The sequence below is a fragment of the Rutidosis leptorrhynchoides genome, chromosome 10, assembly GCF_046630445.1.
Source record: "Rutidosis leptorrhynchoides isolate AG116_Rl617_1_P2 chromosome 10, CSIRO_AGI_Rlap_v1, whole genome shotgun sequence".
NCBI classification, from domain to species: domain Eukaryota; kingdom Viridiplantae; phylum Streptophyta; class Magnoliopsida; order Asterales; family Asteraceae; genus Rutidosis; species Rutidosis leptorrhynchoides.
This window is the reverse complement of record NC_092342.1, coordinates 36,964,812-37,036,900: the sequence shown is the minus strand read 5'-3', so window position 1 is coordinate 37,036,900 and position 72,089 is coordinate 36,964,812. Positions and strand designations below refer to the sequence as shown.

At 33.7% G+C, this 72,089-nt stretch overlaps 3 protein-coding genes, 1 long non-coding RNA gene and 1 pseudogene across 5 annotated transcripts in view; 4 read left to right on the top strand and 1 right to left on the bottom strand.

Moving 5' to 3' along the window:
- The window catches only part of LOC139870194 (cell division protein FtsZ homolog 2-2, chloroplastic-like), a 3,093-nt pseudogene extending 211 nt beyond the window's left edge, over positions 1 to 2,882 (top strand).
- Positions 2,883 to 20,863: 17,981 nt separating this feature from the next.
- Positions 20,864 to 55,950, top strand: LOC139872280 (uncharacterized). Of its 2 annotated transcripts, XR_011766999.1 has the most exons (5): positions 20,864 to 21,396; positions 53,260 to 53,544; positions 54,354 to 54,404; positions 54,692 to 55,244; positions 55,638 to 55,950. It is a non-coding gene; the product is annotated as an uncharacterized lncRNA (long non-coding RNA). The 2 variants fall into 2 exon arrangements; XR_011766998.1 differs by lacking the exons at positions 54,692 to 55,244; positions 55,638 to 55,950 and having other exon boundaries at positions 54,354 to 54,637.
- Positions 55,951 to 66,728: 10,778 nt separating this feature from the next.
- LOC139870193 (uncharacterized) lies at positions 66,729 to 67,397 on the top strand. Its single transcript, XM_071858033.1, has one exon. It carries the CDS (start codon positions 66,729 to 66,731, stop codon positions 67,395 to 67,397), a length of 669 nt encoding a protein of 222 aa, XP_071714134.1.
- Positions 67,398 to 69,610: 2,213 nt separating this feature from the next.
- LOC139871776 (uncharacterized) lies at positions 69,611 to 70,738 on the top strand. The gene has a single exon (XM_071859504.1). The coding sequence runs from the start codon at positions 69,611 to 69,613 to the stop codon at positions 70,736 to 70,738; it is 1,128 nt and encodes a 375-aa protein (XP_071715605.1).
- Positions 70,739 to 71,433: 695 nt separating this feature from the next.
- LOC139872033 (signal recognition particle subunit SRP54, chloroplastic) overlaps positions 71,434 to 72,089 on the bottom strand; it is a 4,361-nt gene continuing 3,705 nt past the window's right edge. Inside the window, exons 14-15 of the mRNA XM_071859820.1 lie at positions 72,014 to 72,089; positions 71,434 to 71,896 (exon numbers count right to left, since the gene is read on the bottom strand). The exon at positions 72,014 to 72,089 is cut by the window's right edge and continues 50 nt beyond it. Coding sequence (XP_071715921.1) covers positions 71,792 to 71,896; positions 72,014 to 72,089 — 181 coding nt within the window. The 3' untranslated portion in view covers positions 71,434 to 71,791. The remainder of the gene's footprint in view (positions 71,897 to 72,013) is intronic.

Here is a 72,089-nt window from a genome sequence, read left to right as displayed (position 1 = left end):
TGTTCAAGCTATGAGAATTTCACTTGTTTTGTTACTGTAAGTATATTTTTATCTAAACGGTGATATCGACATCGAATGCTCTCATATGTCATTCACACACGCCTTAGGAGGAAACCCAATTCGCGATGATGTTGGCAGTACCATCAAAGGTTGGGAAACCCCTAGAGACCTTCCTAAATCGTATTGATATTGACAGTACCATCAAAGGTTGAAAACTCCATGCTTGGAGTGAGAATCGAACCTGGGCTGGCAGTACCCTATACCACTCAATCCAAGCTTCGGTGGTTACTGTAAGTATTATTGTGTTTAATTTTATAGATATAGATGATGATCATTGTTGACAACTGAAAACAACAAGTGATATTCTTTGGACAAAATTGCTGAAATAGTCCCTGTGGTTTGTACCAAAATACTAGTTTCGTCCATGTGCTTTTTTTTATGGATTTGGTCCCGGTGGTTTGTAAAAGTTGCTGATTTAGTCCCTCTGACCGACGGCCATCAAAAAATACCGTTAACTCCAGTCATGTGCCAGACATGTGAGGGTATTTTCGTCAGTTTCTTTCATTTATTTACAATATTGCTGAAATGGTCCATGTGGTTTGTAACAAAGTTGCTGAATTGGTCCCTGTGGTTTGTAACAAAATTGCTGAAATCTTTATCCCCAAAATTTCTATCTTCCTCACATCAACACTGTCTGAGATCATTCATTCATTTCAGTTTATTCAATCTCAGATTCAGTTTACATAATTCACAAAAGTCACTTAATCAGATTCAAGCTACCTCCTACAGTAATCGTATGAATGTTCATAGCTCATAAAATCCAAATCTTCAAATATTGAGTGTTAACTTTAATTGATTACCATAACATGATTCTAATACAATTCCTAAACCTCATCGATCACAACTTTAGTTCTACAACAACATATTTGAGCAAATTGATCTCGAGTTCGTCGTTCTTCAGAAAGTCATGGTGACTTGAGCTCCGGATCGTTTCAGAATGAAATCGAGAAAAGTAAAAGTGCAGAGTTGTTTATTTTCATCTCATGAAGGTGTATGAACAATCTCAGATCTCAATTTGATGTATCGAGTTTGAATTTTGGAGTCAAAGATTCGTATAAAAAGTCAATCGAATCTTCATCCTTTAAATTCGTAATTTCTGTTATGATTCAAGTCTGGATGATGATTGTCGAGTGTTTGTAGATACATTTGCAACCACTTTTGTGAAGGATTCATATGCTAAACAACATCAGATCTTGTTTTTTAATTTTAAAGTTCATAAAGAAGGATACGAGCTGTTCTTGATCGAATTCAGGAATTTCATGGTGTTTTGATTGAAGTTGCTTCACAACACATGTTAGTCGCTGCATATAGATGAGGTTTCAATTGATTTTCGAGCTCAATTTACTATGAATCCAGATTTTGATTTTGTGGTCTTATGAAAGTGACGACCTGCTCAATTTGAAAACCACAGGGACCAATTCAGCAACTTTGTTACAAACCACAGGGACCATTTCAACAATATTGTAAATAAATGAAAGAAACTGACGAAAATACCCTCACATGTCTGGCACATGACTGGAGTTAACGGCATTTTTTGACGGCCGTCGGTCAGAGGGACTAAATCAGCAACTTTTACAAACCACCGGGACCAAATCCATCAAAAAAAAGCACAGGGACTAAACCAGCGTTTTGGTACAAACCACGGGGACTATTTCAGCAATTTTGTTTATTCTTTGTCTGAATCATGCAGCAACTTAAGCAATTTCATTATGAAGCCAATTAGGGTATATATTTAACTTAAGCAAATGGTGTTGTTTAGGTTAAGGAATCGAGTTTTGAGTTTAAGCCGTAAATAATTGGCATTTATTTTCGATGATAAGGATAGGTTGAAGTAAATTCACGATTCACACTCGGAACCATTGTTGTAAGAATCCCGATTACTCCTTTTTAAAAAGACCAGTCCGATTTTTCAAAATCAGTTTAATTAATTGGGTGACATCGGATAGTGAGTCAAAATTGGTTTTGAGATGGAAGTCTCATCGGCGGGTAGTATAGATAGATCAAAACTCTCTAATTGACTGGTCATAGTTGGATTTAGTCTGTTAAAATCGGTTAAAGTCAAAATTTGTCAACATTTTAATATGAATTTAAATTTAATTTTAGAAATTTTAAACAAATGAACGATTATGTTTATGTTTTTAGACAATTTTGTTAAAATTTATTTATTTGTTTATTTAAATAACTAATGGTCGGTAAAAGGTTTTTATGATTTTTACTTTTATCTATTTAGTGTCAAAATTATTTGCTCGGATAAGCATTCAAGAAGGAAATTGATAATTGAGATAAATATAGAAAGTTGTTTTGTATTTGTTGTATATAAACAGGCTGGGATGGGTGATGGAACGGATACGGGTGGGGCCCTGTAATTGTCGGAGTTGCAAAGTCAATGGCCATATTAACAATTGACATTGTCACAACTCCGTTCTCATTCGAAGGGCGACAAAGAGCGGTTCAAGCCCAAGAAGGAATCGCATCTTTGCGGGGAAAATGTCGACACTCTTATCGTCATCACGAATGACAAGTTATTGATTGCAGTTTCCCCATCTACACCTGTAACCGAAGCTTTTAATCTTGCTGATGATATTGTTAGACAAGATGTTCGGGGTATTTCAGACATAGTTACGGTAAGAAGTTCATTATAGTTATGTTATAATCAATAAGTTCTTTTAATTTCTTATATAACTTAAAGCGTAAAATTTCAGATCCCTGGATTGAATAATGTTGATTTTGCTGATGTACCAGCTATTAATGCAAATGCAGGCTCGTCGTTATCGGCTCTAGGTATTGAGTCGACAGCAAGCGTCGATTTATTGGCGACTTGACTGAGCTTAAATTAAATTTCGGGCAGGATTTAAAACCCATGAAAATTTGATCCTACCATTTTTATGGTGTCTCAAATTTATTTTTAATTCTATTTTATTTTTTTTAAAAAACTTTTTCCTACGTATTGGTCGGAGTTCCACTCGGAAGCAATTTCTCTATCCGCCGAATAGAGAGAGGGATGACCTTCTCTACTTTTGCTTTTGATAATGTTTTCACTCTTGGTGAAAAAATGATTTGTCTTTATTCTCGAATAGAGGAATGATTGTCTACATCTCACCTCCCCATACACCACTTATGTGGTATTGGGTTTTGTTGTAGTTGCAGGCTCGTCGTTAATGGGGATATGACTCATTCTGGTTTTGACCCGAATTTTTAGCTTTGAGAAAGTTTTAAGGCATTTTTGGGCGACTCAGAATGGACTAGTGTGCAAACCGACACGTACGCCGACTCAGCCGACTTTTACAACACTGGAAAATCGATTAATGTGACTTTAAGTTGTAATAGTCAAACAATCAAGTTGAATAGGAACTGTTATATTTAATTCCTCTATGGGCAAATACATTTGTAGCCTAACATGACTGTATCCCAATAAAGGTGGTAGTTATGAAATTTCAATTAATTCAGTACCGCAGCTTCTATTTTGATGTGTTAATTTGAAGAAGCCGATATCATAATATAAATAGGAGAAATATACTTGCTGCTGCGGAAGTCGTATATGATCTTGTGGATCCAAGTGCTAACTTGATTTTTGGAGCGGTCATTGATGGATCAATAACTGGTCAAGTAAGTTTAGTATTCAATACAACATCTTCATAATTTACTATTAGAATCAGACGCTGGTTTGACTCATTATTGTAACATTATTAGATCACATTAATCTATTTTAATTTAATTTCCTGTTTTTCTTCTAAAAAATAAATAAATATAGAACATCTTCTGAAGCTGTCTTATGAACTATGCAACCTGTCTGTCTATACCTAATAAAAGTTTGTGACCACATGTTACATAGTGTATGACAACTATATAACTTAGTGCAAATATTGTTTGAAATAGAGGTTAGAGCTTTTACCAAATTTATGATGTTCGCTGGTTTCATAAGGTTGAAGGTTTCATGTTTTAATATGTCGTTTGTATATATTAGTCGAGTCAATTCGACTTGATAAAATGATCAAACGTGTTCCTTAGTAACGTCCCAACTATAAAAGCATCTTTCTTTGTAAGTTTCTCAACTTACAAAGTTAGATAGATGTAGTTATGTTTGTGTAACTACTGAGGGTATTTTGCTGTATATAATTTTGGAATAAAAATCTTGGATTAAATGCAGTCTATTATTTGATTAATTACACTGATAATGATTTTGTTCTCCTGTGTCGATGGCCAGAGAAAGGAGTGGCAAGGAGAAGTGTATGAAGATTTTTTTTTTAAATAATTATGGGGACGGGAATCTTTAAAAATAGCAAGTTGTAGTAGGAATTAGTTGAACTGACCATCAAATAATATCTCCCACTTGTCAAAACTACATCAATAACTTATGGGTGGTGAAACTTTTAATATTGAATTTCATAAACTTTGGGTTATAGTTATAGCTCATGTGGTAGTGGTCTGTCTGTCTTAACGAGAGATTAATAGTTCGACTCCTGTATGGTGCAACATTGTACACAAGGTTGGCCCTTAACCTTTGAATTCCACCAAAGGGCGCCTTCAGCACATCGCGTTGCGGGGCAGTGGGGAAGGGGGGTTCCTCCTGGACAGCAATTGAGGGTAGGGATGAGCAGAAGTACCAATTTACCGATCCCGTACCGGTACCGACCCGGTACCGGTACCGTTTTACCGGACCGAATGCTAAACGGGACCGGTTCCGGTTCCAGTTTTTTTGGCTTTTCGGTTTCGGTACATAAGATGCGGTACCGGTACGGTACCGGGAAATTCCCGTATTGTCCCGTATTACTACAAATGGAAATAAGTTAAGTTATTGTTGAAAGCCTAAGGTCAAATAATGTGTAGAATATAATGTATAAAATCTCATATAATATTTGGACTCAGATTTGGCACACTAGTTCACTTGTACCAACTTTAAAATTTTTGGGTAATTCACGCAAGCTCAACCAGACCTGATTTTGGCGTGTACTTGAGTTTCCATATTGACTTGCTAACCGAATCTGTCTGACCGGACCATTTTATTATCTCTCATGTCAACTTATTACATTCATTCGAGTGGTCTCCATATTGAGTTTCCATATTGACCCAGATGTATTGGCTTTATGTGGAAGAGCAATTGAAAACATGCGTTCAGATGTGCAGCATCTTCTTTCTCATAAAATGATGCTGTTTTAGTATAAAATGATGATGTTTTTTGTATGAATGATGTTGTTTGAAGTCCATATTTTTTGCAGTCCAAATTCGGTACTAACAGGTAAAATACCGAAAATTACCGGTACCGAACCGGTACCGGTTTTGTAAAAACGGTACGGTACCGGTATTCGAAATTGGGTAAATTCGGTACCGGTACTTTTCGGTTCCGGTACGGTTCGGTACCGGTTCCGTACCGTACTCATCGCTAATTGATGGCGGGTTATGCAATTGCTGAAGATGAATGTGTGAGTGGTTTAGCCCTCCTGAATGATCATGAACTGGTGTTCAAAAAAAAGTATTGAAATTGATAAAGTTACAATTGTGGATTGTGTTATAATAATAATAATAATATAGATATGGATAGTCAATTTTGGTGTATATATATAGTCAATTTTGGTACACAAAGTATGTATTTTTATATTGAGATTTTAGGCTATAAATACTCATGAATGCAAGCATTAAACTTGCACCATTTCTCACACTTACAAAGTGTTTCTTTCTTTCTCTCCATTATCATCTTTGTTCTTACACTTCATTATTAGTATTCTAAATCAAGAATCAAATCACTAAAGGTAGTTATAAGCCTACTGAATTATAACATCAAGAATCAAACCACTAAAGGTAGTTATAAGCCTACTGAATTATAACATCAAGAATCAAACCACTAAAGGTAGTTATAAGCCTACTGAATTATAACACGTTATCAGCACGATAATCTTAATACTAAATATGGTTGGCTCTGCCACCAAAATGATATATGGTCGGTTATACCACCAAAATGATATATGGTCGGTTATACCACCAGAATGATATAGGTCGGTTATACCACCTGAAAAAATATATGGTCGACACTGTCGCCAAATTTTCATTTATGTTTACTAATATTTATATTTTTGTTATATAACATTTATTTATGATTGCTTACACATGGTCGACACTGTCACCTACTTATCATTTATGTTATATTAAATTTATGTTTAATGTTTATATACTTATGAATATAAATTGACTCTAATTTATCATGATGTTTGTTTTAATTTTTGATAATAGAAAATGTCGAATCTGGAAAAGCTTAAATTTACTCCTTTAGAATCAACTGGAAACAACTACATGCCATGGGTTATAAAAGTAAAAATGCATCTTAAATCAATGGGCATTCTTGAAACCATAAATGAAAACAACACTTGTTCTGAAAAAGAACAAGCTACGGCATGTTGCTTTATTCATCAACATATTGATGAATGCTTACAAAATAATTATGTGACTGTAGAAGATCCCCATGTTTTATGGGAAGGTCTCAAAAGCAGATTCAATAATCAAAGAGAAATTTTACTTCCAGCTGCAATGGAACAATGGAGAACATTAAGGTTCCAAGACTTTAAGAAAGTAAATGAATACAGCTCAGCTCTGTATAATACATGTTCACAACTTAAATTCTGTGGACATGAAATTAGTGATGCAGACATGATGGAGAAAACTTTCTCCACAATGAATGCTGCAAACATCACAGTGCAAAGAAATTTGAGAATGCTAAAGTTCAAAACATATCCTGAACTTAATTCATATCTCTTAGTTGCAGAGCAAAATGATGAGCTATTAATGAAAAATCAGCAATCCCGTCCTACTGGTACACTTGCAATCCCTGAAGCAAATACTGCAAATAATTATAAACAGGGACAAGGACGCGGGCAAGGTCGTGGTTATAATAACCATCACCATCATCATGCCAAAAGCCATAACTATGGTAGAAACCATCCTTATGGTAATGGTAATGGGCGTGGACGTGGTCGTGGTCGTGGCCGTGGTGGTCAAAGAAATAGTAATCCACGAAAATATAAATATCAACCACAAAACAAGCCCATTAAACAAGATGTTGAAGAAAATTCTTCTAAAAATTCTGAAGAATCTTGCTACAGATGTGGTAGAATGGGCCACTGGGCTAATACTTGCCGAACATCTAAACATCTTGTTAAGATGTATCAGGATTCGCTGAAAGGTAAAGAAAAGGAAGTAAATTTTGTGGATAATATTGATCCAACAGTCACTGAGAAACCATCTGATTTATATGAAGATTTCTTGAATGTTTAAGTTGTGTGTCTTTTGAAAAATAAACGATTTAATATCGTCTGTCTTTGTCATTATGTTTGCTAAATGTTTCAGTACTATCTATTTGCGTTTAAAATATTGTGTAATATTAATGTACTCACTATTTATTTCTTATATATGAAGTTCAATATGAATTTTGCTGGAATACAACATCAATCAAGTGGTGGAGATCTCTGTATAGCAGACAGTGGAACTACACACACTATACTTAAATCCGAGAAATATTTTATTGATCTAAAACCAACGGAAGGAACTATACATACAATATCAGGACCTGCTAACTTGATAAAAGGGATAGGAAAGGCAAATTTCATACTACCAAATAGTACAAAATTTTTAATAAATGATGCCTTATTTTCTCCCAAGTCAAGCAGAAATTTATTGAGTTTCTCCGACATATACCTTAACGGGTATGATTATCAGTCAGTGACAACAGAAAATGAGAAATATTTAAGTATCACTGACAAGAGTCATGTGGTTGAAAAACTGCCAAGACTTAGTTCTGGATTACATTATACACATATAAATGTACCAGAAATACATATGGTAGTTAACGAAAAATATATTGATCCTGGTGTATTCAGTTTATGGCATAACAGATTAGGCCATCCAGGATCAACAATGATGAAAAGGATTATTGAATGTACTCATGGACATCCACTAAAGGATAGAAAAATCCATCATGATACAATGGTTCCATGTACATCTTGCTCTCTTGGAAAATTGATAACTAGACCCTCACCACTTAAGGTTGAGAAAGAATCACCAATGTTTCTTGAAAGAATTCAAGGTGATATATGTGGACCAATTCATCCACCATGTGGACCATTTAGATATTTCATGGTTCTAATAGACGCATCTAGCAGATGGTCTCATGTTTGTCTGTTATCAAGCCGTAATGTGGCATTTGCAAAATTTCTTGCCCAAATTATTAAATTGAGAGCTCATTTTCCTGATTACACCATTAAAAGGGTGAGACTTGATAATGCTGGTGAATTTACATCCCAAACATTTAATGACTATTGCATGTCTATAGGAATTGTTGTTGAACATTCTGTTGCTCATGTGCATACACAAAATGGTTTAGCCGAGTCATTGATTAAACGTTTACAGTTAATCGCTAGACCATTGATAATGAGAACAAAACTCCCTGTATCTATATGGGGTCATGCAATTTTACATGCTGCTGCATTGATTCGCATCAGACCAAGTGCAAGTCATAAATATTCCCCCCTACAACTTGCTTTTGGTCAAGAGCCAAATATTTCCCATCTTAGAACATTTGGTTGTGCAGTGTATGTTCCAATTGCGACACCACAACGTACAAAAATGGGTCCTCAAAGGAGGTTGGGAATATATGTTGGATATGAAACATCTTCAATATTAAGGTATATTGAACCTATGACAGGTGACGTTTTTACAGCACGTTTTGCTGATTGTCATTTTAATGAAACATTGTTCCCTAGATTAGGGGGAGAAATGAAAAATAAAGAAAATGATGTTTCATGGTGTGAACCTCAATTAAAGTATCTTGATCCTCGCACAAAAGAATGCGAGACAGAAGTTCAAAAGATAATGCATATACAAGAACTTGCAAATCAATTGCCTGATGCATTTACAGATACAAAAACGGTGACAAAATCATATATACCAGCAGTAAATACTCCAGCTCGAATTGAAATTCCAAAAGCTGGCAATAACGTCACTCATGAATCTTTGCCACGTCAGAAACGTGGAAGACCAATCGGTTCAAAGGATAAAAATCCTCGAAAAAGAAAATCAGCTGATAATGAAGTAAAAGAAAGTGTTCAAGAAGAACCGCAAATCAGTACTCCTACTGCAGAGGAGATTGATGATGTCAATACAGAAATTGCAATCAATTATGCATATTCAAAAATATTATGGAACCGAAATGAAATGAAAAATCTTGATGAGAAATTTTCATTTAATGTTGCATATGACATCATGAATAATGATGATGATCCAGAACCAACATCTATGGTTGAATGTCAAAATAGACATGATTGGGCTCAATGGAAAGAAGCAATACGAGCTGAATTAGAATCACTCAATAAAAGAAAAGTTTTCGGATCCATCATTCTCACTCCTAAAGATGTGAAACCTGTAGGATACAGATGGATTTTTGTCCGAAAAAGAAATGAGAAAAATGAAGTTACAAGGTATAAAGCTAGACTTGTAGCTCAAGGTTTTTCTCAAAGACCGGGAATTGATTATGAAGAAACTTATTCTCCTGTTATGGATGCAATTACTTTTAGGTACTTAATCAGTCTGGCAGTTTCTAAAAATTTAGAAATGCATCTCATGGATGTTGTGACTGCTTATCTATATGGATCACTTGATAGTGATATATATATGAAGATACCTGAAGGATTTAAGGTACCAGAAGCATCAAATGCAAAACCCAAAGAAATGTATTCGATTAAATTACAAAGATCTTTATATGGGTTAAAACAATCGGGAAGTATGTGGTATAACCGATTAAGTGATTACTTGATAAGCAAAGGGTATACAAATAATCTTACTTGCCCTTGTGTTTTCATTAAGAAAACAACATCCGGATATGTGATCATAGCTGTTTATGTTGATGATCTTAACATCATAGGTACAAATAAAGAGATCCATGAAGCCATTCAACTTCTAAAGAAAGAATTTGAAATGAAAGATCTCGGAAAAACCAAGTATTGCCTTGGTTTACAAATTGAGCATATGCCTAATGGTTTACTTGTACATCAAACAACATATACTGAAAAGATTTTGAAACGTTTCAATATGGACAAGGCAAAACCATTAAATACTCCTATGGTTGTTAGATCACTCAATGTTGAAGCTGATCCATTTCGTCCATGTGAAGATCAAGAAGACATTCTTGGACCAGAAGTACCATATCTTAGTGCAATTGGAGCTCTTATGTATCTTACAAATTGTACAAGACCTGACATTTCTTTTGCAGTTAATTTGTTGGCAAGGTTCAGCTCTGCTCCTACCAAAAGACACTGGAATGGGATCAAACACATATTTCGATACCTTCGAGGAACTACTGATTTAGGATTATTTTATTCTAACGAATCAAAACAAGATTTGGTTGGTTATGCAGATGCAGGTTATTTATCTGATCCACATAAAGCTAAATCTCAAACTGGATATGTATTCCTAAATGGAGGTACTGCAATATCATGGCGTTCTCAAAAACAAACACTTGTTGCTACATCGTCAAATCATGCCGAAGTGATTGCATTACATGAAGCTACTCGAGAATGTTTTTGGTTGAGATCAATGACACAACTCATTACTGATTCTTGTGGACTAGAACGCGATAAAAGTCCAACAACTATCTTTGAAGATAATGCAGCTTGCATAGCACAGATGAAAGAAGGGTATATCAAAAGTGACCGAACAAAACACATACCACCTAGATTCTTCTCATACACTCAAAATCTCATTAAGGACAACCAGATTGAAATGAGATATGTGCAATCTAGCAAAAACTCTGCTGATCTTTTCACGAAAGCACTTCCAACTGCTATTTTCAGAACACACGTTCATAACATTGGCATGAGACATGTTCAAAAGATGTAACAGCTGAAGCGATGTCTACTTGAGGGGGAGTCAACTCCATGCTGCACTCTTTTTCCCTTAGCTAAAGTTTTTTCCCACTGGGTTTTCTTTAGCAAGGTTTTTAACGAGGCAGTAATTTATAGTTGATCTTCAACAAAATAAAATTGCTATCCAAGGGGGAGTGTTATAATAATAATAATAATATAGATATGGATAGTCAATTTTGGTGTATATATATAGTCAATTTTGGTACACAAAGTATGTATTTTTATATTGAGATTTTAGGCTATAAATACTCATGAATGCAAGCATTAAACTTGCACCATTTCTCACACTTACAAAGTGTTTCTTTCTTTCTCTCCATTATCATCTTTGTTCTTACACTTCATTATTAGTATTCTAAATCAAGAATCAAATCACTAAAGGTAGTTATAAGCCTACTGAATTATAACATCAAGAATCAAACCACTAAAGGTAGTTATAAGCCTACTGAATTATAACATCAAGAATCAAACCACTAAAGGTAGTTATAAGCCTACTGAATTATAACACGTTATCAGCACGATAATCTTAATACTAAATATGGTTGGCTCTGCCACCAAAATGATATATGGTCGGTTATACCACCAAAATGATATATGGTCGGTTATACCACCAGAATGATATAGGTCGGTTATACCACCTGAAAAAATATATGGTCGACACTGTCGCCAAATTTTCATTTATGTTTACTAATATTTATATTTTTGTTATATAACATTTATTTATGATTGCTTACACATGGTCGACACTGTCACCTACTTATCATTTATGTTATATTAAATTTATGTTTAATGTTTATATACTTATGAATATAAATTGACTCTAATTTATCATGATGTTTGTTTTAATTTTTGATAATAGAAAATGTCGAATCTGGAAAAGCTTAAATTTACTCCTTTAGAATCAACTGGAAACAACTACATGCCATGGGTTATAAAAGTAAAAATGCATCTTAAATCAATGGGCATTCTTGAAACCATAAATGAAAACAACACTTGTTCTGAAAAAGAACAAGCTACGGCATGTTGCTTTATTCATCAACATATTGATGAATGCTTACAAAATAATTATGTGACTGTAGAAGATCCCCATGTTTTATGGGAAGGTCTCAAAAGCAGATTCAATAATCAAAGAGAAATTTTACTTCCAGCTGCAATGGAACAATGGAGAACATTAAGGTTCCAAGACTTTAAGAAAGTAAATGAATACAGCTCAGCTCTGTATAATACATGTTCACAACTTAAATTCTGTGGACATGAAATTAGTGATGCAGACATGATGGAGAAAACTTTCTCCACAATGAATGCTGCAAACATCACAGTGCAAAGAAATTTGAGAATGCTAAAGTTCAAAACATATCCTGAACTTAATTCATATCTCTTAGTTGCAGAGCAAAATGATGAGCTATTAATGAAAAATCAGCAATCCCGTCCTACTGGTACACTTGCAATCCCTGAAGCAAATACTGCAAATAATTATAAACAGGGACAAGGACGCGGGCAAGGTCGTGGTTATAATAACCATCACCATCATCATGCCAAAAGCCATAACTATGGTAGAAACCATCCTTATGGTAATGGTAATGGGCGTGGACGTGGTCGTGGTCGTGGCCGTGGTGGTCAAAGAAATAGTAATCCACGAAAATATAAATATCAACCACAAAACAAGCCCATTAAACAAGATGTTGAAGAAAATTCTTCTAAAAATTCTGAAGAATCTTGCTACAGATGTGGTAGAATGGGCCACTGGGCTAATACTTGCCGAACATCTAAACATCTTGTTAAGATGTATCAGGATTCGCTGAAAGGTAAAGAAAAGGAAGTAAATTTTGTGGATAATATTGATCCAACAGTCACTGAGAAACCATCTGATTTATATGAAGATTTCTTGAATGTTTAAGTTGTGTGTCTTTTGAAAAATAAACGATTTAATATCGTCTGTCTTTGTCATTATGTTTGCTAAATGTTTCAGTACTATCTATTTGCGTTTAAAATATTGTGTAATATTAATGTACTCACTATTTATTTCTTATATATGAAGTTCAATATGAATTTTGCTGGAATACAACATCAATCAAGTGGTGGAGATCTCTGTATAGCAGACAGTGGAACTACACACACTATACTTAAATCCGAGAAATATTTTATTGATCTAAAACCAACGGAAGGAACTATACATACAATATCAGGACCTGCTAACTTGATAAAAGGGATAGGAAAGGCAAATTTCATACTACCAAATAGTACAAAATTTTTAATAAATGATGCCTTATTTTCTCCCAAGTCAAGCAGAAATTTATTGAGTTTCTCCGACATATACCTTAACGGGTATGATTATCAGTCAGTGACAACAGAAAATGAGAAATATTTAAGTATCACTGACAAGAGTCATGTGGTTGAAAAACTGCCAAGACTTAGTTCTGGATTACATTATACACATATAAATGTACCAGAAATACATATGGTAGTTAACGAAAAATATATTGATCCTGGTGTATTCAGTTTATGGCATAACAGATTAGGCCATCCAGGATCAACAATGATGAAAAGGATTATTGAATGTACTCATGGACATCCACTAAAGGATAGAAAAATCCATCATGATACAATGGTTCCATGTACATCTTGCTCTCTTGGAAAATTGATAACTAGACCCTCACCACTTAAGGTTGAGAAAGAATCACCAATGTTTCTTGAAAGAATTCAAGGTGATATATGTGGACCAATTCATCCACCATGTGGACCATTTAGATATTTCATGGTTCTAATAGACGCATCTAGCAGATGGTCTCATGTTTGTCTGTTATCAAGCCGTAATGTGGCATTTGCAAAATTTCTTGCCCAAATTATTAAATTGAGAGCTCATTTTCCTGATTACACCATTAAAAGGGTGAGACTTGATAATGCTGGTGAATTTACATCCCAAGCATTTAATGACTATTGCATGTCTATAGGAATTGTTGTTGAACATTCTGTTGCTCATGTGCATACACAAAATGGTTTAGCCGAGTCATTGATTAAACGTTTACAGTTAATCGCTAGACCATTGATAATGAGAACAAAACTCCCTGTATCTATATGGGGTCATGCAATTTTACATGCTGCTGCATTGATTCGCATCAGACCAAGTGCAAGTCATAAATATTCCCCCCTACAACTTGCTTTTGGTCAAGAGCCAAATATTTCCCATCTTAGAACATTTGGTTGTGCAGTGTATGTTCCAATTGCGACACCACAACGTACAAAAATGGGTCCTCAAAGGAGGTTGGGAATATATGTTGGATATGAAACATCTTCAATATTAAGGTATATTGAACCTATGACAGGTGACGTTTTTACAGCACGTTTTGCTGATTGTCATTTTAATGAAACATTGTTCCCTAGATTAGGGGGAGAAATGAAAAATAAAGAAAATGATGTTTCATGGTGTGAACCTCAATTAAAGTATCTTGATCCTCGCACAAAAGAATGCGAGACAGAAGTTCAAAAGATAATGCATATACAAGAACTTGCAAATCAATTGCCTGATGCATTTACAGATACAAAAACGGTGACAAAATCATATATACCAGCAGTAAATACTCCAGCTCGAATTGAAATTCCAAAAGCTGGCAATAACGTCACTCATGAATCTTTGCCACGTCAGAAACGTGGAAGACCAATCGGTTCAAAGGATAAAAATCCTCGAAAAAGAAAATCAGCTGATAATGAAGTAAAAGAAAGTGTTCAAGAAGAACCACAAATCAGTACTCCTACTGCAGAGGAGATTGATGATGTCAATACAGAAATTGCAATCAATTATGCATATTCAAAAATATTATGGAACCGAAATGAAATGAAAAATCTTGATGAGAAATTTTCATTTAATGTTGCATATGACATCATGAATAATGATGATGATCCAGAACCAACATCTATGGTTGAATGTCAAAATAGACATGATTGGGCTCAATGGAAAGAAGCAATACGAGCTGAATTAGAATCACTCAATAAAAGAAAAGTTTTCGGATCCATCATTCTCACTCCTAAAGATGTGAAACCTGTAGGATACAGATGGATTTTTGTCCGAAAAAGAAATGAGAAAAATGAAGTTACAAGGTATAAAGCTAGACTTGTAGCTCAAGGTTTTTCTCAAAGACCGGGAATTGATTATGAAGAAACTTATTCTCCTGTTATGGATGCAATTACTTTTAGGTACTTAATCAGTCTGGCAGTTTCTAAAAATTTAGAAATGCATCTCATGGATGTTGTGACTGCTTATCTATATGGATCACTTGATAGTGATATATATATGAAGATACCTGAAGGATTTAAGGTACCAGAAGCATCAAATGCAAAACCCAAAGAAATGTATTCGATTAAATTACATAAGATCTTTATATGGGTTAAAACAATCGGGAAGTATGTGGTATAACCGATTAAGTGATTACTTGATAAGCAAAGGGTATACAAATAATCTTACTTGCCCTTGTGTTTTCATTAAGAAAACAACATCCGGATATGTGATCATAGCTGTTTATGTTGATGATCTTAACATCATAGGTACAAATAAAGAGATCCATGAAGCCATTCAACTTCTAAAGAAAGAATTTGAAATGAAAGATCTCGGAAAAACCAAGTATTGCCTTGGTTTACAAATTGAGCATATGCCTAATGGTTTACTTGTACATCAAACAACATATACTGAAAAGATTTTGAAACGTTTCAATATGGACAAGGCAAAACCATTAAATACTCCTATGGTTGTTAGATCACTCAATGTTGAAGCTGATCCATTTCGTCCATGTGAAGATCAAGAAGACATTCTTGGACCAGAAGTACCATATCTTAGTGCAATTGGAGCTCTTATGTATCTTACAAATTGTACAAGACCTGACATTTCTTTTGCAGTTAATTTGTTGGCAAGGTTCAGCTCTGCTCCTACCAAAAGACACTGGAATGGGATCAAACACATATTTCGATACCTTCGAGGAACTACTGATTTAGGATTATTTTATTCTAACGAATCAAAACAAGATTTGGTTGGTTATGCAGATGCAGGTTATTTATCTGATCCACATAAAGCTAAATCTCAAACTGGATATGTATTCCTAAATGGAGGTACTGCAATATCATGGCGTTCTCAAAAACAAACACTTGTTGCTACATCGTCAAATCATGCCGAAGTGATTGCATTACATGAAGCTACTCGAGAATGTTTTTGGTTGAGATCAATGACACAACTCATTACTGATTCTTGTGGACTAGAACGCGATAAAAGTCCAACAACTATCTTTGAAGATAATGCAGCTTGCATAGCACAGATGAAAGAAGGGTATATCAAAAGTGACCGAACAAAACACATACCACCTAGATTCTTCTCATACACTCAAAATCTCATTAAGGACAACCAGATTGAAATGAGATATGTGCAATCTAGCAAAAACTCTGCTGATCTTTTCACGAAAGCACTTCCAACTGCTATTTTCAGAACACACGTTCATAACATTGGCATGAGACATGTTCAAAAGATGTAACAGCTGAAGCGATGTCTACTTGAGGGGGAGTCAACTCCATGCTGCACTCTTTTTCCCTTAGCTAAAGTTTTTTCCCACTGGGTTTTCTTTAGCAAGGTTTTTAACGAGGCAGTAATTTATAGTTGATCTTCAACAAAATAAAATTGCTATCCAAGGGGGAGTGTTATAATAATAATAATAATATAGATATGGATAGTCAATTTTGGTGTATATATATAGTCAATTTTGGTACACAAAGTATGTATTTTTATATTGAGATTTTAGGCTATAAATACTCATGAATGCAAGCATTAAACTTGCACCATTTCTCACACTTACAAAGTGTTTCTTTCTTTCTCTCCATTATCATCTTTGTTCTTACACTTCATTATTAGTATTCTAAATCAAGAATCAAATCACTAAAGGTAGTTATAAGCCTACTGAATTATAACATCAAGAATCAAACCACTAAAGGTAGTTATAAGCCTACTGAATTATAACATCAAGAATCAAACCACTAAAGGTAGTTATAAGCCTACTGAATTATAACAGATTGAGTATTTTTATCGTTTTTACAACGGAGTTTTTCGTTGAATGTTTTACAATTATTTGTTGAATGTTCGGTTGGTTTAGACGTTTACATACTACCTATCTATATATTTAATATGTTAGAATTAAGTTGGTCCTATGATTTTATTTTATAGCACTACCTTAAAGTTTTGATTAATATGGGTATATCTCATGATTTGTTTTAAATTACTAGTTACGTTTTAAAATGATTTTTGTGTGCATCGTCATGTAAGTATGAATGTAGTGTAACTTATTCTTGAAAGAAGTCAAAATCCACTCATTTATTTTGCACTGATATATCATATACGTCATAAAACAAACATTTATTTTGTAAAATGTATAAAGAAAAACTTTTGATGGGATATACAGTAAAACCTCTGTAATTTAATACTCGATAAATTAATAACCTCGATAAAATTAATAATTTATCCGGTCCCAACTTGGGACCAGTTTAAATTTAGACCCCAATCGATAAAATAATAAGATAATAATTTTTTTGAAATCTCAATATAAATATATTGGTCCACACAAAACTATAAATTAATAATTACTATTTTTTTTTTTGAAATCTCAATATACGTTGAACTTGACAAGTTCATTAATGTGTGAATGTACATACATGAGAATTTTAAAGGTCCCTGTTTATGTTTTATTCAAATAGATAAAGTGAACGCACATGATAATTTTGAAGGCCGATACATTAATTTGAGACTTGCTCACAAATATAAGCCAATTTTTTTAAATTGATAATTTATTAATTTATCGATATAATAATATCTCACTAAATTAATAAAATATCCCGGTCCCAACATTATTAATTTATAGAGGTTTCACTGTATATGGATTATTAATAGTGTAATTCCAGTAATACCCTTTTTCCTTGATCTTTCGTTTGTTCCTATCGATCGAAAGCAAATATCATAGTTCCCATCCTTTTATCAGAACTAACACCAACCTCTACTACCACAAAAGGTATGTTTGGCAAACCTAGCTGGAAGCTGCAAGCGTTTAACTGCAGGCGTTTAGCTGAATTTAATTGTTTGGCAAAGTAGCTGGAGCTGTTATAAATTAAGTAAAATGACAAAAATGAACACTAGAAAAAAATACTTAAATATCATTATTTTAGTTTAATAAAACATAGTCATTACCAAATAACCGAAAACATATATAATACTACTAATGACGAAAACATATACTCAGTATAATATTGTTATGATGACGTAGGGTTTAGCCCAATTAGGGTCTACACAATTAACTTGGGCCCCAAGTCAATTAACCCTAATTCCCATCTATAAATATGGGGCAAAATCTGCATCAAGTTCACAATCTCCCAATCGCATACAACTCTTACTCTCTCAATGAAAGCACCACCTCATACGATCATTCGATCACACCGCAACGCCGCCACCGCAAGTCCGCAACGCACACCGCAGTTATCGCCGGATCTTCTCCACGATCATCTTCACAATCGCAACTCTAGGGTTTTTACCTACGGGTCTTGTAGGGTTTTTTCTCCCTTTTGCCGTCGATAGGGTCCGACTATCGACCGGCGGGCAATTCGTTGGCCACCCTCCCGAGATCATCATCTCGGGTACGGGTTATTCACGGTAACTGGACCGGAGATCAACGACGTTGACGCCTAAAAAAACCCTTTCGCATTGATGTCCGTGTGTAGATTTTCCCTTGGAAAAAATATGCACGAACATTTGGCGCCATCCATGGGACCCGATGCATTATGTCTCGTATTTCTACCGTCTATCGTTCGGTTTGAGAAGGTTTGTCTTTTCTTATTGAGCTTTTAATTCGTTATATGCGGTTTAAGTACATGAATATTTAGAGATGAATATTTAGAGCAGATGTTCGCGCGCTTGCGCAACTGTCCACGCGCTTTTGTCCAGGTTACGCACACTTTGCGCACAGTTGTCCGCGACTTTAGACGCAATTTTCATGCGGTTTTACGCATGGTAGTTCACGCGGTTTCCCTGCGCACTCTGCATGCGGTTCTTTGCGCATCTGTTCGCGGGTTTACGCACAGTTGTTTGCGCAGGCTCATGTAAACTTATTTTCCGCAGCATAATGAGAAGTTCGATACGATACTTGACAAAAATATCATACCGAACTTGGGGGACTTGATGACGTAGGGTTTAGCCCAATTAGGGTCTACACAATTAACTTGGGCCCCAAGTCAATTAACCCTAATTCTCATCTATAAATATGGGGCAAAATCTACATCAAGTTCACAATCTCCCAATCGCATACAACTCTTACTCTCTCAATGAAAGCACCACCTCATACGATCATTCGATCACACCGCAATGCCGCCACCGCAAGTCCGCAACACACACCGCAGTTATCGCCGGATCTTCTCCACGATCATCTTCACGATCGCAACTCTAGGGTTTTTACCTACGGGTCTTGTAGGGTTTTTTCTCCCTTTGCCGTCGATAGGGTCCGACTATCGACCGGCGGGCAATTCGTTGGCCACCCTCCCGAGATCATCATCTCGGGTACGGGTTATTCACGGTAACCGGACCGGAGATCAACGACGTTGACGCCTAAAAAAACCCTTTCGCATTGATGTCCGTGTGTAGGTTTTCCCTTGAAAAAAATATGCATGAACATGTTACGTATTGTAACATAAAAACTACGTACAATATAGATGACGCTACAAAATAAAAATAATATATTTAATATATACAAATATAGATGATGGTACAAAATGAAAATAATATATTTTATAGCATCAAAATGTGAGTACTAGTGGATGCTTTCAATATCTGTTTGATTTACGTAAGATAAATTCCTAATATTTTATAAGGGTATTTAAGTAATCAAAATAGCAAAAGCTCTTTTTAATTTCAAACGCTACATCATCTAGCGTTTTGTTTTCTAGCCTTTTCAACCCATTAAGAGCTTTTACGTTGGTTGAGTCAAACAGAGCTATTTAATTTACAGAAACTTTTTCTTAAAAACTAAAAGCTAAACGCTCAAAAAACTTCAAAAAACTCGCTCCTAAACATACCCAAAGTCATCCCAACAAGCCCATACTAAATAAAATATTGAGATATTTTATATAAATTTCTCTCCTAATATAAATATTCACTTTAAAAATCACAAAATTTAATTTATCTGATCTCGGTTTGGAATTGCAGAGAAACCGTACAAATACAAGTTATATTCATAGGGCGTATCGAATTGCCATTTTATAATTTAAGCACTTCTTTATTTAATACAGACTAGTTTATATAAAACTAGAAAAAACACTCAAAAATATATAATAGGGTTATGTTTGGACGATAGTAGCTCGAGCTTATAGCCGTAGTTAGAGCTAGAGCTTATTTTGTGAAGCTCAAAACTGAATTTTATTATTTTTAATAAGTTCGGTGTGATAGCTGGAGATAAAACTTATGTGTGTAAAATGACTAAAAGGAAAACTAAAAGATCCGTGAAGCAACTTTCACGGCTACACCAAATGGCTCACACCATAGGCATGGGTAGGTGAACCGATTAAGTAAAAAGATCTTTGAGTGACTTATAGTTAATTTTATGGGACATGTTCAATAAATAAAAGTGGACTTTTTATATATAAAAGTTTTTCATATAATAATAATAATAATAAACTTAGTAATACTAAAAAAAATTTTTTTTTTTTTTTTTTTTTTTTTGGTGAATCTGGAACCCCCCTACGAACGAATCCTTTGGACTCCCCCGCAGAGGGTAAACCTGGGGGAACGAGCCTGCTGAGCGCCAGACCCGCTACCGGGTGAATTGCCTGTGAACTTATGTAGTATTAATCAAAATAAGTGAACTTATGTATGTAACATTTTCTTATATACTAAAACTCCTTCCGTTCTTGGTCGTTTGATAGCCCCAAAACGACATCAAACCTCATCCCTCTTCTTTTTTTGCGCCACTAATACCACCTTCCTCAATTTCCCCAAATTACTCACCTCCACCACCACCAACCGCGACCACCGCCCCAGCATCACCGCCGAAAGCAACACTGCCGCCACCAACGCCACCACAATCTTCATCGCTCCATCTTCATCCCTCCATCCTCCTCGCCACGATTTCCATGCGATCGCATAATAAAAGGACGATTTAGGGTTGTAACCATTTGATGAGCAACGATTGAAGAGTTTTCACTTGATAATTTGATCGTTTTGAGTGATTAAGCGGACGATTTAGGGTTGTTATAGTTTGTTTTCACCCTTATCCATGTTCAACTGATTTAGTTGTTGATGTTCATCGGTTCCACCAGATGTATGACGCGGATGTTTTAATTGTTCAAAATCAAATGGAGATTCAGTATTTCTTTTCCGTGTTCAACTGATTGCTTATTTATAGCTCAAGAAACCCCATGGTGATTACTGGTACTACTACTATGTTCCTCTCTTTAATTATATACTTTACTGCAGTTAGCATGATAGTTCCATATGGAATTTTATAATTGTGATATATTTAGCTAATGATTGTAAAAAGTTCAAAAATTTCACTTTTAGGTATGGTTCTATTTCTTTTTCCAGTTTTTGGGTGGAATTTGGAGGTCGATTTTAGAATTTTCGTCGCCATTTTCAAATTGTGTTACCATTTGTGTTGTCTTCTTCATATTTTCTTTGGATTTTATCTGTTGACGGTAACATAAATTGTACAATTCAATTTTCTTCTTTGAACTATAACTGTATGATTCATTTTAAATTGGATTATACATGTTTTAAGTTTGGTAAAAGCTTGCTGCTAAGTTGCAATAATCATCTAAATAATTCTATGCCGCATCGCTGATTTATTCGTCCAGAACATGACTTTATGTTTTCTGGTAATGAAACAGTGGTTGTGGTGAACTAATTAACTTGCTTTAATCAAGCATTCATATTCAAACTTAATGGCTTGACTAATTTTCGATTTTGTTTGAATTTGAAATACATAATTTATGGGTTCTATTCTCAATTATATGTTACTTTTACCTATCAGTTACTATGTTCAATGTTTTTACTTTCTATTGTTATACTTTTAATTCCCCCCCCCCCCCCCCCCCCCTCCCTTTTGTTAGCATATTGTGTTGTTGCTAATATGTGATTTTATGCCATTCTTCGTGTTTATATAGTTATTGTAAGTAGTTTATCATCTGTTTTTGCTTTTTGGATTCGAGTAAAATGTAGCTCGGTTTTTGTTTATCTTATAATACCTCCTAAGAAAAGATAAAACAAGTATGCAAAGGCTTTTTTACAATCCATTTCTGCTGATGTATGTGGTGATAGTTGTGTAAGCTCATCAGGAATACAACAAGTGCATGTTAAGAAGGCATGTGTTAGAAATGATGGTTGTGTCACTAGATTTCGTGTGCAAAGTACTTCCGCTTCTGAGACGTCTGGTGTTTATACTATGGATATATTGTTTGTGCCCGTCTCAGTTAATGTTACATGTAGGTGTTTGAGTTTCATTTATATTCAACTTTATTTAGTTCTTTGTCTTTCACCATCGGGGGGACTTATTTGTGATTTGTTATGCTGTACAAGCGAGATGTAAATTTAAAGAATGTTAGGACCAAGAATTTGAAGTAAATGCATAAATTTACCAACGTACGTTGTTGTTGATTGTCATTAAAGTTATTTATAATAATTTGTTGTTGTTTAAATTTGATTACTACTTTTTTTTAACAGCAAAAATGATTACTACGTAGTAGTTGCATAGTGCTATTTGCTTTTAGTGTTGCCATTGAAAGAAATTAGTTGTAATTTTGGTTGATATAATTTGTGTCAATTACTTGCTTTATATGCTTATGTATTTATTGATTGCCTGGCTTTTAGTGTTTTTACTGAAAGAAATATGTTGATACTTGGTTGATATAATTTGTGTCCATTAATTGCATTGTGCGCTTATGTATTAGTTATCGGCATGACTTTTTGCAGATTGAACTTTCTGCTAAAATTGGAGGGTAGTAAAAATGTGTATGCAAACTAATGTATGCAGTCACTTAAAACCCTTGATATGCTACAATTCCAGGTCTTAAAACCCTTGATATATAGTCACTTAATGTGTGCTAACTATTGGCATTTGGTTCATATTGTAGTGACCCGAACTTTTCCATGTTTATATATATTAATTGAGATTGATATTTACATGATTAAATGTTTCCAACATGTTAAGCAATCAAACTTGTTAAGACTTGATTAATTGAAATATGTTTCATATAGACAATTGGCCACCCAAGTTGACCGGTGATTCACGAACGTTAAAACTTGTAAAAACTATATGATGACATATATATGGATATATATATAGTTAACATGATACTATGATAAGTAAACATATCATTAAGTATATTAACAATGAACTACATATGTAAAAACAAGACTACTAACTTAATGATTTTTAAACGAGACATATATGTAACGATTATCGTTGTAAAGACATTTAATGTATATATATCATATTAAGAGATATTCATACATGATAATATCATGATAATATAATAATTTAAAATCTCATTTGATATTATAAACATTGGGTTAACAACATTTAACAAGATCGTTAACCTAAAGGTTTCAAAACAACACTTACATGTAACGACTAACGATGACTTAACGACTCAGTTAAAATGTATATACATGTAGTGTTTTAATATGTATTTATACACTTTTGAAAGACTTTAATACACTTATCAAAATACTTCTACTTAACAAAAATGCTTACAATTACATCCTCGTTCAGTTTCATCAACAATTCTACTCGTATGCACCCGTATTCGTACTCGTACAATACACAGCTTTTAGATGTATGTACTATTGGTATATACACTCCAATGATCAGCTCTTAGCAGCCCATGTGAGTCACCTAACACATGTGGGAACCATCATTTGGCAACTAGAATGAAATATCTCATAAAATTACAAAAATATGAGTAATCATTCATGACTTATTTACATGAAAATAAAATTACATATCCTTTATATCTAATCCATACACCAACGACCAAAAACACCTACAAACACTTTAATTCTTCAATTTTCTTCATCTAATTGATCTCTCTCAAGTTCTATCTTCAAGTTCTAAGTGTTCTTCATATATTCTACAAGTTCTAGTTACATAAAATCAAGAATACTTTCAAGTTTGCTAGCTCACTTCCAATCTTGTAAGGTGATCATCCAACCTCAAGAAATCTTTGTTTCTTACAGTAGGTTATCATTCTAATACAAGGTAATAATCATATTCAAACTTTGGTTCAATTTCTATAACTATAACAATCTTATTTCAAGTGATGATCTTACTTGAACTTGTTTTCGTGTCATGATTCTGCTTCAAGAACTTCGAGCCATCCAAGGATCCGTTGAAGCTAGATCCATTTTTCTCTTTTCCAGTAGGTTTATCCAAGGAACTTAAGGTAGTAATGATGTTCATAGCATCATTCGATTCATACATATAAAGCTATCTTATTCGAAGGTTTAAACTTGTAATCACTAGAACATAGTTTAGTTAATTCTAAACTTGTTCGCAAACAAAAGTTAATCCTTCTAACTTGACTATTAAAATAACTAAACACATGTTCTATATCTATATGATATGCTAACTTAATGATTTAAAACCTGGAAACACGAAAAACACCGTAAAACCGGATTTACGCCGTCGTAGTAACACCGCGGGCTGTTTTGGGTTAGTTAATTAAAAACTATGATAAACTTTGATTTAAAAGTTGTTATTCTGAGAAAATGATTTTTATTATGAACATGAAACTATATCCAAAAATTATGGTTAAACTCAAAGTGGAAGTATGTTTTCTAAAATGGTCATCTAGACGTCGTTCTTTCGACTGAAATGACTACCTTTACAAAAACGACTTGTAACTTATTTTTCCGACTATAAACCTATACTTTTTCTGTTTAGATTCATAAAATAGAGTTCAATATGAAACCATAGCAATTTGATTCACTCAAAACGGATTTAAAATGAAGAAGTTATGGGTAAAACAAGATTGGATAATTTTTCTCATTTTAGCTACGTGAAAATTGGTAACAAATCTATTCCAACCATAACTTAATCAACTTGTATTGTATATTATGTAATCTTGAGATACCATAGACACGTATACAATGTTTCGACCTATCATGTCGACACATCTATATATATTTCGGAACAATCACAGACACTCTATATGTGAATGTTGGAGTTAGCTATACAGGGTTGAGGTTGATTCCAAAATATATATAGTTTGAGTTGTGATCAATACTGAGATACGTATACACTGGGTCGTGGATTGATTCAAGATAATATTTATCGATTTATTTCTGTACATCTAACTGTGGACAACTAGTTGTAGGTTACTAACGAGGACAGCTGACTTAATAAACTTAAAACATCAAAATATATTAAAAGTGTTGTAAATATATTTTGAACATACTTTGATATATATGTATATATTGTTATAGGTTCGTGAATCAACCAATGGCCAAGTCTTACTTCCCGACGAAGTAAAAATATGTGAAAGTGAGTTATAGTCCCACTTTTAAAATCTAATATTTTTGGGATGAGAATACATGCAGGTTTTATAAATGATTTACAAAATAGACACAAGTACGTGAAACTACATTCTATGGTTGAATTATCGAAATCGAATATGCCCCTTTTTATTAAGTCTGGTAATCTAAGAATTAGGGAACAGACACCCTAATTGACGCGAATCCTAAAGATAGATCTATTGGGCCTAACAAACCTCATCCAAAGTACCGGATGCTTTAGTACTTCGAAATTTATATCATATCCGAAGGGTGTCCCGGAATGATGGGGATATTCTTATATATGCATCTTGTTAATGTCGGTTACCAGGTGTTCACCATATGAATAATTTTTATCTCTATGTATGGGATGTGTATTGAAATATGAAATCTTGTGGTCTATTATTATGATTTGATATATATAGGTTAAACCTATAACTCACCAACATTTTTGTTGACGTTTTAAGCATGTTTATTCTCAGGTGATTATTAAGAGCTTCCGCTGTCGCATACTTAAATAAGGACGAGATTTGGAGTCCATGCTTGTATGATATTGTGTAAAAACTGCATTCAAGAAACTTATTTTGTTGTAACATATTTGTATTGTAAACCATTATGTAATGGTCGTGTGTAAACAGGATATTTTAGATTATCATTATTTGATAATCTACGTAAAGCTTTTTAAAACCTTTATCTATGAAATAAAGGTTATGGTTTGTTTTAAAAATGAATGCAGTCTTTGAAAAACGTCTCATATAGAGGTCAAAACCTCGCAACGAAATCAATTAATATAGAACGTTTTTAATCAATAAGAACGGGACATTTCAGTTGGTATCCGAGCGTTGGTCTTAGAGAACCAAAATTTTGCATTAGTGTGTCTTATCGAGTTTGTTAGGATGCATTAGTGAGTCTGGACTTCGACCGTCTTTACTTGAAAAATGATTGCTTAAAAAATTTTGTTGGAAACTATATATTTTTAACATGTGAATATTATGTGATATATTAATCTCTTAACGCGTTTGATATTATGTGATAGATGTCTACCTCTAGAACAAGTCCCATTGACTCACCTAATAATAATGAAGAGTCAAATGTAAATTGGAATGATTCGTGGACTGATTCACAAGTTCCCGAAGAGGAACCGGAAGAAGAGTCAGAACCGGAAGAAGAATCGGAACCGGAAGAAGAATCGGAACCGGATGAAGAAATAGAACCGGTGGGGGAAATAATAAAACGGTTAAGTAAAAGAAAATCCTCAACCAACCGACCAAGGTTAATTATGGTCAATGGTGTTTCCACCAAGGAAGCAAAATATTGGGAGGATTACCAATTCTCCGATGAATCGGATTCCGACGAGAATTCCGATGATGTTATAGAAATTACCCCAACTGAATTTAAAAAGGCAAAAGAAAATAATAAGGGAAAGGGCATAAAAATAGAGAAATCTAATTCCAACCCCGATGAAGTTTATATGTATCGTTAACCCCCGAAGTCCTTAAGTTGTAACAATGACCCGGGAACCTCTAAACCACCAGGTTTTTCTAAACCAATGTGGAAAACGACGGCTCGTATTAGGGGAACATCATATATCCCTAGAAACTTGGCAAAACGAACCAAAACCGAAGAAGAAGAAACAAGCGAGTCGGAATAAGATAGTTGTATTCGTGTGGTGTAATATATGTAATATAGTGTGCTTATGCTTTATGATATATGTAAAAATTGCTTGTATTAATAAGTATTTTTTTTTATGAATCTAACTCTTGTCTATTTTACAGTATAAAAACACAAAATGGATAGACAACCCAATATTTTAAGAGACCTACTCGGAGACATGATTGATGAAATCTTGTCTAGAGTCGGTCAGAATTCTTCGGCACAACTATTTAAGGCGAGATCAGTTTGTAAGACATTCGAAGAACGTTCCAAGAATGCCTTGGTTTATAAAAGGCTTTCGTTCGAAAGATGGGGGATATCACATTGGGAAATCCATAAGTTACGATGTGTTTACTTTGACGCATATATTGCGGGGAACCCAAATGCTATTTTACGCAATGGGTTAAGAAATTATTTTGACTCAATATATCCGAATATTGGACTTCATGATTTAGAAAAAGCGGCTAACATGCAACATAAAGAAGCATGTTATGCTTACGGATTAGTAATGTTCGCTTCTCACCAAAGTGAGAACAAGAACATCGGGCTACAACTATTAAACAAAACGTTTCCACAAGTGACGGAGTCGGTAATTGGGGTAAGAAATGAGGTTTTTAGATTGTTACGGGACTGTTGGACATTACGTAAACCTCGTCCCTTTGACGACGTTACAACACGCTGTCTTATCAATGGCCATAACGGTTATGTTCCACAAGACCAAGGATGGGAAGTAATCCTAGTAAAACCAGAATGCATGACTTGTTTATGGACGTATGAATTACGTGTCTTTATTGCCTTTGCTGAACGACTTGTGTACTAGCTAGAATTATCTTCACAACCATCTTGTATCAAATTTATTGTGTGCTATATTTCATGATATATGTAAATAAGCGGTATTGTAAGTTTGTAAAATATTGTGTAAAAGTTTGAACGCGAAATATTATTATAATCAGTTTTTCATATAGAATTGTAGTAGTTGAATTGTATATTAGCTACTAAGTATGAACTTAACGGGTAGGTACTACCCGAATTTAAACTTATAAAACGCTAATATGAAGAAAAAGCTTTTATAAATGAGTTCATATTATGCTACGAAATACTATTAACTACTCTTAATATTCTGTATGATTAACTTGTTCCATTTGACTATTTTGAAGGAAATGGCACCGACTACTCGACACACCGTGAATATGAATGAAGAGGAATTCCGTACTTTTCTAGCTTCAAACATAGCCGCAGTACAGGCTGCGCTACATACCAACAATAACCTTGGATCTAGCAGTACAGGAAATCGTGTAGGATGCACCTACAAAGAATTCACTGCCTGCAAACCTTTGGAATTTGATGGAACCGAAGGACCGATCGGATTGAAACGGTGGACCGAGAAGGTCGAATCGGTGTTTGCCATAAGTAAGTGTACTGAAGAGGACAAAGTGAAGTACGCTACGCATACCTTCAAAGGTTCTGCGTTAACATGGTGGAATACCTATCTAGAGCAAGTGGGACAAGACGATGCGTACGCACTACCGTGGTCAGCATTCAAGCACTTGATGAACGAGAAGTACCATCCCAGAACCGAGGTCAATAAGCTCAAGACAGAACTTAGAGGGTTACGAACCCAAGGATTTGATATTACCACGTACGAAAGACGATTCACAGAATTGTGCCTATTGTGTCCGGGAGCGTTCGAAGATGAGGAAGAGAAGATCGACGCGTTTGTGAAAGGATTACCGGAAAGAATCCAAGAAGATATAAGTTCACACGAGCCCGCCTCCATACAACAGGCATGTAGAATGGCTCACAAACTAGTGAACCAGATTGAAGAAAGAATTAAAGAACAGACTGCCGAAGAGGCCAATGTGAAGCAAGTCAAAAGAAAGTGGGAGGAAAACGGTGATAAGAATCACCAATACAACAACAACAGCAATTACAACGATAATCGCAACAATTATCCCAACAATCGCAACATCAATCGCAACTACAACAAATAGCCCAACAACAACAACAACAACAACAACAGCAACTACAACAATCATCCCAACAACAATAATAACCGCAACAACAACAACAATCAGAAGCAGCTATGCCAAAGGTGTGAAAAGTATCACTCGGGGTTCTGCACCAAATTTTGCAACAAGTGTAAAAGAAATGGTCATAGCGCGGCGAAGTGTGAGGTCTACGGACCAGGGGTTAATAGAACGAAAAGAACAAATGGTGTCGGAACGAGTAATGGCGGAGCAAGTAGTGTCAGAGCAAGTGATAATGCTAAAAACGAACATATATTTCATAGCATTATTCCTCAAGAAAGACAAGCTTTTAGTTGCAATTGTTCTATTTACAAGTGATATTCGTTTAAATAATAAAAGGTGAAGACAAAAGACAGATTCGACGAATTGAAGACGCAAACGACCAAAAAGCTCAAAAGTACAAAAGACAATCAAAGAGGTTCCAATTATTGATAAGAAACGTCTCGAAATTACAAGAGTACAAGATTCAAAACGCAAAGTACAAGATATTAAATTGTACGCAAGGACGTTCGAAAATCCGGAACCGGGACCAGAGTCAACTCTCAACACTCGACGCAACGGACTAAAAATTACAAGTCAACTATGCACATAAATATAATATAATATTTAAATAATTCTTATAATTATTTAATATATTATATTTATATTTAAACCGTCGGTAAACAAAGAGCCAAACTCCTCTGAGCTGTAAAAGTAAACTCCGCGACTCGCGGAGTTTGAAGGCCAAAAAGGCCGCGAGTCGCGGAGCCCCAAAATGAAAAACTGCCTATAAAGCCAACCGAATTCTGATCATTTTAATCATCTTTTTCTTCTTCTTCTCATACGTAAAATATATATATATATATATATATTTATAATTTATATTTTAATTTTAATTATAATTCTAATAATAAGGGTATGTTAGCAAATGTTGTAAGGGTGTAAGTCGAAATTCTGTCCGTGTAACGCTACGCTATTTTTAATCATTGTAAGTTATGTTCAACCTTTTTACATTAATGTCTCGTAGCTAAGTTATTATTATGCTTATTTAAAACGAAGTAATCATGATGTTGGGCTAATTACTAAAATTGGGTAATTGGGCTTTGTACCATAATTGGGGTTTGGACAAAAGAACGACACTTGTGGAAATTAGACTATGGGCTATTAATGGGCTTTATATTTGTTTAACTAAATGATAGTTTGTTAATGTTAATATAAAGATTTACAATTGGGCGTCCCTATAAATTACCATATACACTCAATCGGACACGATGGGCGGGGTATTTATATGTACGAATAATCGTTCATTTAACCGGACACGGGAATGGATTAATAGCCACTAGAATAATTAAAACAGGGGTGAAATTATGTACAAGGACACTTGGTATAATTGATAACAAAATATTAAAACCTTGGGTTACTCTCAGTCGACATCCTGGTGTAATTATTAAACAAAGTATTAAAATCTTGTTACAGTTTAAGTCCCCAATTAGTTGGAATATTTAACTTCGGGTATAAGGATAATTTGACGAGGACACTCGCACTTTATATTTATGACTGATGGACTGTTATGGACAAAAACCAGACGGACATATTAAATAATCCAGGACCAAGGACAATTAACCCATGGGCATAAAACAAAAATCAACACGTCAAACATCATGATTACGGAAGTTTAAATAAGCATAATTCTTTTATTTCATATTTAATTTCCTTTATTTTATATTTAATTGCACTTTTAATTATCGTACTTTTTAATTATCGCAAGTTTATTTTATCGCACTTTTATTATTCGCAATTTCATTATCGTTATTTACTTTATGCTTTAATTTAAGTCTTGTATTCATTTTTAATATTTTACATTTGGTTTTAACTGCGACTAAAGTTTTAAAATCGACAAACCGGTCATTAAACGGTAAAAACCCCCCTTTATAATAATAATATTATTTATATATATATATATTTGTATTTTTATAAAAGTAAACTAATATAGCGTTAAGCTTTGTTTAAAGATTTTTCCTGTGGAACGAACCGGACTTACTAAAAACTACACTACTGTACGATTAGGTACACTGCCCATAAGTGTTGTAGCAAGGTTTAAGTATATCCATTCTCTAAATAAATAAATATCTTGTGTAAAATTGTATCGTATTTAATAGTATTTCCTAGTAAAAATATAAACTATTTCGTACCCCCACGCTACCGCATCAAGTATTTTTGGCGCCGCTGCCGGGGAATTTCTAATATAAAAAAAAACGTTTTAAATATTCGAAAATATAAAAAGAAAAACAAAAATATAAGTATTTTTAAGATTTTGTTAAATATTTAAGTTTTATAAGTTTCTTTATTTTTATTTTAGTTTATAAAAACATAAGTTTTATTTAAATATCTTTTATTTATATAAAAAAAATAATAAATAAATAAATAAATAAATAAAGAAAAACGCGTCGAAGATTAAACCTGTCATCTGAATTTATGAACCCCGCGAGTCGCGGGATTTGAAGTTTTGAGTACCGCAAGTCGCGGAGGGGACCTGACACACGAACAGGAAGCCCTAATCCTGCATTTATTACGGATTATTATTAATTATTATTATTATTAACCCTAATTATTATTATTATTATAATTAAGTTTATTTTTAATTTAAGTTTTATTTAATTTATATTTTAGTTAAATTAGTTTAATTAAATTGTAAAATTAGTAGTTTTATTAAATAAATAATATAAAAATAATATTTTTATAAAAATTGTACTTTTTACAACTTTTTTTATATTTTTATATTTTGTCCCTTTTCAATCGTTTTAACGTAATATTTGTATTTTTTTTTCGCTCATATTTAATTTTAAACTTAGTTTTTGCCATAGTCATTTTTACTCCTAGATATTTAGGCTTTGCCGTAGAATTCCTTAAGTGCTTTTTCTTTAGACTAAGATTTAGGTACTTTAGAATTTTGCGACGCCTTTTTAAGTTTTAGTTTCTTTTTAAGTTATTTCCATTTGGGATTTAGTTTTTCTTGTAAGCTTTAATATTTTTAGACGACTTTTACCTATGTATCAATTATCATTCCAATTAGTAATATCAATTTGCGATTATAATTTTAAGTTAGTTGTAGTAATAAGGTTAGGTTAGTCAAGTATTTTTAAGTTTTTATAAGTTTCTTTTATTTTTCCGTCACCTTTTATTTTTCAACCATTTTTCTTTTTCGACCTTTTTCGACGAACTCTTTTTCTTTCTTATTTCTCGCTATTCTAGTTTTAGGACATAGATTTTTATTCTACTTCTTATCTAAATTTCTTAAAATTACGAAAATTTATTTTAAGTGGTTAAATTAATAGACATCAAAATTTTCTGGTTCGTAGTAATAGTTGGATTTGTACGTGGACCGGGTTATTGGAGCCAAACAGTCCTCAATTATATTGAGACCAAACGAATCCTGCCCCTCTGCTACATCTTTTGGCTATTCGAAACGTGGGCAAAATCAGAAAAGTCTATTGGTTGGATAACTTATTATAATTTTTCTTTCCTTTTAAAAACTAATAGGATATTCAGTGAATGCACCGAGCAAGACGTTCACTACCTTTTGTACGTTCACCACCTGTAACTAGATCAAGACATTTAGCAAATATAACCGCCGTTGATTTTTCTTTAGAATCGTCATCCAGTAGACCAAGTACTTCAGTTCAAATTTCCGATAATCCATTTTTTGAACCCGACCTCACAATTGAGAATCCGGAAAATATTCAGGAACGATTCGTAGATCCTGAACCATTAAACTTTCCTCCGGAGCCACCAATTATTCAAACAGAGATTGTTGAGGAACGAACCATTAAATCAGAATCATCTAGTGATACCGATTCAACAAATTCAATTATGGAGAATCTGGAACCTTTAAGTATGGAAGACCGAATGAGAGCTAAACGCACTGGCCAAGGTCACGCAATTACTCATCCAGACATTAATGCGCCAGATTATGAAATCAAAGGACAAATTCTACACATGGTGACTAATCAATGCCAATTTAGTGGTGCGCCGAAGGAAGATCCAAATGAACATCTACGTACCTTTAATAGGATCTGCACACTATTTAAAATCCGAGAAGTGGAGGATGAACAGATATATCTCATGTTATTTCCCTGGACTTTAAAGGGAGAAGCCAAAGATTGGTTGGAATCGTTACCTGAAGGGGCGATTGATACATGGGACGTTTTAGTTGAAAATTTTCTTAAACAATTCTTTCCTGCATCTAAAGCCGTAAGACTTCAAGCAGAAATTGTTACGTTCACACAGAAACCAAATGAAACTCTATATGAGGCGTGGACTAGATATGGAAAGTTGTTAAGAGGATGTCCGCAACATGGTTTAGACACCTGTCAAATAGTACAAATATTCTACCAAGGATGCGACATCACTACAAGAAAAGACATAGATATAGCAGCTGGTGGTTCTATTATGAAGAAAACCGAAACTGATGCTTACAAAATTATTGATAATACTGCTTCCCACTCACATGAGTGGCACCAAGAAAAAGACATCGTTAGATCATCTAAAGCAGCTAGAGCCGATTCTAGCCATGACTTAGATTCCATTTCCGCAAAGATAGATGCTGTGGAGAGACGAATGGAAAAGATGACTAAAGATATTCACTCAATACGAATTAGTTGTGAGCAGTGTGGAGGACCACATTTGACAAAAGATTGTCTCAGTATTGAATTAACAATGGAACAAAGAGAGAATATTTCATACATAAACCAAAGGCCTGGAAATAATTATCAGAATAATTATCAACCGCCAAGACCGATTTACAATCAAAACCAGAATTATAACAGAAATATTCCATACAACAACCAACAAGGTCCTAGCAATCAACAAGTATCCAATAATACTTATAATCAGCAAAGACCTAATTTTCAAAACAAACCACCACAACAAACCGATGATAAAAAGCCGAATTTAGAAGATATGATGACGAAGCTAGTTGAAACTCAAACGCAGTTTTTCACATCTCAGAAACAAACCAATGAACAAAATGCTCAAGCATTTAGAAATCAACAAGCTTCTATTCAAAATCTGGAACAAGAAGTGAGTAACCTAGCAAGGTTAATAGGTGAAAGAAAACCGGGAAGTCTACCTAGTGATACAAATGCTAACCCCCGAAGTGAAACAGCTAAAGCCATTACCACAAGAAGTGGCACAACACTTAAACCACCTGAAATACCTGTAACTTCTGATGAAGCCATTCCTACTCCACAAGAACCACAACCTGATCAAGATAAGGAAAAAGAACCGGTAGTTGAAAAGGTTAATGAAGATATCCAGTTAAGGATAAACCTTATGTTAAACCATACCAACCACCACTTCCTTACCCGAGTAAAATGAAGAAAGAGAAACTTGAAGCCGAGCAATCCAAATTCTTGGATATGTTTAAACAGATAAATGTAAATCTTCCTTTCATTGATGTGATTTCAGGAATGCCTAGATATGCTAAATTCTTGAAAGATCTAATTTCAAATAGAAAGAAAATGGAAGAACTCTCGGCTGTTACTATGAATGCTAATTGTTCAGCAGTGCTGTTGAATAAGATACCAGAAAAATTATCTGATCCAGGAAGTTTCACAATTCCATATTTTCTGGGTAGTCTTAGTTCAATAGAAGCATTGGCAGACTTAGGTGCTAGTATAAATCTAATGCCGTATTCACTATACACTAAACTAGACCTTGGAGAATTGAAACCAACCAGAATAAGCATACAACTAGCCGATAGATCAATAAAATATCCTAGAGGGATAATGGAGAACATGCTAGTTAAAGTTGGTACTTTAGTATTTCCAGTAGATTTTGTTGTTTTAGACATGGAAGAAGATTCTCAAGTTCCTCTCATATTAGGAAGACCATTCTTAAACACGGCTAAAGCAATGATAGACGTGTTCGGTAAGAAACTGACCCTAAGTATAGAGGATGAGAGTGTTACCTTTTCAGTTGATAGAGCAATGCAACAACCACAATCTGCAGATGATACATGTTATTATATTCAAACTATAGATGCACATGCAGAATTATTAGAAGAATTTCCAGAATTACAAGGAACAGGAGAATGTTCTTTAGGAGAAGGTAATGAACCAATTGATGAAGCTGAAATGTTAGCTACACTTATAGCTAATGGATATAAACCAATAACAGAAGAAATTCAAATGCTAAAAGAAGAAGACAGATATCGATACAAATCATCGATAAAAGAACCTCCGAAATTAGAGTTAAAGCCACTTCCAAACCATTTGGAATACGCTTATTTACATGGTGAATCTGAATTACCTGTAATAATATCATCTTCTCTTACTGAAAATGAGAAATCACAACTCATTTCTGTGTTGAAAGCTCATAAACCAGCCATTGCATGGAAGATTCATGATATTAAAGGAATAAGTCCTTCGTATTGCACACATAAAATCTTTATGGAAGAAGGTCATAAAACGTATGTGCAACGCCAATGAAGACTAAATCCTAATATGCAAGATGTAGTTAAGAAAGAAATTATTAAACTGCTAGATGCAGGTTTAATTTATCCAATCTCTGATAGTCCATGGGTAAGCCCAGTTCAATGCGTACCTAAGAAGGGTGGCATGACTGTCATTACAAATGAGAAAAATGAGCTTATTCCTACTAGGACTGTAACAGGATGGCGTGTGTGTATTGATTATAGAAAATTAAATGACGCCACCAGAAAAGATCACTTTCCCTTACCTTTCATTGATCAAATGTTGGAAAGATTAGCCGGAAATAGTTACTATTGTTTTCTAGATGGATTTTCCGGATATTTTCAAATTCCAATAGCACCCGAGGACCAAGAGAAAACCACATTCACGTGCCCTTATGGTACTTTTGCTTACAAACGCATGCCATTTGGACTTTGCAACGCCCCTGCAACCTTTCAAAGGTGTATGATGGCGATTTTTCATGACATGATAGAAGAATGCATGGAAGTATTCATGGATGACTTTTCAGTCTTCGGTGATACATTTAAATCATGTCTAGTTAATCTGGAACGAATGCTAATTAGATGCGAACAATCAAATCTAGTACTTAATTGGGAGAAATGCCATTTCATGGTTAAAGAAGGCATCGTTCTTGGACATAAAATTTCAAAAGAAGGAATTGAAGTGGATAGAGCTAAAGTAGATGTAATTGCTAAACTTCCACATCCCACCAATGTTAGAGGAGTTAGGAGTTTTCTAGGGCATGCCGGTTTTTACCGACGTTTCATAAAAGATTTTTCTAAAATTGCCACTCCTATGAATAAACTCCTAGAAAAGGATGCTCCATTCATCTTTTCAGATGAGTGTATCAAATCTTTTAATATTCTTAAAGAGAAACTCACTAATGCGCCAATCATGATAACACCAAATTGAAATCTACCATTTGAACTAATGTGCGATGCAAGTGATTTTGCAATGGGAGCCGTTTTAGGACAAAGGATTGAAAAACAATTTCAACCTATATATTATGCTAGTAAGACATTACAAGGAGCACAAACGAACTATACAACTACTGAAAAAGAACTCCTTGCTATTGTCTTTGCTTTTGACAAATTTCGATCATATCTCGTTCTAGCAAAAACGGTGGTCTATACCGACCATTCTGCTCTTAGATACCTATTTTCAAAACAAGATGCTAAACCAAGATTAATCCGTTGGATCTTACTCTTACAAGAGTTTGATATTGAAATCCGAGATAAAAGAGGAGCAGAAAATCTCGCAGCTGATCATCTTTCTCGTCTTGAAAATCCTGAGTTAGAAGTTCTAAATGAATCGGCCATACAAGACAACTTTCCTGATGAATATCTATTGAAGATAGATTATAAAGAAATCCCATGGTTTGCAGACTATGCAAACTACTTAGTTTGTGGATTCCTTGAAAAAGGATTATCGTACCAAAGACGAAAAAAATTCTTCAGTGATATAAAACACTATTTCTGGGAAGATCCACATCTGTTTAAAAGTTGTCCCGATGGAATAATACGCCGATGTATATTTGGAGATGAAGCTAGTAAAATTTTAAACCATTGTCACACAGGACCAACAGGAGGGCATTATGGGCCTCAACTAACAGCAAGAAAAGTTTATGAAGCTGGATTCTATTGGCCTACAATTTACAAAGACGCACACCTTCTTTGCAAATCCTGTGATGCATGTCAAAGGGCCGGAAAAATAAGTCAATGTGATGAAATGCCACAAAATGTCATCCAAGTATGTGAAGTATTTGACATTTGGGGTATTGACTTTATGGGTCCATTTCCAAAATCTCATAATAATCTATATATACTCGTAGCCATTGATTATGTATCTAAATGGGCGGAAGCACAAGCTCTCCCAACTAACGATGCACGAGTTGTAGTCAACTTTTTAAAACGTCTTTTTGCAAGGTTTGGAACACCGAAAGCTTTAATAAGTGATCGGGGTACTCATTTCTGTAATAATCAACTTGAGAAAGTTCTTAAAAGATATGGAGTAACTCATAAAATCTCCACCGCATATCATCCACAAACAAGTGGACAAGTTGAAAATACCAACCGAGCTTTAAAACGTATTCTAGAGAAAACCGTAGGATCAAATCCAAAGGAATGGTCCATTAAATTGGAGGATGCACTCTGGGCTTTTAGAACAGCCTACAAAACTCCAATTGGAACCACACCTTTTAGACTTGTTTATGGAAAAGCATGTCATATTCCAGTAGAAATTGAACACAAAGCATTTTGGGCTTTGAAAACATGTAATCTTGATTTACATGAAGCCGGACGTCTACGATTAAGTCAACTAAACGAATTAGAAGAATTAAGACATGAAGCATACGAAAATTCGTTAATCTATAAAGAAAGAACGAAGAAATGGCATGATAAAAGAATCAGAAGTTCAAAAGAATTTAAAGAAGGAGACAGAGTTCTTCTTTTCAATTCACGATTCAAGCTATTTCCAGGAAAATTGAAATCAAGATGGTCTGGACCATTCATAGTCAAAAGAATTTTCCCATACGGAACGATAGAATTAATAAATTCAAATGGGATTGAATTTAAAGTTAATGGTCACAGTGTTAAACATTACATACATGGTCCAATGGAAGTCAACAACGAAGTTAATCACAATTTCGACACCACAGCTAACTAAGTGTGGGGAGAATCAAGTCTTTAAAGGATAATATGTATTTCTGTTAGAGTTAGATTGTCTGTTTTCGTGTAGTTCTCGAAAATGGAACCCGAATGGTCTTTCCCTAACAGACCCTAAAGAACTAGTCTTCTCCCCCCATTCTGAATTTTTATTTTTTTAGGTTTTTACAAAATGAAGACTGCCTGTGAACTAAACCATGGTCTAATGCTACACGCTTTGATCACTAAACGTAATAATGACATACTACCGAGTGAAATAGTATCAGTAATCAGAGAAAGAATGGACGGAGTTAGAAAAGAATCCAGATGCGAAGATAATAAGTTACAATTTGGTAAAGGAAAATCAAAATCCGCAGCGAAAAGAAGAGCACGACACTTAGAAAGATGTCACAAATGCGGAAAATGGTCACATGGAGGTAAATGTTCAAATAATCAAACCTATTCAAATACCGAATTTGTTACTTTATGCAGAGACGGACCGTTCATATGTTTAGAAGAAAAGACACTGAATGCTCGAGGTTACGCCTATGTAGCCATGGAAAACCAATTAAACTGACTATCTTATGAATGGGATAGATCATATAACTAAGAAATCTATTTCATAGGTATGTCTGTACAGTTTTTATTTTTATTTTTATTTTTATTTTTATTTTTAACCTTTTGATAATAAACGCTAATTTGTTCGCTAAAAAGTATTAAATTGGTATTGAATAAAATTAGGTTTGGCGACCGAAATTATTGATATCATTCAAAAATTTATTACATCACTGCGAAATTTAACGTTTATTCTTAAGGTATAAATATCTTTAATCAATCAACCCAAAATATTTCAAAAATTCGTCATGAGTTAAATTAGGTTTTGGAACCGAAATTACTTTACCGAAAAGAGGGGTGCATATTTTTGATAATATTTGATTGATTAAAGTGGGATAAAAAGACAAAAAGATTTTAAATTTTATTTTTACCATGTTTTTAAAATTAATATTTAAATCTTAAATTAATATTGTAAACTTTGTAAAAACAATATATTTAAAATTGTAAATATTTAAAAAATTAATATAAGTTTGGTGTGAATTTATAATATGAATTTTTAAATTAAGTTTGGTGTAAATTTTTAATTTTTAAAATATAAATTTTTAATTTTATGCATTTTAAATTTTAAGTTTGGTGTGAATTTTTAATATTAATTTTGAATTTTATATTTAAGTTGTGTGAATTTAAAAACAAAAATTTACTTTATCTCATTAAGTTAAAAATATGATTTTTAAAATTCGTCGTAAGTTGAAGACTAGGTCTTTGAACCGAAATTGCTTTACCCAAGGGAGGGACGAGAACTTTTATTATCATTATTTTTAATCTTATTGAATTAAAGTATGCCAAAAACATTAAAAAACCAAAAATCTTAGCTTTTAAAACAATCGCTACAAAAAGACAAATTTTAAAATTTTGTCGAGGGACGGACTAGGACATCGATCCGAAACGACCTCGTCCTAAATAACAAAGGAAACGAAATTTTAAAATTAAGTACTTAATTGTTTTATAAGTTAATGATTATAAAAAAAAAATATCAAACTCCGCGACTCGCGGAGTTTGGAGGGTTAATCCCCACGACTCGCGGGAGGACCGGATTACAGAAAAAAAATAAGAGCTGAACCAGCTCATTCCACACAAAACCCACAGAAAAAAACTGCGAACATACTGCCGCAAAAACACGAAAAACACCCCCAAAAATCACAATTTTTAACCGTTAATCACCAAATTTTTTACTAAAATCGTGTTGAGAAGGATGCTATCTAGGAATTACTCAAGAAAAACGGTAAATTTCTACACCTAAACACCATTTAATTCGAAATTTGGTGTTCTTGAGCCATTTTTTCCCAATTTGATTTTGATGCTATTTAGTGTAATTAGGCTTAAATTGTTTATGTATTATGCTTGTATAACCTAGATTGATGCTGTTTAACATGATTAGAAGCCTTAAACTTCATATTTAGAGTAATCTAGGGTTTGTGTTCTTGAGCAAATTTGGGGCTTTTTGATATAAACAGGTTATGGCCGATTTTTGTCATGAATTGTTGCTAAATTGAGTAGTGTAACATCTCTAGGTAGTTAAATGATCCAAACTTTGAGCCTAAACATGATTTTGAGAATTAAAGTGGACTTTTTCAACTCTAAAATTCATGAACTTGATTTTTGAAAGATAATGCCATTTGAGACTTGTTTAATTGCTAGTAATGATTATTTTGACATGTTATTTGAGTTAAATGCTTATGAACTTGGTGAACATTTTCGTATATGCTTATTTGAAAAAGTGTAGATTTGATGAAAATAAGAAAATAAGCTTAAGTTTGATATAAATTGATCATGTCATTGTAATTATTTTGATTGATGATTTTGCTGACACTAATGCATATTTGGATGCACAAAAAATTGTGTTTGATGTGTTTTGCAGACTGAAAGGGGTGAATCTTCATCCCAAGCCCGCAATGCTCCTGCTGAGAATGTGGAACAACAGGAGGTGGATAACTACTACAAGCAGGATATACCTCATCCAGTCATGACCTTTTCTGATATGCACTTGGAAGAATTGCACCCGAACCTGAGATTTGACAGACTTTGGATAGATTATCCAAAATATCAAAGGGGTTTGCATACTCTTCATTCTAAGGTTGTTGAGGTACCGAGGGTCATAGAATGGGGACCCTTAGAAGCTGTAGAATTGGCCGGGCCAATTAGGGAATTACTTGTACAGAGGTATGGTAATTCTTCTTTTAATGACTGGGTACGTTTATTCACCATGCGTAGACCTGTATATAAAGTATGGTGTGAAGAATTGTTATGTAGTATAGAGTTGAATGATCGGGTAGCTAGTTTAACCGATCGTTCTTTTATTAGATTTTTGTTAGGCGGTTCGATGCGCCACATGTCTTTACTGGACATGGCTCAGGCTTTACGTATATATACGCCTGAGGAGCTAGCATCTACCGATTGTAGAGGGTTGATACTAAACGGTAGAAAGATAGATGAAAATTTTGATACACACGGTGTGTGGAGTCAAATGACAAGCCATCACCGTTTCAAAGGGGGAAATTACTCTTATTTGGATATAGATAGAGCCGAATTAAGAGTGATTCATAGGTTTTTAGCTAATTCGATTACACAAAGGGGTAAAAACAAGGAAAAAGTAAATGAACAGGATTTGTTTTACCATATGTGTATTCGAGACCCACAAAGCGCTGTAAGTATACCATATTGTGTGGGTTATTATTTATCAGCTATGGTTCGGGGGATGAGACCGCATAGCATAATAGGAGGTGGTATTTTTATTACTTTGATTGGTGAATATCTCGGTGTGGATATAAGTCGGGGGGGATTATTAGTAGAAGAACCGGAACCCCGCGATACTATAGGTTTAAATGTATACCATGGTGCGAAAGTTTTGAAGAGGCGAAATAACGCCGCAGTACAATACCATGGTAGACATCCACAGGTGGAGAGAAACCAACAGCAAGGTAATGTAGGAGGGGGGAATGAGATGCAAGAAATGCAAAGGTTTATAGCTTCTCAGGAATACGAAAATGCTAGACAGAGAGCATTTGAAGATTGGCAAGTTCATCAGAACCAAATCATAGCTCATTGCCAACATATAGGTAGAAACTATATTCCTACACCGAAACCCATCTTCCCTCCCTGGTCTATAGAGATGCAGCCACCGTATCCTACGTATGACCCTGCCGAAGCATTCTATAGCACCTATGGTTATGCCTGGAACCCCTATTGGTACCAGTATCATCCCTAGTATACTTAGTTTTATTTATTTTGTAATTTGTAATTATTGATACGTTTAATACTTTTGTTAATATTGTAATCATTTTTATAATATTCTAACTTTTATTCTTAGATTTTAATAATTTTTGAATGTGGGGTAATATACCAAACTTCAAAAATATGTATATATGTTTGCAGTTTATCTTATGTACACAACAGGGTAAAACAACCCATTTTCAAAGACTGGCATTAAGTTCAGCAAAAACAACTAATTTTGACGACAAGATGCAAAATATATGTGAAATAACAACAAGACGGAATGAACAAATGATGTGCACCATTTATCATTGAGCAAACAAACGCCAATATATTTGGAAACTTTGGTAAAATTTAATCATTTTCACACAAATCACCCTCAATAATTTAAATTGTTACTGATTTCTTGCAAATGAGGGCATTGCAAGATCTTAAGTGTGGGAAGGAGTTAAATTCTTTCGGATTTTAAAAATTTTTACTTTATACATTTGGTTACCATTAAAAATACTAGTAAAGCAGTAGTTGTATTAGAATCTAGTGCTCTCTGATAATAAAGAACAGCCCTGGTCTTATATACTGACTACCCAATTCTAGTAAAATTTTTCAAAATTTTCAATTAAATGAACTAAAAATCATGTTTATACATATTTATGAACGATAAAACTAGGTTTTAACACCGAAATTATTGTTACCTCAAAAAGGACATAAATTGAGAAACAAACTAAAATGTTAAAATTCATTTAAAATGGAATAGAGGACGATAAAAAGGAAAATAAAAGCCAAGTGTGGGAAAATTTACCAAGTTATCTTAAACATATGTCACATATATCTGTAACAAATAACTGAAAATACTTTTGCTTTGGACTAAACTAAACTGTTTTACCCGATGAAAGAAAAGAAGAGATGGATCTACACGATGAATCAATTCCATCATTAAAAGGAAGTAAAGTCTTCCGAAAAAGACACGCGCTTTTTGATTTAGGTCATGAAGTTGTCGTCCAGACCAGCTGTAGGTTGACGAAAAATCTAGAAAAGTCATCACTAAAATCAGCAGGAAATCCACGAACCTCAGCATTAAACAGGGTAGCCAAGTGGTCAGATTTATCCTAACCATGAGAAGGATTTATCTCGTACAATGGGGGGGCACCATGCAAATTAGCCGGACAAGACTAATGAATCAGATCCCCAGAAAGGATAATCTCCTTAAAGATTAAAAATTAGCTTTTAAGACTGATATTACTCAATCCTAGAGATTGACCTTAAAGATTGAGAATTACAAACTCATGGAATTCAATGATATCTAAACTCGAGCTTGAACGAGAAAATATTTTGATCAAAATTACAAACCGATTTATTTTCTGAAAACCCTATTTTCAATGCGTTCATTACCATTGAACGTAAAATCCTAGGAATTCACCTAGAATTCATTAGGTCACCTGAACTAAAACGGGTGTCAACCGTAAGAACGGTGGTTGCATAGCATGGTCAAAGACAGGACCTTGTGCCATACCGAAAAATTATAAGGGTGAGCTTTACTATTGCTCCTACCAAGGATAGTAATTGCGTCCGACACGTTATAGACCATAATTAAAAGCATGTCAGGGGACATTGCCTTAACAGTTGCTTGTTCAACGCTTTCCTTTACAACCGGACGGTAGTTTACCGAAAGGTAATATACGGGACAAGTAAACTGGACGTGTTGCTTTCCAAATACAAGGTTAGCAAGTGGGTGACACAAAACCATAAGTTTTGAGCTAAAATTTTCAAATCTGAAACCCACCAAACCCACAAAAATATTTTGCAAACACCGGTAAAGGGTTATTCCGGAAAACTTATCTGGGGTAAAAACTAGATTTAATTTTCAAAAGATCAAATGTTTTCATAAAGATCCAATTTCCTTAATGGATCTAAATTTTTATAGTCATGTGGGACTGTAAACCATATCGTTACTACCATTGTTCATACCACCGTATAGAAATCACTGATGTACAAAGTGTGAAGAATAAAGAAGTGATTCTAGTATTTCAAGACGATATTGCTTGAGGACAAGCAACGCTCAAGTGTGGGAATATTTGATAATGCTAAAAACGAACATATATTTCATAGCATTATTCCTCAAGAAAGACAAGCTTTTAGTTGCAATTGTTCTATTTACAAGTGATATTCGTTTAAATAATAAAAGGTGAAGACAAAAGACAGATTCGACGAATTAAAGACGCAAACGACCAAAAAGCTCAAAAGTACAAAAGACAATAAAAGAGGTTCCAATTATTGATAAGAAACGTCTCGAAATTACAAGAGTACAAGATTCAAAACGCAAAGTACAAGATATTAAATTGTACGCAAGGACGTTCGAAAATCCGGAACCGGGACCAGAGTCAACTCTCAACGCTCGACGCAACGGACTAAAAATTACAAGTCAACTATGCACATAAATATAATATAATATTTAAATAATTCTTATAATTATTTAATATATTATATTTATATTTAAACCGTCAGTAAACAAAGAGCCAAACTCCTCTGAGCTGTAAAAGTAAACTCCGCGACTCGCGGAGTTTGAAGGCCAAAAAGGCCGCGAGTCGCGGAGCCCCAAAATGAAAAACTGCCTATAAAGCCAACCGAATTCTGATCATTTTAATCATCTTTTTCTTCTTCTTCTCATACGTAAAATATATATATATATATATATATATATATATTTATAATTTATATTTTAATTTTAATTATAATTCTAATAATAAGGGTATGTTAGCAAATGTTGTAAGGGTGTAAGTCAAAATTCTGTCCGTGTAACGCTACGCTATTTTTAATCATTGTAAGTTATGTTCAACCTTTTTACATTAATGTCTCGTAGCTAAGTTATTATTATGCTTATTTAAAACGAAGTAATCATGATGTTGGGCTAATTACTAAAATTGGGTAATTGGGCTTTGTACCATAATTGGGGTTTGGACAAAAGAACGACACTTGTGGAAATTAGACTATGGGCTATTAATGGGCTTTATATTTGTTTAACTAAATGATAGTTTGTTAATGTTAATATAAAGATTTACAATTGGGCGTCCCTATAAATTACCATATACACTCAATCGGACACGATGGGCGGGGTATTTATATGTACGAATAATCGTTCATTTAACCGGACACGGGAATGGATTAATAGCCACTAGAATAATTAAAACAGGGGTGAAATTATGTACAATGACACTTCGTATAATTGATAACAAAATATTAAAACCTTGGGTTACTCTCAGTCGACATCCTGGTGTAATTATTAAACAAAGTATTAAAATCTTGTTACAGTTTAAGTCCCCAATTAGTTGGAATATTTAACTTCGGGTATAAGGATAATTTGACGAGGACACTCGCACTTTATATTTATGACTGATGGACTGTTATGGACAAAAACCAGACGGACATATTAAATAATCCAGGACCAAGGACAATTAACCCATGGGCATAAAACAAAAATCAACACGTCAAACATCATGATTACGGAAGTTTAAATAAGCATAATTCTTTTATTTCATATTTAATTTCCTTTATTTTATATTTAATTGCACTTTTAATTATCGTACTTTTTAATTATCGCAAGTTTATTTTATCGCACTTTTATTATTCGCAATTTCATTATCGTTATTTACTTTATGCTTTAATTTAAGTCTTGTATTCATTTTTAATATTTTACATTTGGTTTTAACTGCGACTAAAGTTTTAAAATCGACAAACCGGTCATTAAACGGTAAAAACCCCCCTTTATAATAATAATATTACTTATATATATATATATATATATATATATATATATATATATATATATATATATATATATATATATATTTGTATTTTTATAAAAGTAAACTAATATAGCGTTATGCTTTGTTTAAAGATTTTCCCTGTGGAACGAATCGGACTTACTAAAAACTACACTACTGTACGATTAGGTACACTGCCTATAAGTGTTGTAGCAAGGTTTAAGTATATCCATTCTCTAAATAAATAAATATCTTGTGTAAAATTGTATCGTATTTAATAGTATTTCCTAGTAAAAATATAAACTATTTCGTACCCCCACGCTACGACATCAGCAAGTTATGCCAATGTAGTTTGTTATAAATGTGGAAAACCGGGCCACATTATTAGAAATTGCCCGAACCAGGAGAACACGAATGGACAAGGCCGCGGAAGAGTTTTCAATATTAATGCGGCAGAGGCACAGGAAGACCCGGAGCTTGTTACGGGTACGTTTCTTATTGACAATAAATCTGCTTACGTTTTATTTGATTCGGGTGCGGATAGAAGCTATATGAGTAGAGATTTTTGTGCTAAATTAAGTTGTCCATTGACGCCTTTGGATAGTAAATTTTTACTCGAATTAGCAAATGGTAAATTAATTTCAGCAGATAATATATGTCGGAATCGAGAAATTAAACTGGTTAGCGAAACATTTAAGATTGATTTGATACCAGTAGAGTTAGGGAGTTTTGATGTGATAATCGGTATGGACTGGTTGAAAGAAGTGAAAGCAGAGATTGTTTGTTACAAAAATGCAATTCGCATTATACGAGAAAAAGGAAAACCCTTAATGGTGTACGGAGAAAAGGGCAACACGAAGCTACATCTTATTAGTAATTTGAAGGCACATAAACTAATAAGAAAAGGTTGCTATGCTGTTCTAGCACACGTCGAGAAAGTACAAACTGAAGAAAAGAGCATCAATGATGTTCCCATTGCAAAAGAATTTCCCGATGTATTTTCGAAAGAATTATCGGGATTACCCCCACATCGATCCGTTGAATTTCAAATAGATCTTGTACCAAGAGCTGCACCAATAGCTCGTGCTCCTTACAGACTCGCACCCAGCGAGATGAAAGAACTGCAAAGCCAATTACAAGAACTTTTAGAGCGTTGTTTCATTCGACCAAGCACATCACCATGGGGAGCTCCTGTTTTGTTTGTCAAGAAGAAAGATGGTACATTCAGGTTGTATATCGACTACCGAGAGTTGAACAAACTTACCATCAAGAACCGCTACCCACTACCGAGAATCGACGACTTATTTGATCAACTACAAGGCTCGTCTGTTTATTCAAAGATTGACTTACGTTCCGGGTATCATCAAATGCGGGTGAAAGAAGATGATATTCCAAAGACTGCTTTCAGAACACGTTACGGTCATTACGAGTTTATGGTCATGCCGTTTGGTTTAACTAATGCACCAGCTGTGTTCATGGACCTTATGAACCGAGTGTGTGGACCATACCTTGACAAGTTTGTCATTGTTTTCATTGATGATATACTTATTTACTCAAAGAATGACCAAGAACACGGTGAACATTTGAGAAAGGTGTTAGAAGTATTGAGGAAGGAAGAATTGTACGCTAAGTTTTCAAAGTGTGCATTTTGGTTGGAAGAAGTTCAATTCCTCGGTCACATAGTGAACAAAGAAGGTATCCAGGTGGACCCGGAAAAGATCGAAACCGTTGAAAAGTGGGAAACCCCGAAAACTCCGAAACACATACGCCAGTTTTTAGGACTAACTGGTTACTACAGAAGGTTCATCCAAGACTTTTCCAGAATAGCAAAACCCTTGACTGCATTAACGCATAAAGGGAAGAAATTTGAATGGAATGATGAACAAGAGAAAGCGTTTCAGTTATTGAAGAAAAAGCTAACTGCGGCACCTATATTGTCATTGCCTGAAGGGAATGATGATTTTGTGATTTATTGTGACGCATCAAAGCAAGGTCTCGGTTGTGTATTAATGCAACGAACGAAGGTGATTGCTTATGCGTCTAGACAATTGAAGATTCACGAACAAAATTATACGACGCATGATTTGGAATTAGGCACGGTTGTTTTTGCATTAAAGACTTGGAGGCACTACTTATATGGGGTCAAAAGTATTATATATACCGACCACAAAAGTCTTCAACACATATTTAATCAGAAACAACTGAATATGAGGCAGCGTAGGTGGATTGAATTGTTGAATGATTACGACTTTGAGATTTTTTACCACCCGGGGAAGGCAAATGTGGTAGCCGATGCCTTGAGCAGGAAGGACAGAGAACCCATTCGAGTAAAATCTATGAATATAATGATTCATAATAACCTTACTACTCAAATAAAGGAGGCGCAACAAGGAGTTTTAAAAGAGGGAAATTTAAAGGATGAAATACCCAAAGGATCGGAGAAGCATCTTAATATTCGGGAAGACGGAACCCGGTATAGGGCTGAAAGGATTTGGGTACCAAAATTTGGAGATATGAGAGAAATGGTACTTAGAGAAGCTCATAAAACCAGATACTCGATACATCCTGGAACGGGGAAGATGTACAAGGATCTCAAGAAACATTTTTGGTGGCCGGGTATGAAAGCCGATGTTGGTAAATACGTAGGAGAATGTTTGACGTGTTCTAAGGTCAAAGCTGAGCATCAGAAACCATCAGGTCTACTTCAACAACCCGAAATCCCAGAATGGAAATGGGAAAACATTACCATGGATTTCATCACTAAATTGCCAAGGACTGCAAGTAGTTTTGATACTATTTGGGTAATAGTTGATCGTCTCACCAAATCAGCACACTTCCTGCCAATAAGAGAAGATGACAAGATGGAGAAGTTAGCACGACTGTATTTGAAGGAAGTCGTCTCCAGACATGGAATACCAATCTCTATTATCTCTGATAGGGATGGCAGATTTATTTCAAGATTCTGGCAGACATTACAGCAAGCATTAGGAACTCGTCTAGACATGAGTACTGCCTATCATCCACAAACTGATGGGCAGAGCGAAAGGACGATACAAACGCTTGAAGATATGCTACGAGCATGTGTTATTGATTTCGGAAACAGTTGGGATCGACATCTACCGTTAGCAGAATTTTCCTACAACAACAGCTACCATTCAAGCATTGAGCTGGCGCCGTTTGAAGCACTTTATGGTAGAAAGTGCAGGTCTCTGATTTGTTGGAGTGAAGTGGGGGATAGACAGATTACGGGTCCAGAGATTATACAAGAAACTACCGAGAAGATCATCCAAATTCAACAACGGTTGAAAACCGCCCAAAGTCGACAAAAGAGCTACGCTGACATTAAAAGAAAAGATATAGAATTTGAAATTGGAGAGATGGTCATGCTTAAAGTTGCACCTTGGAAAGGCGTTGTTCGATTTGGTAAACGAGGGAAATTAAATCCAAGGTATATTGGACCATTCAAGATTATTGATCGTGTCGGACCAGTAGCTTACCGACTTGAGTTACCTCAACAATTCGCGACCGTACATAACACTTTCCACGTCTCGAATTTGAAGAAATGTTTTGCTAAAGAAGATCTCACTATTCCGTTAGATGAAATCCAAATCAACGAAAAACTTCAATTCATTGAAGAACCCGTCGAAATAATGGATCGTGAGGTTAAAAGACTTAAGCAAAACAAGATACCAATTGTTAAGGTTTGATGGAATGCTCGTAGAAGACCCGAGTTCACCTGGGAGCGTGAAGATCAGATGAAGAAGAAATACCCGCATCTATTTCCAGAAGATTCGTCAACACCTTCAACAGCTTAAAATTTCGGGACGAAATTTATTTAACGGGTAGGTACTGTAGTGACCCGAACTTTTCCATGTTTATATATATTAATTGAGATTGATATTTACATGATTAAATTTTTCCAACATGTTAAGCAATCAAACTTGTTAAGACTTGATTAATTGAAATATGTTTCATATAGACAATTGACCACCCAAGTTGACCGGTGATTCACGAACGTTAAAACTTGTAAAAACTATATGATGACATATATATGGATATATATATATAGTTAACATGATACTATGATAAGTAAACATATCATTAAGTATATTAACAATGAACTACATATGTAAAAACAAGACTACTAACTTAATGATTTTTAAACGAGACATATATGTAACGATTATCGTTGTGAAGACATTTAATGTATATATATCATATTAAGAGATATTCATACATGATAATATCATGATAATATAATAATTTAAAATCTCATTTGATATTATAAACATTGGGTTAACAACATTTAACAAGATCGTTAACCTAAAGGTTTCAAAACAACACTTACATGTAACGACTAACGATGACTTAACGACTCAGTTAAAATGTATATACATGTAGTGTTTTAATATGTATTTATACACTTTTGAAAGACTTCAATACACTTATCAAAATACTTCTACTTAACAAAAATGCTTACAATTACATCCTCGTTCAGTTTCATCAACAATTCTACTCGTATGCACCCGTATTCGTACTCGTACAATACACAGCTTTTAGATGTATGTACTATTGGTATATACACTCCAATGATCAGCTCTTAGCAGCCCATGTGAGTCACCTAACACATGTGGGAACCATCATTTGGAAACTAGCATAAAATATCTCATAAAATTACAAAAATATGAGTAATCATTCATGACTTATTTACATGAAAATAAAATTACATATCCTTTATATCTAATCCATACACCAACGACCAAAAACACCTACAAACACTTTCATTCTTCAATTTTATTCATCTAATTGATCTCTCTCAAGTTCTATCTTCAAGTTCTAAGTGTTCTTCATATATTCTACAAGTTCTAGTTACATAAAATCAAGAATACTTTCAAGTTTGCTAGCTCACTTCCAATCTTGTAAGGTGATCATCCAACCTCAAGAAATCTTTGTTTCTTACATTAGGTTATCATTCTAATACAAGGTAATAATCATATTCAAACTTTGGTTCAATTTCTATAACTATAACAATCTTATTTAAAGTGATGATCTTACTTGAACTTGTTTTCGTGTCATGATTCTGCTTCAAGAACTTCGAGCCATCCAATGATCCGTTGAAGCTAGATCCATTTTTCTCTTTTCCAGTAGGTTTATCCAAGGAACTTAAGGTAGTAATGATGTTCATAGCATCATTCGATTCATACATATAAAGCTATCTTATTCGAAGGTTTAAACTTGTAATCACTAGAACATAGTTTAGTTAATTCTAAACTTGTTCGCAAACAAAAGTTAATCCTTCTAACTTGACTTTTAAAATCAACTAAACACATGTTCTATATCTATATGATATGCTAACTTAATGATTTAAAACCTGGAAACACGAAAAATACCGTAAAACCGGATTTACGCCGTCGTAGTAACACCGCGGGCTGTTTTGGGTTAGTTAATTAAAAACTATGATAAACTTTGATTTAAAAGTTGTTATTCTGAGAAAATGATTTTTATTATGAACATGAAACTATATCCAAAAATTATGGTTAAACTCAAAGTGGAAGTATGTTTTCTAAAATGGTCATCTAGACGTCGTTCTTTCGACTGAAATGACTACCTTTACAAAAACAACTTGTAACTTATTTTTTCGACTATAAAACTATACTTTTTCTGTTTAGATTCATAAAATAGAGTTCAATATGAAACCATAGCAATTTGATTCACTCAAAACGGATTTAAAATGAAGAAGTTATGGGTAAAACAAGATTGGATAATTTTTCTCATTTTAGCTACGTGAAAATTGGTAACAAATCTATTCCAACCATAACTTAATCAACTTGTATTGTATATTATGTAATCTTGAGATACCATAGACACGTATACAATGTTTCGACCTATCATGTCGACACATCTATATATATTTCGAAACAACCATAGACATTCTATATGTGAATGTGGGAGTTAGCTATACAGGGTTGAGGTTGATTCCAAAATATATATAGTTTGAGTTGTGATCAATACTGAGATACGTATACACTGGGTCGTGGATTGATTCAAGATAATATTTATCGATTTATTTCTGTACATCTAACTGTGGACAACTAGTTGTAGGTTACTAACGAGGACAGCTGACTTAATAAACTTAAAACATCAAAATATATTAAAAGTGTTGTAAATATATTTTGAATATACTTTGATATATATGTATAAATGTTTATAGGTTCGTGAATCAACCAGTGGCCAAGTCTTACTTCCCGACGAAGTAAAAATCTGTGAAAGTGAGTTATAGTCCCACTTTTAAAATCTAATATTTTTGGGATGAGAATACATGCAGGTTTTATAAATGATTTACAAAATAGACACAAGTACGTGAAACTACATTCTATGGTTGAATTATCGAAATCGAATATGCCCCTTTTTATTAAGTCTGGTAATCTAAGAATTAGGGAACAGACACCCTAATTGACGCGAATCCTAAAGATAGATCTATTGGGCCTAACAAACCCCATCCAAAGTACTGGATGCTTTAGTACTTCGAAATTTATATCATATCCGAAGGGTGTCCCGGAATGATGGGGATATTCTTATATATGCATCTTGTTAATGTCGGTTACCAGGTGTTCACCATATGAATGATTTTTATCTCTATGTATGGGATGTGTATTGAAATATGAAATCTTGTGGTCTATTATTATGATTTGATATATATAGGTTAAACCTATAACTCACCAACATTTTTGTTGACGTTTTAAGCATGTTTATTCTCAGGTGATTATTAAGGGCTTCCGCTGTCGCATACTTAAATAAGGACGAGATTTGGAGTCCATGCTTGTTTGATATTGTGTAAAAACTGCATTCAAGAAACTTATTTTGTTGTAACATATTTGTATTGTAAACCATTATGTAATGGTCGTGTGTAAACAGGATATTTTAGATTATCATTATTTGATAATCTACGTAAAGCTTTTTAAAATCTTTATCTATGAAATAAAGGTTATGGTTTGTTTTAAAAATGAATGCAGTCTTTGAAAAACGTCTCATATAGAGGTCAAAACCTCGCAACGAAATCAATTAATATGGAACGTTTTTAATCAATAAGAACGGGACATTTCACATATCACAAGTAAGCTACAACACCATTAACTGTAAGACGTGTATTAAATATTCTATCGAATATTATTAGCCTATAACCCACATCTAATCGATAGACGCGCCCGCAGCAACGCACAGACAGATTTGGTAGCCATCAAAATTTAAGGCCGTAAACTTTTTAAGCCGAATTATTATTGAGTGCGCTTGTGTTGGTGTACTTCTGTACACATTTGTTATTGGTAAAAAAAAAACTAAAAATGATTATAAATAATGTTAGATGTTTCTACAGGCGAACGTAAAAGATTTGGAAGATGCCTTTTGCTCAGCAGTTGACGTGATGCAAGCGATGAGAGTCTCAGTCTCAATATACAGGGTACATATCTAAACAGGTTTTGTAAGCAGGTTGAATATGTGAATTCATTGGCATCTGAACTTGCAAATGCAATCAAATCCGAATGTTCATTTCTTTATCAGTGCAAGGATCTGTTATCCATTTGGTATCTTTTGGATTTTTCTTATTTGTTCCCTGAATGAGAAAAAAGTTCTGATCTGTCTCGCCAATCTAACTTTCAGGGTTAGAATCTCTCATGCGAATCTGCTTTTCTGCCATTTGTAATCTTCTCTTTTGTTTTTTCTAATCGTTTTTCTACTGCTTTTTTCTTAGGGTTGCTAGGTATTCTTGCTATATGCACATCCAAAATTTAACCATTTTAGCAACTCCATTTCATTTAAAGTGTCTCCGAAACAGATTAAATTAAAGGACAAATACTTAATATTGTGGTCCCTGATTACATTGACTGTAGATTTCATCAAAAACCGAGCTTTTTTTAGTTAATACTCTAAAATTTAATTTTTACCCCGCATTAGAACTTTTTTTGAAAAGTATCTAACACCAGTGGAAAGTTATGTATTTTGTATATATACAACAACATAAGATATCAGATGTGAATCCAAATCCATCATTCAGACATTCACCATAACTTTCAAACATTTAAATATCTTGGAAATTTAATAATTTACACAAGATAATAACTGATGTGCAAGTACTATGACCACATTTTCCTTAAAATTGTCTTATGGTTATCACTGAAGTAGCAATATTAACCCATTTGTATGTTGTTAAGTTGGGTTTTGTTTTCTGTCTAATGTGTCAAAATGATAGAAAGACATTTAACTAAGAAGAAAAAAAGGGTCAAATAGGTCATATGAGTTAAATAGGCCAACATTAATTTCCAATTTCGTATGGCTACCGTTATATGCGTTTAGTCCCTTTCATATTGTGTTATTTTGGTTTGTTTTTGACAGTTGTTTTACTCATTTGCAGCATATATTATTTTACTTACAACAAGGTTTAGAATTCTGGTATACTGTTTTTGAATATAGGTCAATCGATCTCAGAACATTATTGCTGGTGGTGCAATTGTCACGAACGTGGTATGCACTTTTCAGAACGCTATGATTACTTTTTACACTTTCGTTTCTGTAATTGGGTTTATCATATGACTTAATTTTGGATGTAGCTGTATCGATAACTGAGCAACCGATCAATGAGCATATATTGTGTGTGTTTGTGTATTTTTTTTGTTACGTTATTGGTTTTCATAACGTTTATTTATGAAGCATCGTGTTCCCAATTTCTTCGAGTTATCAGGTATAGTGTATTTTAAGGGTATATTTTGTTTTGGTGTTAATGTGATTATAGCTTATTTGTAATTATGCAGATAGATCTAAGGCATCGTTATCGTCACAAGAACATTGAAACTGTATATTATAGTAAACCAAGTCTAACGTATCGGAAAAAGACGCAGCGAAGCGCGTCCCCGACCTTCATCTAGTTATGATCAAAAGGTGTATGTTTGGCACAGACACCACGAGCCCAATGACGGATCTAGGATTGATAGTCACTGATGTCACCGGTTAAAACCTTCAAAAAATTTCTACTAGATGGCTCGTTTCAGTGGTGGCACTCAAAAAAATTTACACTATCCACTGGTATCACCAGCAAAAAACCCAAAAATTTTCCACTACATCGCGTATTTCAGTGGTGTCCCGTGCAATCACTCGGTACAGTATACATCCGCCCTACTCGAGCCTATGTTTCCTTTGAAAACCAACTAGACCCACCCCGAAAGAGTCAGATGCAGAAAAATTATCTTCACCGGGTCCTCACACTTGTGATAGGAGCAACCATTATCCCAGTAGCACAAGAGTTGTAAATTCTTGCGGCGAGCGGGGATCAAACCTGCGCAATTTTTAAGATCAAACTTCCACATGGTGAGTCCCAACCTCTAAGATACCGATTACCAATGAGTTATTGCTACATTGCTTCAATGGTACCGCGGTTACACTTGTGTACTCGCAGGGCTAGAGGTCTCGGGTTCGAGCCTCGTCACCCGCTCTAGGAATTGAAATATATTCCTTGAAGGTGGCCCAAAGGGAAGGTTTTACCGACCAGCTCCGGGACTAAGATCCGGCCCGCCTGCCCCTCGGGATGGTTAAAGGGTCGGATCCTCAGAGTGTGGTTCGGGTTTCCTGCCCGAAAGCGCGTGTGTGTGTGCAAATGATGACTAGGCTTCGGTCCGGACTGATGCAAGCTTGCCTTTCAAAAAAATTATTTGCTCCCTTTTGGATATTGACCATCATGTGCTATTCCATGACTTATTCAAGGTTACTACTGATCTAGATGGAAGAGGTTCACTGAAACCAGCTAACGATATTGAGCGATCTAAGTAAATTAATATTGTACTCCGTATATATAGATACTCTCCCTGGTAAACCAAGAACACGTACATTATTCAATAACCATACAAAACAGACATAAACGTCTACGTGCATTAACACACACCCCACCATACTTTAAACCCACCTATATTTCATTACCACACATTATACACATAAACACACAAATATACATACACATATATCCTCTCAACCATTTCCATTATTTTCCTTCATTTCACAAACATCAAAAAATCAAAAAATGGACTCCAACAATCTTCAAACAACCACCAAAAACAATCTTGATAACAAAAGCACTTATTGTTCACTAGTGGTTAATGAAAATGAAACTACAACCACCACAACACCACCACCACAAGTGGTAGAAGAGAGTGGAAGAGATAGGCTAAAGAGACACCGGGTTGAGATGTCGGGTCGGGTTTGGATCCCGGATATATGGGGTCAAGAAGATTATCTAAAAGATTGGATAGATTGCACTGTCTTTGATTCATCTTTAGGTAACAATACCATAATGTCTGCAAGAACAGCTTTGGTTCAAGAATCAAGATCAACCGTCAGGATTGAAAACCGGTGTTAATTACTGTACTAGTTAACTCATCTTGGTACAAGTTTTTTACTTTTTTAACCGATCGAAGGGTAGGGAATTGGGCGTTTATATATACTCAATATTTATTATTATGTGTTTTATGTTGTTGATATTAGAAATATGAATACATTACCCCTATATACTAAAACTCACGAAGAATTTTGTACCTTCAATTGTTTAGGACTGCACTTTGGACTTTGCGTTCACACTGCAATCGGCCCCTCTCCTTTGCCTCAATTTACACAACGACCCCTCAAATTTACATTTTCTCATGAGCAAAAAATGTAAATATACAATTTTATTAAAATAAAAGAAAACATTACCTCTATACTAAAACTCACGAAGAATTTTGTAGCTTCAATTGTTTAGGAATGTAGTTTTGACTTAGCGTTCACACTGCAATCGGCCCCTCTCCTTTGCCTCAATTTACACAACGACCCCTTAAATTTACATTTTCTCATGAGTAAAAAATGTAAATATACAATTTTATTAAAATAAAAGAAACAAATTCCACCCGAATTTTTAGCGGGTCCTATCTTCTCGCTCCCTATATACTAAAACTCATGAAGAATTTTGTAGCTTCAATTGTTTAGGACTGCAGTTTTGACTTTGTGTTCACACTGCAATCGGCCCCTCTCCTTTGCCTCAATTTACACAACGACCCTTTAAATTTACATTTTTTCAGGGGTAAAAATGTAAATATACAATTTTATTAAAATAAAAGAAACAAATTCCACCCGAATTTTTAGCGGGTCCTATCTTCTCGCTCGGTGCGAGTTAAATTTTTCCGAGCCCACCTTTCAACTCAAAAAAATCTTACGAACACAACGGGACTAACTATACGCGAAACGGACACTTAAAAAAAATGCTCAATACATCAGACTATATTCAATACATATACACACCTATAATAAGCTCCGTTAACTATGAATACGCAACCCAAAGACCCCGCGGCATCGCGCGGGCTCCTTTTTCTAGTTTTTATCTATTTCGAGGTATTTTATGCATTTGTTTTCATAACTGTTTGGTTTGTTAGTTTATTAATTACTAATTTTTTTTTTTTTTACATTTACTTATCTGTATATAAAAAATAATACATCCTACTATTCGACACTATTGTAAAAAGAACATGATTATTCTGGATTTATTCTCGATTACTCCTTTTAAAAAAGAGTCATTGTGGAGTGGTTACTGCGTTGCTCAACAGAGCAGATCACATGAGTTCGATTCCTGGCTATGTCAAATCATTCAGAAAGGAAGTGTGACCAGAGGGGGCGCATGATGTGCAATTTACCCGGTACCAGATATCGAACTCGGAAGGCTTGATTATCCGAGTTTTACCCTTTATGGTAGAGCCAATGTGCTCGTTCATAGAGGGTTTACTCGCTAATCCAAAAGGTGGCGTAATATGAAGATTGGGGGGAGTAGAGATTCGTTTAATTAATCGTTAACGTCGGTTAATGGTTCAAAATTGGATTTGTTGATCAAATTCGGTCAAAATCAAAATTGGTCAACACTTTAAAATGAATTAAATCTAGAATTTTTGAACAGAATGAACGATTTTAGACAATTATGTTGAAATTATATTATTGTTCAGGAATTTGCTAACGACAACCCTTAAGGATATCGTTAACGTGCATAAAATGATTGTGCATGGTGGTTACACATTAACTTTATTGTGACAGTTATTAATTATACAATCATTTTATGCACGTTAATGACAGCTCAAAATGTTGTTAGCTAAATCTTAATGTATATGCATTTTTTCTATATTTTCACATATAACTAGTTTATTGACCCGTGAATTCACGGGTTTGTTGAAGAAATCTATATTATATATTCGTAGTCATTGTACAGCAACATCCATATTTCTATCATATGAACACTTCTACTCATTCTTCATTCTTATGTTGGGCAAATCATGGACATAGAGAACTGCATTGTCATTCAGATAGCATTCGAAATTGGTCATTGACAAACATGGACATAAACAACTGCTTGTACGTGATTTCCCAGTGATAGACTATCACTGAAAATCTTAATCTCTTGATATTGAATACATCAAGTTCATAGTAAATAATTGAGAAACATGGTTGAATACATCTAAGGAAGTAGTATGATTTATTAACTACTCCGTATTTCAATTTTAACATGCTTGAGTCAGAACTTTACAAACTACTATGATTTATTAATATTTTTAATTTAATAATAGAGAGACAGCTTATATAGATTATAAATAGATATCACTTTGCCTTATAATATAAATAAATATAGATATATAGATATAGATATAAATATGTTTGATAAAAGAAACTGGATACAATACCAGAAGAACGAAAACATTGATTCGAACTTTTCATTACTGTATACACAATGTAAGAATAAATATTTTTTATACATATATTATGTTCTGCTTCATACTGTCTTATAAAGAGCATTCAATTTTCTTAAAGCTTAATTGATATGTTAACAAAATTTCATACATCTAATGTACATACTGTCTAAACCAATAACTCATTAATTTCACCACATTTACATCTAGAAGATGAAAACATGGCATGGATGTTCTTCAATCTTGACCTAGACATTTTAACAAACACTTAAATTGCATTATAACGCCATCTCTTTTTAGTGATACCTCAAAACATAATCAAAGTATATAACAATTAAAAATGGTAGTCATTGATAAGATATCTACAATGAGAACTAACCTGAATTTTTGTTTACTCAAATCACTCTGAGTCACAAGTTTTCCTTTACATATGATACTTGCATAAGATTCTTTGTCATCATTTCATGATGACATCACAACCATTGCTCTGTGAAGTTCAATTATAAAACCAGAAGAAGTATGAAAGAGACAAAATAGTCATGTAATGCAATTAATATCGGATGGGTGATGATATGTACACAACTACTTTTTACAAATACACAGGCAAATATGTTTTACAGTGTTGTACAGTACAACACTGTAAAACGTGTTTAGTTGTGTATGTGTAAAAAGTGGTTGTGCACATATCACTTCCCATATCAGATATATAAGTAGTTATACTGAGTCTTATATAGATGCTTAGCTTTGCCTTCAATTTCTGATCGACTGTAAAGAATAACCAAAATACAAAATTAATTAATCTGTATTAAAAATCCATGTATTAAATCAAATCCACAAATTAACATTAAGAACTTAAAATCAGAATAAAAGAAAAGAAGATAATTTATTAAAAAAAAAAAAAAAAACCTTTCATCAAGCATGTGGTGTTCGTAACCTGCAAAAATTTAACTTCAAATTCACCGAGTAACATATAACATTCATATATATATGTGACAAATAAAGATTGAGAAAATAGTGTAAAAGATGGAAGATAAGGAGAGACAGAAGATCTCAAGGAAAATATATTTGAATAAATGGTGATTTTCAAGAAAGTATTTCTTAGGGATAAGCTTCTTTACTATTGTACGTTTCAGACTTTCTATTCGTAATAAAGCTAAAAAAAAGTTATAAACCTTTTAATTTTTCACTTATCTCAAGGAAAAAAGCTACTGTACTACTTTGTATTGATTATGTACAAGTATTTGGGTCGGCCCGCTTCGCTGGACCCAAAATCGCTAGCCTGGAAGAAGAAAAAAAAAAACCCGCCTCCGCAAGAATTGAACATGCACCCATCTGGAAACAATAAAGGCCACCCAACCACTTATGTCTTTGTGTTATTATTTTACAGTGTTTAATATATATCCCTTAAAATTAGAGAGGTGGGCAAAATTAAAAAGGTAATCAAAAGGGAGTGAAATTTAACATAATGTAAAGACCGGGAGGGGTAAGGTGACAAAATTGTGAAAAAGTTTCAAATGAATAGTTCCAATTTTTTGTCTTCTTATGTTTTCTAATTGATACTATATATAATATATACTAGTTTTATGAGCTCGTGCGTTGCACGGTAGTTGCACAAATTAGTATTTGAGAATGTTAGTATTTATATTTTATCAAATGTATAATGCAGTTACAATGAAAAAAATCATCTATTATTAATAATATTTGTATCGAAAATAATTATATTGAATACTAATGTGAGCATGTGCATTGCACGACATTTGTATAAATTTGTATTCGATAACGTTAGTATTGATATTTATCAAATGCACAATACAATTATAATGAAAAATCCGTTAATTACTAATAACATTTGTATAAAATATCATTATTATTGAATACTAACGTATAAATTATGAGCTCGTTTATGTGACATATTTAAAAAATATGAATACAGTAGTCTTTAATAATTAATATATTAAATTTATTGAATAATAATTAAAATTTGAAGTCGTATAGTATTAATATTAATAGATAAGATACGAGTCTTTATTATATTTAAATTATGATTGTGATTCTACGTATAACTAAAAATTAAATAAAATATCAGGAATATTATTCTATTTAAATTATGATTGTGATTCTATGTGTAATTAGAAATTTAGTGAATAAATATTTTATTATTTTTTATGTACATATCTATCTATGAAAATAATATACTTTAATTTAATGAGTTATTTTAGGAAGTTTTTTTAGAGAGTTATTTTTATTTATTTCAATACATGTATTCGTTATGATTTATGATTGAAAGAGAATTTCGTCATGTCAATTCTTAAAAACCAATTAAGAGGCTATAGTTTTCATATCATCATATATATATAATAAGGAGTTACAGGTTATATAATATAAATATAAATATAAATCATAAATAAAAGGAATTACGTAATGCTATTAATATTAAATTAATATTCTTTTAATTAACGTAATATTTGAAATTGGATGTATTTTTGTTACCTTATTCTATTATGGGATGTTTTTCTTACCTTATTCGACTATTATTTATTTATTAATTTAGTTTAATTAAGAAAATGACACATAGGATTATTTCATTAGGATTAATTGAGAAAATGACACGTAGGATTTATAACACGTGATTTATAATAATGTATAGATGGATAGATTCTCGTATTTACAGTGTTTAATTAATAATTAAATAATTTTATGACATAAGCATTGTTAAGTAAATGTCATGTTACAACTTTTCAAAGCATATGTTACAACCTATATAAGCAGGTGATTACCTCATCCTAAACTCCCTTTTAAATGATAGAATAGATAGATAGATAGATTTTGATGTATATTATTTAATATTTTGTTTTTCTTTTAAAAGTAACAGGTATTATTAAACTCTGATTAATTATTCGCCGAATAGGGAGTTTTGCAACCTTGCTATACGGTACATGTGATTATATATAGTTAATTAGTATGCATAAAGATCTAGATTTATCGAAGAAAAAATTAAAATGTACGTTCCTATCAATAATATAATAAGTTACATTAAAAAATAGTCTTAAAACGCATGTTCATCCAATAACCGATGTTATGAAAATAGTGTCCGTCTATCTTTAGGTTCGACCGATTTAATATCAAACATTTCTAATGTTCGAACAAGTATGTGTTACATGCGGAGCATTTAAAAGCTATTAGGAGCTTTTATTTTTTTTGAAAAATATTCTTATTCAATAAAAAACTCCATTTAATTAAAAGAGCTTAAAGCTTTTAGAAATATGAAAAAAGCTAAAAGCTACTTTTAGTTTTTTATTATCTTAATCTTTATTTACAGATTCAGCTACTCTACCAAACATAAAAATATATAAAAAAAAACCAACAACCACCGGCTATCATTTACTAGGTACCAACTACCACCTACAATCTAAAAGTAACAAGCTACTAGTTAGTTTTGCCAAGCATACCCAATATCAGAATCAATTTTATAATAAGAAATATAATAACATTGATAAAATGTTTATGACAAAAGTATACGCAAAATTAACGATAAAAGAGACACTGGATGTTTTTAAACATTGTATATCTTAAAAAAAAAGGTTATGTATGTGTTAACTTCAAACTACACACACACACCCACGCACACATATCAGTGAAAAACATAAATAAAACGAATAAACCTTAGACGTCCCGATAGAGAAAACCTTGAAAGACTTCACACCGATACCATCACCATTGAAGCTAAACAAGAAGCCTACATCGAAGTCCACATGCCTGAACGAGGGGGACACATCCTTTAAATTAAACTCTTCATCTTCATCATAAAGGAAAACTAAATAAAAAGGTTAAGTATGTAAAAAAAATGAAAAAAAGTTACCGTTTTTGATAATGCAGGAGTAAAAAAATCTTAAAAGAAAAAAAAATTATAAAAAAGAAATTTTATTTTAAGAAAATTGTTTATTTTATCAGTTGTAATTTGTACTATTCATGTAAATATAATATAATATAACTAAAGGGAAAAAAGTAAAAGAAAATGAATAAAAGAATTAAACGAAAAAACAAATAAACGAAAAAATAATAACTTTGATGGCGCAGTTGTAATTTGCACTCGATCATTTCTCTAGATGAACCAGTAGAATACTATCGCCCTTTAGGAGGAAACTCCCACAACGAATCTATACGGACATCGCGTGTGATAAGACCCCATTCAGGTGAGGCTCAAAAACATATACGTCCAAAACCACCGAGGCCTATGAAATGTGCGGGTAACTACAAGAAAGTCATGTCACCATCAATGCATCAAACACTTTGTGATTTACTCTGTAGTTATTTGATTAGTTAGGATATAATGAAAAAAGGGAAGAAAAAAATTTAATATAGAAAGAATAAGTAAAAATAAAGTAAAAATAAATTGCTAACAATATACTGCCGAACCTTGGCTTGAGTGGTATTGGGGTGAGACCCAACTTGGGGTACTGTCAACCCAAGTTCGATTCTCACCCTAAACAGGGAGTTTCCAACCTTTGATGGTACTGTCAACATCAATGCGATTTAGGAAGGTCTCTAGAGATTTTGTCAACCTTCGATGATATTGCCAACATCGTCGCGAATTCAGTTTCCTCTTAACGCGTGTGTGTGACAAATGAGAGCATTCGATGTCGATATCGCCCGCTCAAAAAGAAAAAATGATGACATTATTTCTAGGTGAAAAAGAGGATTCAAGACTTGAACTTAGGTCATGGATAACAAAATCATCTTCAAATAATGTAAGTTAGCGATTGTTTTGCTTTAGAGTAGATAAATTATATTCTTATCTGAATCTGATAATAAGTTCGAGGAAAAAAATGTGAAATGACAATTAAGAACAAAATGGATAGTAATAATCACTTTGAGTTTTAAAATATACGGTAAATACTAAAACTCATTCTACCAATTCAAAAGAAGCTCAATCCCTTTCAGATAGATCAATGAGCTGTGATGAAATTGGAGCGATCTTGGGACTGTCGAAGAAATAAGCTATGCAAACCAACAGGTTACCTCGTGTCTATTCTCCTTTGTTTTTTATCATGAAGATTTTTTCACTAAATATTAGAGGTTTAGGTATTGACGACATAGATAAATTTAATTGGCTTAAAAAAATTTGTTTTGAGCGAAAAACCTAATATCTTAGCCTTACAAGAAACAAAATGCTCAAATATACCGGAACAGTGGATAGAAAAAATTTGGGGAAACAATGTATTTAATTTTGCGATTAAAAAATCCAAAGGTTATTCGGGCGGGCTTCTGATGGTTTGGGACCCTAATATTTTTACTACTAACCGCGTTGTTGAACGAGATTCCTTTATTGCGATAAAAGGATATTGGAAAGATGTAGGTACAGAGTTAGTCATGGTGAACACGTATGGTCCTCAGACAGATAGTGCAAAAAGAAAAATGTGGAGCGACTTAAATGACATAATGAAGTATGATGGTGCGATGTGGGTAATCTTTGGGGATTTTAATGAAGTAAGATTCTCATCCGAAAGGAAAAACACTGTTTTCTTTGAACGAAGAGCGATACTTTTTAATGATTTCATCAAAGAAAATTCATTGTTAGATGTTCCACTCGGTGGCAGAATTTACACCCGAATCAGTGACAATGGTAGAAAATTCAGCAAGTTAGATAGATTTCTTGTATCGGAAAATTTCTTGCAACAATGGCCCAACATCAACGCCTTGGTTCTTGACAAGAAATATACCAATCATTGCCCCATAATTCTTAAGGATAATGACATCGATTTTGGGCCTAAAGCAATAAAAGTTTTTGACGAATGGTTGAATCATAAAGATGCGTACGATGTGGTGAAAATGGCTTGGTTACCGAGGATAAATAATAAAAGACCAGATTGTATTTTTCGAGAGAAATTAAAAAATGTTAAGCAAGAATTGAGAAAGAGGTTTTCTACTTCCCAAGGCAAGCTAAAGATGGAAATTGATGAATTAAACAGAATAGTGATTAATTGGGAATTAAAAGCCGAGGTTTCAGATTTGAGTGAAGAACAATATAATCAATGGATGATGTCCCGAGAGAAACTTATGCAAAAAGAAAAAACACAAAAAGAAATGCTAAAACAAAAGGCTAGAATCAAGTGGGCATTAGAAGGTGATGAAAACAGCAGGTTCTTTCACTCGTATATCCGTCGAAGGCAGCATAAAAACAACATCCATGGAAAAAACGCTGCTGGTGTCTGGACCACTAATCCAACCGAGATAAAAGCTGAGGCTCTCAAACATTTTCAAAGTCTTTTTGAGAAAAACATAACCGACTCTCTCATGATACACAACTGGGAGGGACCAAAACTTGAATCTCAACAATCTACTGATTTGGAAGCTCCATTCTCCGAAGCTGAGGTGTCAGAAGCTATAAAAGGTTATGGGAAAAACAAAGCTCCGGGACCTGACGGTTTTAATATTTCCTTCTACACAAAATTCTGGGAGATTATTAAAGAGGACCTTCTTAACGCAATCAATTGGTTTTGGGAAACGGGACATATCTCCAATGGCTGCAATGCTTCCTTCATCACGCTCATCCCGAAGGTAAAAGATCCTCTTACTTTCTCGAATTATCGCTCAATTAGCCTCACTGGTAGTTACTACAAAATTCTTTCTAAACTACTTGCAAATAGAATTAGAAAAATTATTCCGAGGCTAATAGGTGATGAACAAAGTGCTTTTATTTCAGACAGACATATCCTTGATAGTATCCTAATTGCGCAAGAAACAATTGATGACCTTAAAGAGAAAAAACAAAAATCTTTTATTTTTAAAGTAGACTTTGAAAAGGCTTTTGACTGTATCGATTGGGATTACTTAACCTCAATAATGAGGTTCATGGGTTTTGGGAATAAATGGATTAAATGGGTAAACACTTGCCTATCCTCTACCTCGATTTCGATTCTAGTAAATGGCTCACCCACCGAATAATTCTTCCCTAAAAGAGGTGTGAGGCAAGGCGACCATCTTTCCCCCTTCCTTTTCATAATTGTGGGAGAAGGGTTAAATCAACTGTTAACAACCGCGGCTAACAAAAAACTAATCAATGGAGTCGAGGTCGGGAAGGATAAAGTTCGTGTATCTCATTTACAATATGCGGATGACACCATTATTTTTGGCAAATGGAATAAACTAGAAGTTAGGAACATTTTAAAAATTCTTAAATGCTTCGAGAACTTATCGGGTCTAAAAATAAACTTAAACAAAAGTTGCGCATATGGAATTGGAACCTCAAATATAGAACTAAACAACCTTGTGTCATGGTTTGGATGTAAAGAAGGATCACTTCCTTTTAACTACCTTGGTCTCCCACTTGGTTCTAACTTAAAGCTACACCATAATTGGACCCCCGTTTTCGAGAAATTTAAAAAAAAGGTTAGCCAATTGGAAGGCTAAGTCTATCTCCTTTGGAGGTAGACTTACCCTCATTAAGTCTGTTCTAAACAGCCTTTCATTATACTACTTTTCTCTCTTTAAAGCCCCCATTGGCGTCATAAAGGAACTTGAAAGTATGCGACGTGATTTTTTTTTTGGGCGGGTCTTTTGATGAGAAAAAAATGGCTTGGGTTAAGTGGAATACAATACTACTCCCCAACGGTGATGGAGGTTTAAATATTGGCTCTTTAAAATTAAAAAACTTTTCTCTTTTAATAAAATGGTGGTGGAAATTTCTCAATAATAAAAACTCCTTTTGGACTCGGGTGATTAAAAGTATTTATGGGCCTAATGGAGGACTGAGAACCTCATCGAATTTACCCGAAAATAATAACAAAAAATTCTCGGGTAGAACTTGGTATAATATCATTAAAATTGAACAACCCCTAATGAAATTAGGGTGTGATATTTCTAACGAGTTTGTTAAAGTCATAGGTAATGGATTGGATACTAGCTTTTGGAATGACAAATGGTGTGGAGAAGAAAGACTCAAAGATACTTACCCGAGACTCTTCAAACTGGAATAAAAAAAAGATGCCTTAGTGAGTGATAGACTAATTGGGCCGAGAATACAGTTTCCTTAAATTGGGATTGGATCTCACAACCCAAGTGGCGTTCGGAAACTGAATGTCATGCTCTAACAAACCTGTTAATGAACTTCAAGACCCCTCTTGATAAACAAGACACATGGAATTGGAAATTTGCAACTAAACAAGGTCACTTTTCTTCACGTGCTTTCATGAACCACCTTAATGAAATTGTCGCCTCAAACTTACCTTCGCCTGATCCCACCCTCGTCAACCCCCTGTTACCCCAAAAAATTGGCATATTTATTTGGCGTGCAAAACTAAATAAACTCCCCGTACGTACCGAATTAGACAAGCGGGGTATTGATCTCCACTCAACGAGATGCCCAATTTGTGACAACGATTTGGAAACTCTTCATCACTCCCTTATTTCGTGTAAACACTCTGCCGACATTTGGGATAGAATACGTAAATGGTGGAACCTAAATAACTTATATATCTCAAGCCTTAATGACCTTTCAAAATGCTCTAACCCATCTTTCAACTCGTCCACTGGTTTGGCAATATGGCAAGCGGTAGTGTGGACCTCGAGCTATTTAATATGGAAAAATCGTAATGATTTAGTTTTCGGGAATAATAAACAAAGCTGCCCAAAGATCGTCTCTGACATCCAATCAAAAAGCTATGAGTGGATCAATTGCCGCTGGAAAAAGGGTAAACTAGAGTGGCTTCAATGGATCACCAATCCGAAATCTTTCGATGCTAACCCCACTGTAAAAGCAGGTATCGACTAAGGTGTAAGTTTTTTGCTCTAATCTTCGATCACTTCGTAGTTCGGGGCTAAGTGGGTTAGGGTAGAGCACTTTGTTGTTGAGTTTTCAACACTGTGTCTCCTATTTTAATCCAGCTTGTTTCTACAAGTTGTCCTCCCTATGTTGGTAATTGAAGACGAAAGCTTTTTCTTACACAAAACCCTGCCTCCTCTCGAGTTTTTGTTAGCCTAGTGCTTACGAGTTTAGCTTAGCATCATCCTGTTTTATTGCTTGTACAGCTAGTTTTGTTTTTAGTTTCATGTTCTGTATATCCTGAATGTATATCTCCTTTTATAGTCTTAATAAAAATTTTGCTGGTTTTTCAAAAAAAAAAAAAAAAAAAATATTCGGTAAATAACATCAATTGATTATGTGTAAATATAATATAATAATGTTTGGTGACTATAGCACGTTTGAAATTTAAACAGAAGAAGGTTAAGAAAAACATGATTAAAGCAATAGCATATCCGATTAAATTAACTAATTCCTAAAAGCTGATTAAGGTAGTGTCTTGTCTAATTATAAAGGTACTACGGAGTATATATTATATGGTTATGGTTACGGTTATATGCTTATAAAACAAGCATGGAACATTTAAAATGTTGAGCAACGTAGTTTTGCACTCTTTTTTATATCTAGAATTGCAACAATCTTTTCTGAATCTACGTAGTAATTTAAAATCCTAAGTTTCCAATACTTTATTCGTTATAAATTCTGTTTATAATGCATTCAATTCAATATTAAAATGTTAAATGCGTTAACATTGATGTTCATATAAATTTATATAAGCCTGAACAACCAATAACTTAATATCCTTATGTACTTTTGAGGTGAGTATTGAAGTGAGTTCAATACGTAGGAACCAGCCGAATTTACTTTTTACTTATTTTTTTAAAAACATTTTCAAATCTATAGTTAATATTAAAATTCTAAAATGATAATGTCATTATTAGGCTAATTCATTTGTTAAGAAAAAATCAAAAAGAAAAAGAAAAAAATCTAAGCATGGTGGGTGATGTCATTAATCTAAATAATTTAGAATTAAAATTAAATTTTATTAATTAATTATTATTATTAAATCTTATTCATCTAACCGCCTCCCATATTAATTATTTTAATTTTAATTATTAAAATAATTATTAATAAGATTTAATAATAATAATAATAATTAATTAATAAAATTTAATTTTAATTCAAAATTATTTAGATTAATGACATCACCCACCATACTTAGATTTTTTTTTTTTGATTTTTTCTTAACAAAGGAATTAGCCTAATAATGACATCATCATTTTAGAATTTTAATATTAACTATAGATTATTAAATTAAATAATTTTAAATTATTTTAATTAATTATTTTGAATTGAGTACGATAAGGTAAAAAGCTAGGCAGAAGAAACCATTCTAAATTTATATTTTAATTTACATTTTTAAAATAAACTGACAATCGATATTATCTCTTATGATTGCATGTAGATTGTTTAATATGCATTTTAGGTTTTGATGAAATGTTCAGGAGTTTCGTAGTCGGATTCTGTGGTTACACGGGTCATTAAACTAAATAATTTTAGCATTTACGTTCATTTAATACTTAAAATATATCATTAAACTGTTTCGTTTAAACAAACCCGTGGTTCCACGGGTCATTTCACTAGTAAATCTATCATAATTAAATATGTAGTATGTTAATAAATTATAAAAAATATTTATTTGAAATCGACGTCTTTTATTTTTTGACATAAGATCACACATTTTATTTATCTCTCATGTATTAAATGTCTTGTATAAACTTAATTTATAATTTTAATGATAACGCGCTGTCATTTAAAAAATTCTTAACTAATTTAAAAATTTATACTATCTTATAATCTTATAAAAATGATCTAGAAATAATAATATTTTAATTTAATATCCATATCCAAAATCAAACATATTAAAGGTAAAAACCTTTAATAATCAAAGGTTATACTTAATCAGTTAATCTATACCTAATAACAACAATAGATAAAAGATGAGGGACTAAAGATGGAAAAAACCTAGATTTGAATTTTCAGACCGTTTGTATCCACCAACGGTTACTCTCACTTCTTACCCCTGAAACAAACATCAAGACATTCATCCCCAAATCCAACATCAAATCCCAACTCACACACACACTACACCTAAAACACACACTAACTCAAAATATCAAAAAATGGGTTGTGTATCTTCAAAACACATCAAAAAAGATATCAAGAAAGATATTCTTTTAAATAGTGGATCAACATATGCTCATCATGTTGTTTCCTTAACTTCTTCAACTTATGGTGCTCTGAAACTTGATAAAGATCATCAATCGCCACCATCTGTTGCAAAATCGGAGCAAAAGAACTCGCCCCCACGAAGATCGGTTCATGGGCCCACAGAGATTATCAATGCTATTGACCTAATGAAGGATCTTGAAGATGAATCGCAAGTACCCGTTTCGATTCCAGAGAAGAAAAACCCTAAATTGCGAAAAGGGCTTGCGGAAATTGATGTGAAAACGCCTATGAAATTTGCAGGTAAAGAGAATAAGAAATCAGGGTTAAACAATTTAGGGTTTAGTCCTAAGATTAGTATTGTAAAGGCATCAACTTTACCCCCTAATTTGAGGATTTCAAAGAGGGTTAGTGGGAGTGAATCACCTGTTGAATCGGGTTCAAATACGGGTCGAAGGAGGAATCTTGGCCCGTTATTTGACCCGAGTGTGAAAAGAAAGGTTCGAGAGAAAGAAGAAATCAAGAAAATGATCTTGGGAACACCCAAAAGTCAAAAATCAAGAAACTTGATTGAATCACAGTCAATTGAATCACAGTTAATTCTCGATTCTTTCGAGAAAAAATGTCCCCGTGGGGGCGAAAATGACGTGGTGATTTACACCACCACATTGAGGGGAATTCGAAAGACGTTCGAGGATTGTAACATTGTTCGTGGAATCATTGAATCACATAACGTTCGAATGATCGAGCGTGATGTTTCGATGGATTCAGGGTTTAAGGAAGAATTAAGGATGTTAATGGGAAAGAAAGAAGTAAAAGTTCCTGTTGTGTTGGTTAAAGGGAGATTAATTGGTGGATCGGATGAAATAATGAAGTTAGAAGAGGAGGGTAAATTAGGGATTTTACTTGATGGGATTCCGGCAGTGGCGGCTAAGGGTTGCAAAGGCTGTGGCGGGGTACGCTTCGTGATGTGTACGGTGTGCGATGGGAGTTGTAAGTTGATAGGTGGTGATGGGAGGAGGAGCATCAAGTGTGTAGAATGCAATGAAAATGGGTTGGTTCAATGCCCCATTTGCTGTTAAATTACAAGTTTGGAATATTTGGTTTTACAGGTTAGCGCAAAATCATGTTTTTTTACTCTTTTTATCAAGATTATTATAGTGTGGCCAATTTGGGAGTTGGTTAATATTAATTTGTTGAATTTATAAGACTTTTGTTTGACATGTTGGTGTAACAGGATATGGTGTTGAAAATGTTGCAACTTTTGAAGTAATTTTGTTGCTGCAAATTCATCTCTAGGGTGATTTTTTATGCTAATTATATTCTTTTATAGCTAATAGCTATGTTGATTGGTTGATGAACTTAATGTATAACTTGTTGAAGATTGAAGATATTTGGAGGAACTTTTTATTGATTTGATACTTTATGATGTGTTTTATACCGATATATGTTGACTTATTTTAGATTTTAGATTAGATGCGAAGTTTGCCATTTGCTGTCATTTGAAGAGCAAAATAAAAAAGAGTGATTTGGGATGTTTAAAAGAATTGATTGTTTGTAATATGTAATTGTAACCCGTAATCATGTTTGTGATTCGAATCATTATAAAATTGACCAAAAAGTCATGTGGCATGCCGCCATGGAATTAAACAAAGATGGCTGAAATCATGACTCATATAAACATAATATTATTGAAATTGAAATTCTATTCTATGATACAATACAAATAATTTAATACAAAAGTAAGAAACAAAAGTTTACTTTTTCATTACAAAAGAATAAGTTGGACCACACGCATGTTAATTCTTTGATAAAGTAAGCATTTCCTTCGCTCACAATTTTTAAAAAATGCCCAAGCTAAAAGAAAACAATACATTCTAAAACGTAGTACTAAACATTTTTTATTTCGTTACAAACCAATTTTATGATAATATGATTATAAATTCGAACAAGCAAAAATGGCTGGTACTATTTGTAATAAACAACATTTTGGATGTCCTCAACACCTTTCTCTTTTCAAGTCTATAATCATCTACCTAGTCCGCAGCTTATTCTACAAATAATAGCAACTTGAACAATGATATAAATGCCATATGTTGGCTGATCGAATAGCGAATTTAAAGGCTCGAGTTCTCTCAACTGCCACCGCCAAAACCACGAGGACCTGGCTCTCCGGATGAGCCTGCAAACTGTTTCCTCGATACTGATCGTCTTTTCCTTCTTGCAGTACCTGGAGGAGCCTGAAATTTTACAAGAATAAAAAAGATTTATATTAATTTGTACTTAGTTTAAGCAAGATCAAATAAATAATAACATTCAATTAAAAAATTCCATGCTTTTGATAAAAATTGAGGAACCTTTTGTTCAGATTTCATTGCTTCTTCAAGGTTACTAAGTGCAGGAACAGATCCACCTTCCATTGCACCCATTAAA

Bases quoted from the DNA above. Each gene is read 5' to 3' on its own strand.
- LOC139870193 (XM_071858033.1), top strand. From the start codon at position 66,729: ATGAACTTCAAGACCCCTCTTGATAAACAAGACACATGGAATTGGAAA.
- LOC139871776 (XM_071859504.1), top strand. From the start codon at position 69,611: ATGGGTTGTGTATCTTCAAAACACATCAAAAAAGATATCAAGAAAGAT.